Source organism: Lynx canadensis, chromosome C2 (genome assembly GCF_007474595.2).
Source record: "Lynx canadensis isolate LIC74 chromosome C2, mLynCan4.pri.v2, whole genome shotgun sequence".
NCBI classification, from domain to species: domain Eukaryota; kingdom Metazoa; phylum Chordata; class Mammalia; order Carnivora; family Felidae; genus Lynx; species Lynx canadensis.
In genome coordinates, this window is record NC_044311.2 from 112,877,432 (window position 1) to 112,938,379 (window position 60,948).

The 60,948-nt window shown below is 36.7% G+C and overlaps 3 protein-coding genes across 3 annotated transcripts; all 3 read right to left on the bottom strand.

The window, feature by feature from the left end:
- Positions 1 to 35,193: 35,193 nt before the first annotated feature.
- On the bottom strand, positions 35,194 to 36,117 carry LOC115523679 (olfactory receptor 5AC1-like). The gene has a single exon (XM_030329877.1). The coding sequence runs from the start codon at positions 36,115 to 36,117 to the stop codon at positions 35,194 to 35,196; it is 924 nt and encodes a 307-aa protein (XP_030185737.1).
- A 7,703-nt stretch (positions 36,118 to 43,820) lies between these two features.
- Positions 43,821 to 44,771, bottom strand: LOC115522911 (olfactory receptor 5AC1-like). The gene has a single exon (XM_030328476.1). The coding sequence runs from the start codon at positions 44,769 to 44,771 to the stop codon at positions 43,821 to 43,823; it is 951 nt and encodes a 316-aa protein (XP_030184336.1).
- Positions 44,772 to 58,159: 13,388 nt separating this feature from the next.
- On the bottom strand, positions 58,160 to 59,083 carry LOC115524000 (olfactory receptor 5AC1-like). Its single transcript, XM_030330316.1, has one exon. The coding sequence runs from the start codon at positions 59,081 to 59,083 to the stop codon at positions 58,160 to 58,162; it is 924 nt and encodes a 307-aa protein (XP_030186176.1).
- Between the last annotated feature and the right edge of the window lie 1,865 nt (positions 59,084 to 60,948).

Consider the following 60,948-nt stretch of genomic DNA (forward strand, 5'->3'; position numbering starts at 1 on the left):
AAGCTCTCAGTTTTTCCCCGTTGAGGATGATGTTAGCTGTGGGCTTTTCATAAATGGCTTTTATGATCTTTAAGTATGTTCCTTCTATCCCGACTTTGTCAAGGGTTTTTATTAAGAAAGGGTGCTGGATTTTGTCAAAGGCCTTTCTGCATCGATTGACAGGATCATATGGTTCTTCTCTTTTTTTTGTTAATGTGATGTATCACGTTGATTGATTTGCGAATGTTGAACCAGCCCTGCATCCCAGGAATGAATCCCACTTGATCATGGTGAATAATTCTTTTTATATGCCGTTGAATTCGATTTGCTAGTATCTTATTGAGAATTTTTGCATCCATATTCATCAGGGATATTGGCCTGTAGTTCTCTTTTTTTACTGGGTCTCTGTCTGGTTTAGGAATCAAAGTAATACTGGCTTCATAGAATGAGTCTGGAAGTTTTCCTTCCCTTTCTATTTCTTGGAATAGCTTGAGAAGGATAGGTATTATCTCTGCTTTAAATGTCTAGTAGAACTCCCCTGGGAAGCCATCTGGTCCTGGACTCTTATTTGTTGGGAGATTTTTGATAACCGATTCAATTTCTTCGCTGGTTATGGGTCTGTTCAAGCTTTCTATTTCCTCCTGATTGAGTTTTGGAAAAGTGTAGGTGTTCAGGAATTTGTCCATTTCTTCCAGGTTGTCCAATTTGTTGGCATATAATTTTTCATAGTATTCCCTGATAATTGTTTGTATCTCTGAGGGATTGGTTGTAATAATTCCATTTTCATTCATGATTTTATCTATTTGGGTCATATCCCTTTTCTTTTTGAGAAGCCTGGCTAGAGGTTTGTCAATTTTGTTTATTTTTTCAAAAAACCAACTCTTGGTTTCGTTGATCTGCTCTACAGTTTTTTTAGATTCTATATTGTTTATTTCTGCTCTGATCTTTATTATTTCTCTTCTTCTGCTGGGTTTAGGCTGCCTTTGCTATTCGGCTTCTAGTTCCTTTAGGTGTGCTGTTAGATTTTGTATTTGGGATTTTTCTTGTTTCTGGAGATAGGCCTGGATTGCAATGTATTTTCCTCTCAGGACTGCCTTCGCTGCGTCCCAAAGCGTTTGGATTGTTGTATTTTCATTTTCATTTGTTTCCATGTATTTTTTAATTTCTTCTCTAATTGCCTGGTTGACCCACTCATTCGTTAGTAGGGTGTTCTTTAACCTCCATGCTTTTGGAGGTTTTCCAGACTTTTTTCTGTGGTTGATTTCAAGCTTCATAGCATTGTGGTCTGAAAGTATGCATGGTATAATTTCAATTCTTGTAAACTTATGAAGGGCTGTTTTGTGACCCAGTATATGATCTATCTTGGAGAATGTTCCATGTGCACTCGAGAAGAAAGTATATTCTGTTGCTTTGGGATGCAGAGTTCTAAATATATCTGTCAAGTCCATCTGATCCAAAGTCTCATTCAGGGCCCTTGTTTCTTTATTGACCGTGTGTCTAGATGATCTATCCATTTCTGTAAGTGGGGTGTTAAAGTCCCCTGCAATTACCACATTCTTCTCAATAAGGTTGCTTATGTTTATGAGTAATTGTTTTATATATTTGGGGGCTCCTGTATTCGGCACATAGACATTTATAATTGTTAGCTCTTCCTGATGGATAGACCCTGTAACTATTATATAATGTCCTTCTTCATCTCTTGTTACACTCTTTAATTTAAAGTCTAGTTTGTCTGATATAAGTATGGCTACTCCAGCTTTCTTTTGGCTTCCAGTAGCATGATAAATAGTTCTCCATCCCCTCACTCTCAATCTAAAGGTGTCCTCAGGTCTAAAATGAGTCTCTTGTAGACAGCAAATAGATGGGTCTTGTTTTTTTTATCCATTCTGATACCCTATGTCTTTTGGTTGGCGCATTTAATCCATTTACATTCAGTGTTATTATAGAAAGATATGGGTTTAGAGTCATTGTGATGTCTGTATGTTTTATGCTTGTAGTGATGTCTCTGGTACTTTGTCTCACAGGGTCCCCCTTAGGATCTCTTGTAGGGCTGGTTTAGTGGTGACAAATTCCTTCAGTTTTTGTTTGTTTGGGAAGACCTTTATCTCTCCTTCTATTCTAAATGACAGACTTGCTGGATAAAGGATTCTCGGCTGCATATTTTTTCTGTCTAGCACCCTGAAAATCTCGTGCCAATTCTTTCTGGCCTGCCAAGTTTCAAAAGAGAGATCCGTCACGAGTCTTATAGGTCTCCCTTTATATGTGAGGGCATGTTTACCCCTTGCTGCTTTCAGAATTTTCTCTTTATCCTTGTATTTTGCCAGTTTCACTATGATATGTCGTGCAGAAGATCGATTCAAGTTACGTCTGAAGGGAGTTCTCTGTGCCTCTTGGATTTCAATGCCTTTTTCCTTCCCCAGTTCAGGGAAGTTCTCAGCTATTATTTCTTCAAGTACCCCTTCAGCACCTTTCCCTCTCTCTTCCTCCTCTGGGATACCAATTATGCGTATATTATTTCTTTTTAGTGTATCACTTAGTTCTCTAATTTTCCCCTCATACTCCTGGATTTTTTTATCTCTCTTTTTCTCAGCTTCCTCTTTTTCCATAACTTTATCTTCTAGTTCACCTATTCTCTCCTCTGCCTCTTCCATCCGAGCCGTGGTGGTTTCCATTTTGTTATGCATTTCGTTTAAAGCGTTTTTCAGCTCCTCGTGACTGTTCCTTAGTCCCTTGATCTCTGTAGCAAGAGATTCTCTGCTGTCCTGTATACTGTTTTCCAGCCCAGCGATTAATTTTATGACTATTATTCTAAATTCACTTTCTGTTTCATTATTTAAATCCTTTTTGATCAGCTCATTAGCTGTTGTTATTTCCTGGAGATTCTTCTGAGGGGAATTCTTCCGCTTGGTCATTTTGGATAGTCCCTGGTGTGGTGAGGACCTGCAGGGCACTTCCCCTGTGCTGTGGTGTATAACTGGAGTTGGTGGGCGGGGCCGCAGTCAGTCCTGATGTCTGCCCCCAGCCCACCGCTGGGGCCACAGTCAGACTGGTGTGTGCCTTCTCTTCCCCTCTCCTAGGGGCGGGATTCACTGTGGGGTGGCGTGGCCCGTCTGGGCTACTTGCACACTGCCAGGCTTGTGATGCTGGGGATCTGGCGTATTAGCTGGGGTGGGTCGGCAAGGTGCACGGGGGCAGGAGGGGCAGGCTTAGCTCGCTTCTCCTTAGGTGATCCACTTCAGGAGGGGCCCTGTGGCAGCAGGAGGGAGTCAGATCCGCTGCCGGAGGTTTGGCTCCGCAGAAGCGCAGAGTTGGGTGTTTGCGCGGAGCGAGCAAGTTCCCTGGCAGGAACTGGTTCTCTTTGGGATTTTGGCTGGGGGATGGGCAGGGGAGATGGCGCTGGCGAGCGCCTTTGTTCCCCACCAAACTGAGCTCTGTCATCCGGGGGCTCAGCAGCTCTCCCTCCCTTTGTCCTCCAGCCTTCCTTCTTCCAAGCAGAGCTGTTAACTTATGACCTCGCAGACACTAAGTCGCGCTTGCTGTCGGAACACAGTCCGTCAGGCCCCTCCGCTTTTGCCAGCCAGACTCGGGGGCTCTGCTTGGCCGGCGAGCCGCCCCTCCGCCGCGGCTCCCTCCCGCCAGTCCGTGGAGCGCGCACCGCCTCGCCGCCCTTCCTACCCTCTTCCGTGGGCCTCTCGTCTGTGCTTGGCTCCGGAGACTCCGTTCTGCTAATCCTCTGGCGGTTTTCTGGGTTATTTAGGCAGGTGTGGGTGGAATCTAAGTGATCAACAGGACGCGCGGTGAGCCCTGCGTCCTCCTACGCCGCCATCTTCCGGAAACTTTTTAACGTTTATTTATTTTTGAGACAGAGAGAGACAGAGCATGAATGGGGGAGGGTCAGAGAGAGAGGGAGACACAGAATGTGAAGCAGGCTCAAGGCTCCAAGCTGTCAGCACAGAGCCCAATGTGGGGCTCGAACTCACAGACTGTGAGATCATGACCTGAGCCGAAGTCAGCTGCTTAACCGACTGAGCCACCCCGGCGCCCCCTTGTGGAGTCTTGAGTAATCCTTTCTCCCCCACCTTGGCTTTGCTGGACAAAGCTGAAAGCCAAACCCACAGGTATGGAGTTGTTATAGTATTCCTCTATAATTGTTTTTATTTCTGGATGGTCTATAGTGATATTGTTATGCCCAGAATTCGTGATCCCCAAAGACCACCAGGGAGCCGAGTCCAACGCAAAAGCAAAGAGCCTTTATTCGAGCTAGCTCAAGCTCAATCCCCTACCTGCACTGATGCAGTGGAGAGAGAGAGCGGGTTTCAAAAGTACAAAGGTTTTATAGGGATCATGGCCTTAGCCAATTGGCTGGGGAAGGGTCGGGGCCTCAGCTGATTGGCTTGCTAGCTGATTGGCTGGGGAAAGGTCAGAGTCCTGTCAAGCAGGTTGCTGGGCATGGTTTGATTGGTTTGATCGGTTACTCAAGGGGAGGAGGCGTGGTCTGAGGTTTGAGCGGGAATTTCTTTCTTTGGCCATGTCGGGGACATAGTCAGTCAAGATGGAGGATACAGAACAAGATGGTGTCAGCCGGCCTAGGTCTGCTCTTTCAATATCCCGTTCTTGATAACTGGTCTTAGTTTTGTTGTTGTTGCTGCTGTTGTAGTTATTTTGCTAGAAGAAAGATTTTATTATCTTTCTATTCTTTGTATAAAAAATGACATTACAAAATCATTGTTATATGAGGAGAATGACTCGTTTTCTGTTGTTCCTGTAGTATTATCACAAACTTGGTGGCTTATACAATACAAAATGTATTGTCTTATGGTTCTGGATGTCAGAAGTACAAAGTCATTATCACTGGGGTAAAATCAAGGTGTCATCTCTGGTGCCTTCTAGAAGTGCTAGGGGAGAATCTGTTTCCTTGCCTTTTCCAGCTTCTGAAGTCTGCCTACATTCCTTGGCTCGTGGTCCCTCCATCTTCAAAGCCAGCAGTATAGCAAATGACCAACCACTTTTCAATTTTCACATCTCTTTCACTGACCAGATCCAAGAAAGTATCTCTGACTTTAGGAATTTATGTAAGTAGATTGGGCTCCCTGGGTAATTCTGGATAATCTCTCCATTTCAGAGTCTGTCTCCTTAATCACATCTGCAAAGACCATTAGCTTTATAAGGAAACATATTCATATGTTACTGAGATTGGGTTGTGAATATCTTTGGTGGCCATTATTCTGTCTCCCACAAAGATATATCAATATTTGTAATTTATCTTGATTTCTTTTCTTTTTTTTTTTTTTTCTTTTTTTATTTTATTTTTGGGACAGAGAGAGACAGAGCATGAACGGGGGAGGGGCAGAGAGAGAGGGAGACACAGAATCGGAAACAGGCTCCAGGCTCTGAGCCATCAGCCCAGAGCCCGACGCGGGGCTCGAACTCACGGACGGCGAGATCGTGACCTGGCTGAAGTCGGACGCTTAACCGTCTGCGCCACCCAGGCGCCCCTTGATTTCTTTTCTTATTCTTTCTCTCAAATACATATTCTTTTTTGTATATAACTATGTATTTACAATGTGTATTTTCTTTTTTTTAACGAGCATAGTTGACAGAAAATATTAAATTAGTTTCAAGTGTACAACTTAGTGATTTGTCAAGTTTATACATTATGCTACTGTTGAAGGGTTTTTTACCACAATACCTGGGATTTGTTGTCTCACCTCAAAGAATGAAGAGGTGGACACAAAATGAGCATCAGGCAAAAGTTTATTAGAGTATAAGATCAGAAAGGAAGAATAGCAGGAAACCTCTCTTTACAGAGAGGGGACATTTGAAAGTGAATGCCCAAGGACTGTAGGCAAGGGTCCTTGTTTTATAAGGTTCTAGTCACCTCCCCCCGCCTTGTTCTATCTCAGGTTCTACCCTTATGGGCTTGATAGCTCTAGGTGCTGGTTTGTCCATTTCTGATTGGCTCATTTCCATTGTATGAGGGGTAGTCTATGCCCATACTTAGGTCTTTCCTCAAATTCCTGAGGGGAAACCGAGGGGGAGTAGTTGGGGTCTCTTACATTCTTAAGAGGAACCCTATGCCTGAGGGGTTTGCTGTGGTCAGACACTTCCAGCTTTGTTCCAAAATAGGTGTTTTTCCCCACCCAGGGACCTCAGGCCCTAATCTTTCCCTCTCTGCCTACTGAATCCTGTCTTCTCATATCATACAATGTTTACCACAAATGTAGCTACCATCTGTCTTGTTACATCTATCTTACAATATCATTGACTATATTCTGATCTTAGTTTTTTAAAACTTCTCTTTTATTCTTGGTCTGTCCAACTACTGAAATGTCCTTTTTTTTTTTTTTTTTTTTTTTTTATCTTTTCAAAGAATCACTCCTGGTTTTGCTAGTTTTCTCTATTGCTTTTCTGTTCTCTCTTTCATTAATGCCTAGTCTTTCTGTTATTTCTCTTCTTATGCTTGTTTTGGATTTATCTTGTTTTCCTTTTCTAGTTTCTTGAGGTGGAAGTTTAGGCTGCTTATTTTAAAACTTTTTTCCACTTTTATGGGTATAAATTCCACTTTACTACTTATGGCTACATCCTGTAGTTTTGATGTGTTCTTGTTTCCATTCATCTCAAAATATATTCTAATTTACCTTTTGTGTTGAAGTCTCTTTTATCTGATAATGGTATAGCCACTCAGGCTTTCTTATTGTTGCTATTTGCATGGTATTACTTTCTCTATTTAGAAGAATGGAAGCCATTTTTGTCTTTGAATCTAAAGTACATCTCTTGTAGACAGCATGTGGTTGTATCTTGTTTTTATGATGATGATAATGATGATGATGTTCAACAATCTTTGCCTTTTGTAGATTGTTTAATCTATTCACATTTGATGTTATATTGATATAGTTGGATTTACTTCTGCCATTTGCTTTTGTTTTTGATGTGTGTGTTTTTTCTCTATTCTTTCTTTGTTGGTATTAATTGCATATTTTCTAATGTATCATTTTAATACCTTTAATGATTTTTCAGTATATTTTGAGTTATTTTCTTAGTGGTTGATTTAGGGCTTATAATATTCATCTTCTTTTATCATAATCTACTTCAGACTTATACAATTTAAGGCCAGTAAGATAAGTAAGACTTATACTGTTATATCTATATGTTACATACCATTGTTACAATGATTGCTTAATATAATGTTTTCACTCTAAATTAACTGGGATGTAAAAAGGAAATAAAATATATATTTATAGAATCTATCATATTAACCTTCTTAACTACCATTTTTGGTTATATTAATTTACTGTATGGTGTAATTTCCTTATTCTAGTACTCCTTTGTTCCCATGATTCCTTTGTGTTCTGATTGTCAAATATAATACATTTACATGTTATGTCCCAGTAATTCAATTTTACTCATATCATTTTATGAAGTTGCTTTTTATTTTTTTTATTTTTTTTTTTAATTTTTTTTTTCAACGTTTATTTATTTTTGGGACAGAGAGAGACAGAGCATGAACGGGGGAGGGGCAGAGAGAGAGGGAGACACAGAATCGGAAACAGGCTCCAGGCTCCGAGCCATCAGCCCAGAGCCCGACGCGGGGCTCGAACTCACGGACCGCGAGATCGTGACCTGGCTGAAGTCGGAGGCTTAACCGACTGCGCCACCCAGGCGCCCCTGAAGTTGCTTTTTAAATCAGCTCACAGATCACGATCTCGCGGTCCGTGAGTTCGAGCCCCGCGTCGGGCTCTGGGCTGATGGCTCGGAGCCTGGAGCCTGCTTCCGATTCTGTGTCTCCCTCTCTCTCTGCCCCTCCCCCCATTCATGCTCTGTCTCTCTCTGTCCCAAAAATAAATAAACGTTGAAAAAAAAATTGTTTAAATCAGCTCACAGAATAAAGGAAAAGAAAAATGTAATTATAATTTTTTTTTTTAATTGCCTACATAGTTACCTTAAGTGTCACTCTTTGTTATTTTGTGTGGATTTAAGTTACTGTCTGGTGTTACTTATTTTCATCCTAGAGAATTTCGTTAATTAAGGCAGGTCTACTAGGCAAGAGTTCTCTCATTTTTATAAGATAGTTTCACTGGGTAGAAGATACTTGGTTGAGAGTTATTTCTGTTTTTTGTCTTGGCACTTTAAATATATCATCCTACCGCATTCTAGTCTGTATTGTTTCTGATGACAGTCAGCTGCTAATCTTTGTGGTTCTCTTATACATGATGAGGTATCTTTTTCTTTCTACTTTCTAATGAGTTTCTCTTAAATTATGGCTTTCAACATTTTAACTATGATGGATAAATCTCTCCTTCTGTAGGCTGACTTTAGTTTTGTTTATTGCTTCCTTCACTGTGAAGAGGCTTTTTGTCTTGATGAGGTCCCAATAGTTCATTTTTACTTTTGTGTCCCTTGCCTCTGGGGACATGTCTAGTAAGAAGTTAGGTCAAACCAAGTTTGACCTAGTTACAACCAAGGTCAAAGAGGTTGGTACCTGTTTTTTCCCTTTATGATTCAGATTGTTTCCTATTTTACATTTAGGTTTGTCATCCATTTTGAATTTATATTTGTGTATGGTGTAAGGAAGTAGTCCAATTTAATTTTTCTGCATATCGCTGTCCAGTTTTCCCAACACCATTTGCTGAAGAGACTGTCTTTTTTTCATAGGATATTCTTTCTTGCTTTGTCGAAGATTAGTTGGCCATGTTTTGTGGATCCATTTCTGGGTTTTCTATTCTTTTCCATTGATCGAGGTGTCTGTTTTTGACCCAGTACCATACTGTCTTGATGATTATAGCTCTGTAATAGAGCTTGAAATCTGGAATTGTGATTCCCCCAGCTTTGGTTTTCTTTTTCAAGATTACTTTGGCTACTCAGGGTCTCTTCTGGTTCAATACAAATTTTAGAATTGTTCTATCTCCGTGAAGAATGCTGGCATTATTTTGATATGGATTGCTTTGAATGTGCAGGTTGCTTTGGGTAGTACAGGCATTTTAACAATATTTGTTCTTCCTATCCATGAGCATGAATGTTTTTCCATTTCCTTGGGTCTTCTTCTATTTCTTTCATAAGCATTCTAAAGTTTTCAGCATACAGATCTTTTATCTCTTTGATTAGGTTTATTCCTAGTTATCTTATCGTTTTTTGTGCACTTGTAAATGGAATCAATTCCTTGACTTTTCTTTCCACTGCCTCATTATTGGTGTACAGAAATGAAACAGATTTGGGGCGCCTGGGTGGCTCAGTCAGTTAAGCATCCAACTTCAGTTCAGGTCATGATCTCACAGTTCATGAATTCGAGCCCCACATCAGGCTCTGTGCTGACAGCTCAGAGTCTGGAGCCTGCTTCAGATTCTGTGTCTCCCACTCCCTCTCTGCTCCTCCTCTGCTATTCTTCTGTCTCTATGTTTCTCAAAAAATAAATAAAACGTTAAAAAATTTAAAAAAATAAATGAAACAGATTTATGTACATTAATTGTATATCCAGTGACTTTGAGGAATTCAGGTATCAGGTCTAGCAGTTTTTTGGTGGAGTCTTTCAGGTTTCCCGCATAGAGTATCATGTTGTCTGCAAAGACTGAAAGTTTGACTTCTTCCTTGCCAATTTGTATGCATTTTATTTCTTTTTGTTGTCTGATTGCTGAAGCTAGGATTTCAAGTACTATGTTAAACAACGGTGGTGAGAGTGGAAATCCCTGTTGTGTTTCTGATCTTAGGATGAAAGCCCTCAGTTTTTCCTCATTGAGGATGATATGAGCTGTGGGTCTTTCATATATGGCCTTTATGATGTTGAGGTATGTTCTTTCTATTCCTACTTTCTTGAGGGCTTTTATCAAGAAAGGATGCTTTATTTCGTCAAATGCTTTTTCTGCATCTATTCAGAGGATCATGTGGTTTTTGTCCTTTAATTTATTGATGTGGTGTATCATGTTGATTGATTTGTAGATATTGAACCACTCCTGCAGCCCAGGAATAAATCCCACTTGATCGTAGTGAATAATCCTTTTAATATACTGATGAATTTGATTTGCTAGTATCTTGTTGAGAATTTTTGCATCCATGTTCATCAGGGATGTTGGCCTGTAATTCTCCTTTTTAGTGTGGTCTTTGTCTGGCTTTGGAATCAAGGTAATGCTAGCTTCAAAAAAATGAGTTTGGAAGTTCTTCCATATCTATTTTTTGGAGCAGTTTCAAAACAATAGGTATTAATCTTCTCTAAATGTTTGGTAGAATTCCCCTGGGAAGCCATATAGCCCTGGACTCTTTGTTGAGAATTTTTTATTACTGATTCAATTTCCTTACTGGTTATGGGTCTATTCAAATTATCTATTTCTTCATTTCAGTTTTAGTACTTTATATGTTTCTAAGAGTTTATCCATTTCTTCGAGATTGCCAATTTGTTGGCATATAATTGCTCATAGTATTATCTTACTATTGCTTGTATTTCTACAGTGTTGGTTGTGATCTCTCCTCTTTCATTCGTTATTTTATATACATTTGAGTCCTTTCCCTTTTCTTTTTGTTAATTCTGGTGAGGGGTTTATCAATATTTTCAAGTGTTTCAAAGAACCAGCTCCTAATTTTGTTGATCTTTTCTACTATGTGTGTGTGTGTGTGTGTGTGTGTGTATTTATTATTTTTTTTTAGTATCATTGTTTTCTGCTCTAATCTTTATTATTTCCTTTCTTTTGCTGGTTTTGAGCTTAATTTGCTGTTCTTTTTCCACCTCCTTTACGTGTAAGGTTAGGTTGTATATTTGAGACATTTCATATTTCTTTAGGAAGGCCTGGATTGGTACATATTTCCTTCTTATGACTGCTTTTGCTGCAGTCCAAAGGTTTTGGACTGCTGTGTTTTCATTTTTATTGGCTTCCATATATATTTTTTCATTCCTTGGTTAACTCATTCATTCTTTAGTAGGATGTTCTTTAATTTCCAAATATTTGTAGTCTTTCCAAAGTTTTCTTGTGGTTGATTTCAAGTTTCATAGCATTGTGGTCTAAAAATATGCATGGTATGATCTTGATCTTTTTGTACTTGTTGAGGTCTGATTTGTGACCCAGTATATGATCTATTATCGAGAATGTTCCATGTGCACTCAAAAAGAATGTGCATTCTGCTGCTACAGGATGAAATGTTCTGAATATATCTGTTAAGTCAATCTGGTCCAATGTGTCATTCAAAGTCATTGTTTTCTTGTTGATTTTCTGCTTAGAAGATCTGTCCATTGTTGTAAATGGGGTGTTAAAGTCCCTATTATTATTGTATTATTATTAATGAGTTTCTTTATATTTGTTATTAATTGGTTTATATATTTGGGTGCTTTCACATTGAGGTATAAATATTTACAATTGTTTGATCTTCTTGATGGATAGACCCCTTAGTTATGATAAAATGTCCTTCTTCATCTCTAGGTATGTTCTTTGTCTTAAAATCTAGTTTGTCTGGTATAAGTATGGCTACCCCAGTTTTCTTTTGACGTCCATTAGCATGATAGATGGTTCTCCATTACCTCACTTTGTTTGCAGGTGTCTCTAGGTCTAAAACGAGTCTCTTGTAGGAAGCATAAAGAAGGATCTTGTTGTTGTGTTGTTGTTGTTGTTGTTGTTGTTGTCGTCTTATCCATTCTGATACCCTATGTCTTTTGATTAGAGCATTTAGTCCAATTACATTCAGAGTGATTACTGAAAGATATGAAGCTAGTGCCATTGTGTTACCTATAGAGTTGATGTTTCTGATGTTGTTCTCTGGTCTTTTCTACTCTTTGTTTCTTTTGGTATTTATTTTGTTGTTGTTTTTCTCCACTCAAAGAGTCACCTTAAAATTTCTTGCTGGGCTGGTTTACTGGTCACAAATTCGTTTAGTTTGTGTTTGTCTGGGAAACTATCTCTCCTTCTATTCTGAATGACAACCTTGCTGGATAAACAATTCTTGACTGCCTATTTTTCCCATTCAGCATGTTGAACACATCGCACAATTCCTTTCTGGCCTGCCAAGTTTCTGTGGACAGATCTGCTGTGAACCTGATATGTCTTCTCTTGTAGGTTAATGGCTTTTTCTCCCTTGCTGCTTTCAGGGATTATTCCTTGTCTGTGTATATTGTGAATTTGACTATGATATACCTTTGTGATGGCTTTTGTTGAATTTAATGGGAGTTCTCTGTGCTTGTTGGATTTTGATATTTGTGTCCTTCCCCAGATTAGGGAAATTTTCAGTTCTAATTTGCTCATATAAATTTACTGCCCCTTTTTCTCTCTCTTCATCTTCTGGGACTGCTATGATACAAAGGTTTATTCCTCTTCAATAAGTCACTGAGTTCTTTAAGTCTCATATCATGGTCTTTTGCCTTTGTTTCCCTATTTTTTTTCATCTTTATTATTTTCCATAATTTTATCTCTTGTATAACTATTTGCTGTTCTGCTTCATCCATCCTCACTGTCATGCATCCATTGAAGATCGCATCTCAGTTATAGCATTTTTAATTTCAGCCTCACCAGATTTTAGTTCTATTTTATTTCTGCAGAAAGGGATTCTCTGATGTCTCCTATGCTTTTTTCAACCCCAGCTAGTATTCTTATAATAGTGGTGTTAAATTATAGTTCAGACATCTTACCTATATCAGTGTTGATTAAGTCCCAGGCCATCATTTCTTCTTATTCTTTCCTTTGGGGTGAATTGCTCACTCTTGTCATTTTGGAGGAAGAAAAAAAGGTTAATAAAATAAAATAAAAAATAAAAAAACTAAAAGCAAAACAAAATCAAACAAAGGAAGCTAGATCCTAGATGTGTTTCAGTTAAAGAAATTAAAAGTAAAAAATTTTTAATAATAAAATAAAAAAATAGAATTAAAATTTCCTTCCTTCTGTATCTAAGAAAAAAATGAAAAAAAAATACATAAGCAAATACAGAAGCAAAGAAAACAAAAAAACCAGCAACAAAAAGAAACCTGGATAAAGCTAGATCCAGTTTCCCCTAGAACTGAAACTGTGCAGCACACTGTGATCCATAGACTAAGTGGGTGGAAGGGATTTGTGCTGGTCTTCTGGGGGATGTGCCTGGAGGGCACAGGTGGGTAGGGTTTGGTGTAATGGCTCTGTTCTCCACTTGGCGGTGCTGCTTAGCTCACTGGAGTTGATCAGTGCAGGTGGGCTAAGGTGAAAATTACTCCCCCCACCCCAGCTCTCTAGTCTTAGGAGTGGGAATTTCACACCTTCAGAAATATGTGATCACTCACCCCTCCATTTTCATAGGTTTTTGTCTGCTCCCTGCCTTTACCCTGTCTGTATCCAAGCTGTCTGCCACCAGTCAGCTCCTCCCTCCAGAGTTTTATCCCAGATGGGGTTGTGTTTCAAAACCCCACACTTAAAAGAACCTGTGGCTCCAACCCACCCTGATCCTCCAGATGAGGGTCCTGCTGATCAATGGCTGGGTAGCAACTTGTCTCAGAAAACATTTGCACAATGTGCAGCAGCAGAGCCTCAGAGTTTATGGTAAATGACAACACACAGCCAGCGCCAGGTTTTGCTGCCCTCAGCTGGCATCTTTGTTCATATATCAATAAATGTGGCAGCTCTCTATGGCTTGCGGGAGTTTTGCCTGCTGAGAAGCCATATTGTCTCTACCAAATGCAGTCCAAACAGGGCAACCACTTCTCTCCGTGCTGCACATAGTCCCTTCAGACCATGCTGCCCTTTCCCAGGGATTCACTTTGCTTCCTCACTGAAGCACTGCCAGGCACTGAGCTCCAAAACTTCAGACTCTGTACTCCACTGTTTATAGAAAACTAGCAGTGTTGAAACTCTCCTTTTTCAGTGTTTGGGGAACAGATTTCTTATCCAGTCCCCTGTGAGTGTTTTCACTCTTTCTTTCCAGCTACTTTCAGGGGGAGTGCTTTCCTTGCATGGTTCCAACAAGCTGCACTATTTCCTCCTTTCTCTCTCTCTCTGTCCTGTCTCCATGAAAACAGCTCCCTACCCTCCATAGCACCATGACTTTTCTCTCCCCCAGTTCACTTCTCTGCACCATGTACTTGTCAAGCTCTGTCACTCAACTTATGAAGATTGTTGTGTTAATCCTCAGGTCAATTTCCTAGGTGTTCAAAATGGTTTGATGTTGATCTGTCAGCACTTCAGGGATGAGAGAAGCTCAGGGTCACCATACTACTCTGCCATGTTAACTCATCCAGTTTCAACTATACTGGAATTTTTTTAAAGTACAGAGACATATATTATGAGAGAAGTAGACAATGTTGAAGAATCTGTATTTGTGCATTTATCATGTGATGAAGATACATTTTGAGATCAGAGAGAAAAGTGGAATGTGTAAAAAAAAATCTCATTGGCCAATTGGCTACTAATTTAAAGAAAAAACATACATCCCAAACTCAGAACATTCTTAAAATCATAATTTTTTTTAAAAAAAACGTATTTTTAATGTGGGAAAATGAGTTTGAAAATACACATTGTCAGAGGATAGACAAAATTCTAAGCACTTAATGGAAACTGCAGGTGCTGGTATGAGATCTCAGTTTTTAAACACCGTTTTTCACATGAAGGACTCTGGCTCCAGGGAAAAATTACCACTTTTACATTTGAGGAAGCAAAAATACCAAGTGATTATGGAAATTTTTTTAATAAAGAAAATAAAGATAGTTCCCCTCAAATCATTAGACTTTTCAAAAAAACACAGAAACCAGCATGAAAGGAATCCAACTGTGCAAATTTAAACAATTTGAGCAGCCAAAAATTTTATCGTGCTGTATTATAACACATAGAATGAAAAATACTCTTGAATCCTTCACGATAATTTAAAAAAGTGCAGGGAGGAGGTTAACTTCTACCTTATACAGGGATATTAATTACTACAAACAAAATATAATGAATTATAAAATACTGTTTGGCAGCTGCAGTGTGAGAAATGATTCAATATTTTTTTTAACTTTGAAGCTGACAATGCCAGTATTTATAGTTTACTTGTTTCTATAAAAGTTGAAATTTTTGCCTTATAATATTTGACACCTTCAACTTGTAGCAATAAAGTCTGAAAGTGAATAAGTAAATAAATAAATAAATAAATAAATAAATAAAGTAAAAATGGAATAAACACAAGCTGCCCTCCCTTATTCTGAAGACTGATTAATGGATCAATTTAGAGGTCATTTAATATTATTTAAATGTGATTTAAGGAAGAAAATTTTATAATTAAAGTTATCCTCAGGGTTACTTAAATAATTTACAGTAGGATATGTCTCAAAGCATAGTCCAAAGCCCATGAGAATCATAATCACTTAGATGTTTATTACAATGCAGAACCTCTGACCCCATCAAAGATCTGGTGAATCAAATGAGTCTGAGCATGTACATACTAAAATAGGAGAACATCCTCAGGTGAATGAACTATCATTTGTAATTTTTCCCTTAAGTTGATGGTTGCCAATATTATATAATATAATTTCAGGGTGCCTCAGTGGCTCAGTCAGTTGAGTGTGAGACTTTGGCTCAGGTCATGATCTTGCATTTTGTGAGTTCAAGCCCCACGTTGGACTCTGTGCTGATAGCTCAAAGCCTGGAGCCAGTTTCAGATTCTGTGTCTCCCTCCCTCTGCCCCTCCTACACAGACTGTTTCTCTCAAAATAAAATAAACATTAAAAAATAATTGCAAATGTTTCTTAGGTGTAAATAACCAGAGCACAGAATAGACACATTTTAAGAGCTTAACTGATACTCAATGAATTAACTTACTGCACTGTAATATAAACAAAAATGGAAAAGTATCTAACATAAATGAAACACCTGCTACAATGTGAAACTCTGAGAAGGCCTAAGAAACAATCAACCCATAAAGAAGTACACTTGCTTTATATATTCTGTGACTATCTGATGGTTGTTGAACAGAAATTAGTGCCAGCCATTTTTATAGATGTATTTCTTTCCAGAACACCGAATTTTGTGTAGATTTTCACTACTAACAGCCACTTGGAGATTTTCTCCTCCCCTCAGATGAAACAATATTCTCTGTTTTTAAGAGAAAAAAATGTTCTATGTCTCATTAGTCATCAAAATCCAGAACAATGAAGAAAGGTACCATGGGACCTTAGATAAATCCTCCATGAAATTTCCGTTTTGGGGTAAGTGTCATAATAGTCATCAAACTGGAAAAATTCTGACTTAATTATAATCACCTAATCTTCAGCAACTGGTTTGTCAAGTTTTAAGAAGTAACTGTTGGGGCGTCTGGGTGGCTCAGTCGGTTGAGCGTCCGACTTCAGCTCAGGTCATGATCTCACACTTCGTGAGTTCGAGCCCCGCGTCTGGCTCTGTGCTGACAGCTCAGAGCCTGGAGCCCGCTTCAGATTCTGTGTCTCCCCCTCTCTCTGCCCCTCCCCTGCTCATGCTCGGTCTCTCTCTGTCTCAAAAATAAGTAAAAACATTAAAAAAAAAAAAAAAAAGAAAGAAGTAACTGTTGTCAGGAGCTGAGGTTAGTCGCTACATTGTTATGGATGCTGCCAGAAGATAGGAGGCAACAGGTCAGAGACAAAGGGCTTTGTTACTCACAGCAGTAGTAGTATCAAGATTGTCAGTCTTGGTGCCAGTTCCTCAAAACACAGTTCTCATGGCCTATGTTAAGTGGAACAGTTACACCATTACCTGTGCATTTAGGAAACCTGAATCTTTTATGATAGGCAGTAAATCAGCCTGCGCTTTGCCCTGGATGAAGACACAGTCTCCACATACAATCACGGTCTTCCAAAATTGTTTGCTCTGCAAACATCCTGAAACATCTCTGCAAACATCTCTGAAAAGGTAGTCCAGAACAGAGATGGTCAGTGCCTCTGCTTGTAAGGCACTCAGAAAAATGAAAGGCCCATGGAGAATTATGTTTGAACAATCATTATGGATAATTCTTAATCCTGGATGGACATTAGAACCATCTTGAGAAGTTTGAAAAAATACTGGGCCTAACCCTTAGCAATTCTGATTTTATTTGACCTGTGTGGGTCCTGATGTTACTGTTTCTTATAGTTGCTCTAGGTGATTCTTTTTGCAATCAAGAATGAGAACCACTGATCTGTATCTTTTAGAGGAAAATGTGGTAAAATAAAGCAAACAAGACAAAATCTAGATAATGAATGACTTTTCATTAATTGTGTTACTGCTTATCTACAGGGTCTGATTAGTGAGAGGATTATCTAGCTCTAAAATATCCTGTAAACTAGCAGCTCTTGAAATGCCCCTACTCACATGGGTGATATAGAAACAAGGTGGCATCCAAACCATCTTCCACCACAAAATATAAAATTGGAAAGAATAAAAATGTATGCAAAGAGCTTATAGAATTTTATGGAAAATCCAGCAAATGCTCCCCAACATTTTGGGGAAAAAAAAGAAGAGGAATCCAGAAAGTATAGCCAGGGGCTGACCTTTACCCCCTCAATTCTAACCCTATTGAAGCAGAGAAGCAGGGGGATAGAAGGAAGTGGCTGACCCTATCTCCATTTATAAGCTTCTTTTTTCTTTATTATTCCCTCCCACTTTCCCCTCTTGAACACTCTTAGACTTTTATTCACACTCTACTTCTTTTTCCTTGCCCTTTTTCTTCTTTCCCATACCATGAACTTCTTAGGCACTTATTAACACACAGTATGGTGATTAAGGGCAAAAATCCTGGAGCCAGATTTCCTGGGTTTAATCATCTTCAGCCACTCCTTAAGATGAATTACTTGTTCATTTTGTACTCCAGTTTCCTAATATGTAAAATGAGGACAAGATCATTCCTATGTTATAAGATTCTATGAAGATTAAATTAGTAACACTATATTTGGAACACTGCCTTAAATGGTGTCATATAAATGTTTGCTAAATAAATAAATCTTTATATAGTATACCCCATATGGTAAAAAATGTTTTTAAAATATGTAAATTTATATTTACATTTTAAAATCAAATACGAACATAGGTATTCTTTACCAAATATATATGTATGAGTCTTCTGTATTCTGGGACTTATGCTAAACTGTGCCACTTGAGAATATTCAACTCAATCTCATTAGCGACTACTGAAAGAAGAAATAGCTCAGTAAATTCTTACAAAGTAATTCCCTAGAAACTCATTTTGGGATCACATTCCTTCCAATGAAACATTTTATTCAGTCTATGGAAGGAGAGAAATAAATAGAAAAAGAACTTATAAATCATTTTCCAGACATCACTGAATAGTTTTATGTCCTTTTACTCATTCTGCTAATAATCTAGCCAATATAATACTAATAAATATAATTAGAGTAACAACATGCATAAATGATTGGGAAGATATAAGTAATTTAGAATGAATCTTTAAGTATACTTTTCAGTGTCCTGGGAAATACACCCTCTGGGAGGGGGAGAGAGCTTAAAATGCTGGATATCAATAGAACCTAAAAAAGTATTTACTGAGGATTCTGCACTGATGAATGGTACAGGAAGCCATTGCCATCATGTAATGTTTTTTAAGAAATTTAACATTAATGTGAAGTACAATGAAAAGTAACTTGAGTAGAATGATGCTCACTTGAGTGGGAAAAATTTTTAAATGTTCAATATTAAAAATTTCCTCAAAGGAAAAAGAAAGAACATTATGGAAAGTAAGAAATATAGATTGGATAATTAAAGGATGAAAATAGCAAAATTTACATGGAATGTTAGGAAGCTACTAAGAAGATAATAAGGAGAATTTCATGGCAGAATAAATTAGGCAAACAGCTTTAGAGGTAGGAGAGTGGATGCAGGATGCTTTATTTAGCTACTTGCCTAAGCAGAAGTTGAGAAAGTTTGGAACAAGAGTTTGCTTTTTTCTTAGGTATACCTGGGAGAAGATATGTGAACTAAAAATGTTACAGAGCAAGCAATGTATAGAAAAAAAGCAAGATAAAATAAAGCAACATCACAGGGATTTCTGTTCATGTACAGAAGTCTAGAATAAGTGTGATGTGATAAATTTCATTAATTTTTCTTCTCTCTGTTCTCTGTTGAAAGTTGTAGAAATAAAGAAAAACATAGTTCCTCCCTGAGCTTGACAGACCAAGTTACTTGATTGTACTGATTGTTTTTAATGTTTATTTACTTACTTTGAGAGAGAGAGAGAGAGAGCTGGGGAGGGGCAGAGAGAGAAAGAGAGAGAGAGAATCCCAAGCAGGCTCCATGCTGTCAGCACAGAGTCTGACACGAGGCTCAATCCCACGAACTGGAGATCATGACCTGAGCTGAAATCGAGTGTTGGAGCCACCAACTGAATCACCCAGGTGCTCCCAACTATATCCATTTTAAACACTGTTTTGCTTTTTTGCTTACCAGAAGTATCTTCTGAAGAGGTTCATTTTTTAAAATTTAGAGGAAATCACACTGGTGTGTCAAAAGGATTGAGAAAGTTTCTGAAGTCAATAAGAATATGATAATGTGTGCATATTAAAACTTGAGAATTGGTCATTTCTAAATATATTGTAGGAGCCAGTTGACTGCCGTTATCAATTTATTCCATAATTGAGTTGTAAAGGGCCAGGGATCCTGACACTGATGGGGCTCAGGAAGGAAGAAACAGTTGAGAATCTGTAGCTGACAAGGACATGATTTGAATCAGGATTAATAAGGGTTGAAATTAATAAGGATTGAATTAATCAGTACCCTATGTAATTTGAATTTCAACTTTAAGTCTCTCATTATCAGCCCAGCACTCATTTAGAGGAGATATTTAGGGACTAATGGAAATGTCTGCTAATCATGCCATTGCTCACGTAAGAATTGGAAAGTTATTTAGTGAAACTGTGATCTAACTTCCTGTCACCAAACTTTTACAAATTTCCCTTGGGTTGTTTCTCATTATTTGAAATAATTACCATTCTCATGGCACCCTGTTAAGTGTTTTTCCCCATAGAAGCAAAGATAATTATTCTCAAGCCTGGTATAACCGAAGGTTTGAACATAGGCTGTGTTTCAATCATTATAGTTGGCTTCATCCTTACTCTCTAAAGCCCTAAGTAAATTTACATTGAAAGGAAGCTCCCTTGTGCCAGTATCTTCTCAGGTCCAGACCAAGTGACTTTTCCCTGAGCTAGTCTCTTCTCTCTTAATTACCCACCTTGGATATTGACCTAAGGTTACCTCTTCAAAGCATGGTTAGTTATCCCAAAAGACTTGCTCCAACATTTTCTGAGCCATTTATAAACAGGCTTAACAATTCAGCTTTATATTTTACCAAACTAGGAGACATAAGGTGTTTTACGTTTTATCCCCAATTTACCTTGCTTCCCCTTCTTAGATACATGGCAATTTATAGTCTTCGATGCTCCAAGAATTCATTTCTAAAAATGACACACACATTGACAACTAAATAGGTAACTGGGAATTCATTTTCAAAAATGACATACACACTGACAACTAAATAGGTAACTGGGAAATCTGAAATTTGTCCTAAAGTATTTACATTTGCAAATTTTCAAGTGTCCCATATATCCTCCCTTTCTTTGTTTACACCTTTTCAGGTTACCCTAAATAGGAGCAGAGATTGCCTGTGTCTTTTATGGTGACCAGTCCTCTGTGGTTACAAAGTGATAACCAACACAATTTGTCTGGCTGGTGATATGCCTATATGTTGTTTAGTGTGAATAAATAGTTATGGAACTTATTGATGACATGGAACAATCTTGCTGCAGAATCCAAGTATTATATTATTTGAAGGTTCAACTTTTATGATCTTAGAGATTACATGTTTGACTTCTTTGTCCTTCATTTGGACTTTAATATCATACAGACACCAGGTTCTATTTATTTACCATTACCCACTTCGATAAGAGCAGGATCACCATAGTGAGTTAGTTCTCTGTTTGTTGTTGTTGTTGTTGTTGTTGTTGTTGTTATTGTTGTTGTTAACAGTGCCTGATGTATTTAATATTATACTATCTAAATTTAATTTCTGTTGAATTTAAAGCTAGATTCACAAATACTAGTTAAGAAATGTACAGAATTCTCTCAAGATAGCAACACTATTTCAGCATCTTCTTAATCCAGTTTCCACTGATGAAGAGAAAAGTCCTAGAAAAGATAAGGTACTGTAGCCTGGGCATGCCCTTATGAATGGAACATCATGGTTGGTACAAGGGTGAGAAATTATAAACCCAGGACTTAACACCATTTCTGTTCAGACAGTAAAGAATTCATGGAATTCAGCAAAGTTGCAGGATACAAAACCAATGTACAGAAATCAGTTGCATTTCTATACACCAATAATGAAGCAACAGAAAGAGAAATCAAGAAATCGATCCCATTTACAATTGCACCAAGAACCATAAAACACCTAGGAATGAATCTAACCAAAGATGTAAAAGATCTGTATGCTGAAAAGTATAGAAAACTTATGAAGGAAATTGAAGAAGACAAAAATAAATGGAAAAACATTCTATGCTCATGGATTGGAAGAATAAGTATTGTTATATCAATACTACCCAATGCAGTCTACACATTCAATGCAATCCCAATCAAAACTGCACCAGCATGCTTCTCAAAGATAGAACAAACAATCCTGAAATTTGTATGGAACCATAAGAGACCCCGAACAGCCAAAGTAATGTTGGAAAAGAAAACCAAATTGGGAGACATCACAATCCCAGACTTTATAGCCTCTACTACAAAGCTGTAATCATCAAGACATTATGGTATTGGCACAAAAACAGACACATAGACCAATGGAATAGAATAGAGAACCCAGAATTGGACCCACAAGTGTATGGCCAACTAATATTTGACAAAGCAGGAAAGAGTATCCAATGGAAGAAGACAGTCTCTTTAGCAAATTGTGCTGGGAGAAATTGACAGCAACATGAAGAAGAATGAAACTAGACCATTTTCTTACCCTATACACAAAAATAAACTCAAAATGGATGAAAGACCAGAATGTGAGACAGGAAACCATCAAAACCCTAGAGGAGAAACCTGGCAACAACCTCTTTGACCTCAGCCACAACAATTTCTTGCTCAACACATCTCCAAAGGCAAGGGAATTAAAAGCAAACATGAAGTATTGGAATCTCATCAAGATAAGAAGCTTTCTGCACTGCAAAGGAAATAATCAAGAAAACTAAAAGGAAACCAACAGAATGGGAAAAGATATTTGCAAATGGCATATCAGATAAAGGGTTAGTATCCAAAATCTATAAAGAACTTACCAAACTCCACATCTGAAAAACAAATAATCCAGTGAAGAAATGGCCATAAGACATGAATTGGCACTTTTCCAAAGAAGACATCCAGGTAGCCAACCGACACATGAAAAGATGCTTAACATCACTCATCATCAGGGAAATACAAATCAAAACCACACTGAGATACCACCTCACACTGGTCGGAGTGGCTAAAATTAACAACTCAGGAAACAACAGATGCTGACGAGGATATGGAGAAATGGGAACCCTCCTGCACTGTTGGTGGGAATGCAAAGTGGTGCAGCCACTCTGGAAAACAGTGTGGAGTTTCCTCAAAAAAATAAAAATAGAACTACTCTACGACCCAGCAATAACACTACTAGGAATTTATCAAAAGGATACAGGAGTGCTGATTCATAGGGGCACATGTACCCCAATGTTTATAGCAGCACTTTTAACAATAGTCAGATTATGGAAAGAGTCTAAATGTCCATCAACTAATGAATGGATAAAGAAGATATGGTTTATATATATACAATGGAATACTACTTGGCAATGAGAAACAATGAAATCATGCCATCTGCAGCAACATGGATGGAACTAGAAGGTATTACGCTAAGTGAAATGTCAGTCAGAGAAAGATATCATATGTTTTCACTTATATGTGGAACTTGAGAAACTTAACAGAAGACCATGGGGGAAAGGAGGGGGAAAAATAGTTACAAACAGAGAGAGAGGGAGGTAAACCATAAGAGACTCTTAAATACAGAGAACAAACTGAGGGTAAATTGGGGGGGGGGGCGGGGGGAGAAATGGATGATGTGCATTGAGAAGGGCACTTGTTGGGATGAGCACTAGGTGTATGTAAGCAATGAATTACAGGAATATTCCCCCAAAACCAAGAGCATGCTGCACACACTGTATGTTAGCCAATTTGACAATAAATTATGTTTTAAGAAAAAAGTTTTATTTATCATGACTTAGCATATATTAGATGCTCAATAAATGCTTCTTGATTTATTGGGGGAAAAAAAGAATTCATGGAGATTTTATTTTGCTACAAATGACATATATTAAGACACAGAGATCTGTGAAGGTCAAAATGTCCTAAATATCATTATCTTTCAGAAAAATATAGTGGTTTTTATCCTGAGCCCTGAAAGTGGATCTGACTTACCTTCATACAGTACCCCCTCATCCAGACAATTTTTGGAAAAGGCATGCAATAGATTTAGTTGATTTATTTGTACCCTGTGTCATCTACAGTTAATTAATGTTTACTCCTAAAAAATAATTTAATCTTCTTATCCATATGGTTTCAATAAAATAATGGAAACTAAAAGAATCCAAATCTCTCCACACATCCTCAGATTAAAAATAGAAATACTGATGAACAAAGAAAACAAAAATATCCATAAAACACTTCTTTAGTATACCTAGGAAAGAGGAAAAAAACTATGAACTTTAATTTATAGTAGGCAGTAAATTATACCGAAACCCACCGAGCCTGGACCTGACTGCAGAAAAGATGGAGATTCTACAGGGGAACAAAAAAGCAAAATTGAGGCCTAAAAGTTCCATCCTGAATGATGAAAATACAAAGAACCAGCCTGAATCCTGGAAAGTAAGAGCAAAGGCTATGAGGTATCAAAAAGAAAGTATCTGGAAGTATACAAGAGCAAAATAAGCAGTCTCCATGAAAGCATTGCCTCTGTGGAAGGCAGGATATGGAAGATGGAGGAAGCCCTGTCAGTCTTGTAGTAAAGAGACAGAATGGAATAAAAAGGGTCCCAAAGAAACAAAAGAGAATCACAAAATCAGAATATACTTCAAACTCTCCTCCAAGGAAGGTCCTAGAAATTTGAAACTTTCATTTTAGTGTAGACCAATAGAAGAATGGCACGATGAACTACAAAAATCTAGTGAACTATCCAAATCCCTTCTACATGTCTATCTATACCTATATTTGATGGTCTTAGAAAATAACGTTTCAAAAGGCCAGAAAGCATTTGAGAATATCCATAGCAAGCTATTATAAGATGAAAACTAACGCATTCCTATATTTACCCCTAAAAATACTGGTGGAGTAAGACATGATTATAACATAGAATCACAGGACACCAACTCAAATTAAACATCCTTCAATGTGCAGATACATAAGAAAACAATCAAATAAAAATTCTAAAACTAAGAACAGATATGGATCAAAATTAAAATGTGAAGCATGTTGATTGGATTAAAGAAAGAATTAAAGAGGAAAAAATATAGACTGACCTATTAAGGTGCCAAGGAAAAATAGATTTTTAGTGTATATTTTTACATTTATTTATTTATTTTGAGAGAGAGAGAGAGAGAGAGAGCGAGCTTGTGTGCATGTGTGAACAAGTGAAGGGGAGAGAGAGAGGAAAAGAGAAAACCCCAAGCATGCTCCATGCTCAATGCGAGCCTGACATGGGGCTTAGTCTCACAACCATGAGATCATGACCTGAGCCTAAATTAGGAGTCGGATGCTTAACCAACTTAGCCACCCAGGCACCCCAGAAAAATATATTTTTTTGAAAACATACTGTAGAACATTGAATGTGGAAACCAGTTTCGAAAGATGGCCTCTAATGGTCTACATGTCCTGGTCTTCATGCTCTCATGTAGTCCCACCTACACTGAATCTGGGCTGACCCAATGAGGCTCCTTAAACAATAAAGTATGGCAAAAGTAATGCTGTACCAATTCAAGCTTAAGAAGTTGCTTTCACTTTTGGATCCTGAGAGATCACATGGAGAGACAGAGGCCCAAAGTCTAATACATTAGCTGAGCCCAGAGTTCAGCCATCTTCACCAATGGACCAGATTTATGAATGAGCCATGTTGGAAAATCCAGAACAATTATGCCTACAGATTACTGCAGAGCAGCTGAGATTATATGGAGCAAAATAACTACCCATTTGAGCCTGGCCAACCCACAGAATTATGAGAAATAGTAATTAGATTGTTGGTAGGTCACTAAATTTTGGTCCTTTTTTACACATAAATAGAGAAACATTCAGAAAACGTGTGAAAAAACCAAGAGGGAAAAGTAAAAGTAAAAAGAAATAAAAATGATCAGAGAAAAAATTATTTATATAGCTGATATTCAAATAAAATTCAACATATATATAATGAGTCCTTGAAGAATAAAAAAAAAATCAATTAAATAAAATTATGAAAATTATAATCTAAGAAAACTTCACAGAAATAAATATCTATTCATATATTATTAATAAGTTTATTATATGCCTTGGAAAATTAAATAATCTATTTGAGACATAGCATATTATTATTGAAATTTAAACTATTAAATTTTAAAGTAAAGGGAATACCTCTGGGCTTCCACATAAAAGAAGGAAAATCAGGTTGGCATCAGACCTTTTCAATGGCAACATATAGATATAGATACATGCAGATGAACAATATTTCTAGAAATTCAGGAAAATAAATTTTTAATGATTTATAATTATAACCTTATTTTTCTCTTTGTGTTTAATCTTGCCATGTTTTCAATCTGTTTTTCATGCTGTCACCAGAATTGAACTTGCAAAATATATTTTTTTTATTTTTCTCATAACCTTTCATTAGTACCCCTTTTACCTATAATAAGGTCCAACTCATTAGCATGACAAGTGGTTTTCCATTGTCTAATCCCTGCTTACATCTCCAGTCCTATCTATGGTACCACCATCCCCCATCACCTTATTTTCCATCTAGATTTAAACATAAGATTCAAACTCGGAGCATTGTTTTTATATATTATGCTCCCTCATTCTGGCATGAGTGCCTTGTGGATTCCCCTGCTAACTCTTATGCTTCTAGTTCCATATCAATGCCATCTCCTCTAGGAAGTTCTCTCCAATTTTCCTCCATTATTACCATAAAGTAGACTTGAGCAGTATCTCCTTTACACCAGCTCTATTCCTTGTACTTCTTTTATGGCACTTTCATTCTCTAGTACAGTCAACATTTTTACAAATGTATTTCTTCTCTAGACTCAGTTCTTTGAAAATAATAGCTGTGGTTAAATTTATCTATTAGACATTTATTAAGTTTTCTTGAACAAATACATGAATGATTGAATGAACTAATAAATTGGCATAAGTAATAAAGATTATAGCTGCAAGAAGCAACTGATTGGGATGGTCAAGCTTCTTAGAACTCTAAAGGCCATACTTTAGAAATGAAAGATGAAAAAGGCTTTCCATTTGAGAAAGAAGGGAGTTATAGGAGCAAAGTCATAGAAACAAGTAAATTATCTATTCAATGCAAGATTGCAGAATATTTGCTTGGTTACTGTATGTATGTCCACACTCTGCTAAGGACTGTAGACTCTATTATGTAGGCAGAAAGGAAGTACTAGGAGATTTTAGTCAGAGATAAGACATGATAGAAAACAGTGTCTTGTATTTCAGTTTTTCCTCACTGAAAAGGTGATTGCTGTGGGACTTTTACTTACACTACACACAGATAGAAACCTGGACACATATATAAAGCAACTGTTTCAGACAGCAGACAACAGGCAGCACACAACCACTGTGGCGCAGAACATATGCAGTATGCATATGCAGCCCTGTGATGTTCAGGTAAATGCTAGCCTAGATGTTGCTATGAAAGTATTTTGCAGATGTAATTCACTTTTGCTCAGCTGACTTTTAGTAAAGAAGATTACTCTCAATAATGTGAATGAGCCTCATCCAGTCAGTTGAAGCCCTTAAGAGCAAAAACAGGCTTCCTGGAGATAAAGAAATTCTTCTTCAAGACTATAATATAGAAATACTGCCTGAGTGTCCAGCATGCCAGCCTGCCCTATGAATTTCAGGCTTGACAATCCCCACAATTATGTAAGCCAGTTCCTTAAAATAAATTACTTGGTTGGGTCTGCTTCCCTGGGGAACTCTGCTGATGTATATGATCAGTTGATTTTTTTCAAGAGTACCAGTGTAATTCAATGGGAGAAAAGAGAATCTTTCTAAAAAATAGGACTTTTAAACATGGAGATTAGATAGATGATAGATAGATAGATAGATAGATATAAACCTCAACATTAACTCACCCCCTAAACAAAAAGTAAATTGGAATAACTCTTACAGCTAAATGTTAAAACTAAAACTTCTAGGAAAAAAAACACAGAGCAAAATCTCCCTGGCCTTAGAGTAAGGCAAAGATTTCTCCAATAAAACAATATGCAGTGGCCACTTAAAAAATTGATATATAGGCCACTTAAAAATTGATATATAGAGTCAGTTGAGCATCTGACTCTTGATATTGGCTTAGGTCATGATCCCAGGGTTGTGGGATCGAGCCCCGTGTCAAGCTCCCTCCTGAGTGTGGAGCCTGCTTAAGAGTCTTTCTTTCTCCCTCTGCCCCTCTCCCCTGCTTGGACTCTCTCTCTCCAAAAAAATAAATAAATAAAGTAAATAAAATAAAAAAATAAAAAACTATATATGGGATTTTAACAGTAGAAACTTTTATAGCATTAAGAATGTTAACTGGAATTAAATATTAACTATGGCATCGTAATATTAACTGATATAATATTAACTGTTTGTTAAACATTATTTTAACCTCATTTCCACGCTGATGCTGAAATTCAGAATTTGTGGGTTCACATATAAACCTAAATTAAAATGTAAATTATCTAGACCTTAATACTCTGGATGAAGAGATACTTGGGAAATTGTCCTTAAACTCTCTAATTTGTATAATACATCTGGAAATGGCCTGACGAGAAGAAAGGGTAATTTTAGCTTAGTAAAAATTACACATACAGTTGATTGCTTCTATTCACCTTCTACGAATTTTAAGTAATAATGAATAGTGGGGGAAAAGGATGATATAGGTCCTGGTGTTTGTTGCACTTTTAGTATGTCTATTATTGTCCATCAATATTGTAGAAGTTGGTGTATTAAAAAGTATAAGAGCCATGAATTTACAGTCAATTAATTTATAACAAGGGAGCCAAGAATATTCAATAGGAGAAGGACAGTCTCCTCATGTTGGGAAAACTGGACATCCATGTGCAAAAGAATGAAATAAGACCACTATCTTATGCCATACACAAAAATTAGCTGAAAATAGAATAAAGACTTGAATGTAAGACCTGAGACCATAAAACTCCTAGAAGAAAACATAGAGGGTCAGCACCTTGACGTCAGTCTTAGCAATGATTTTTTGGAGTTGACTACAATAGCAAAGGTGATAAAAAAAGCAAAGATATTTGCAAATCATATACCTGGTAAGGGATTAATATCCAAAATATATTTTAAAAGCTCACGTAACTCAATAGCAAAAAAAAAAAAAAAAAAAAATCCAAACAAACCAATTTAAAAATGGGCAGAGAACATAAACACTTATTCAAAGAAGACATACAAATGGCCAATACCTACATGAAAAGATGCTCAGAATCACTGATCATCAGAAATGCAAATCAAGGCCACAGGCAATATCATGTCAGACCTATTGGAATCGCTATTATCCAAAAAACAAGTGTTGGTGAAGATGTGGAGGAAAAAGAATGCTTTGTGCACTTTTGGTGGAAATGTAAATTGGTGCAGCCACTACGGAAAACGTAAGTATGGAGGTTCCTTAAAAAAAAAAAAATCATAAGTAGAACTACCTTATGATCCAGGAATTTCACTCGTGGGTATGTGTCTGAAGGGAGTGAAATCTCTGTTTCAAAGAGATAGCTTCACCCTCACATCCATTGCAGCGCTATTTACAATAGACAAGACATGAAAAAAACAGATGTTCATCAACAGATAAATTGATAAAGAAATTGTGATATATATATACATATATATGTATATGTATATGTACATATGTGATATATATATACATATATATGTATGTATATATACATATGTACATATACATATATACATATGTATATATACATACATATATATGTACATATATATACATATATATATTTGCCAGAGACTCCAATTGTGTGTGTGTATATATATATATATATATATATATATATAATAAAACAATGTTCAGCCATAAAAAAAAAATCAGGAAATCTTGACACTTGTGACAACATGGATGGACCTTGAGGGCATTATGCTAAGTGAAATAAATGAGAGTAAAAGAGATATATGATCTCACATATATATGGCATCTAAAAAACAAACCAAAAAGAAATGGAGGACAGATTGGTGATACCAAAGGCTGGGGCTGAGGGATGGACAGAACGAGTGAAGTGAGGCAAAAGGTATAAACTTCTAGGTATAAAATAAAGAAGTCCTGGGCTGTGGTGTACAGCCTGGTGACTGTAGTTAACAATATTCTATTATATAGTTGAAAGTTGCTAAGTATAGCTTAAAAATTGCCACCACAAGAAAAAGTTTGTAACTATATGTGGTAGTGGATGTTAAAGAAGCTTATAGTGGTAATTATTTCTCATATATATATATATATATATATATATATATATATATAATCACGCTGTACATATAAAACTAACACAATGTTGTAAGTCAATTATACCTCAATAAAAAAATAAGATATATCTCAAATGATTTTTTTAAGTATAGAAAACCTTCATCCCTCATTCCTATCTTTATATCTCAGCAACCTGACAAAGGTGTCCCCCACTTTACTAAGCCACCACCTGTGGATATTCCTATACATACTCTTTTCATTTAATGAGTAAGCTCTGTTGAACTGTCTCATTCTGGGAGACATTTCTTTGGCATTGTTCCTATACAGTGGTTATCTCAAGTTTTATAATTATCTGCTGTCTTTCCATGGAGGGAACTATTTCCACCAGAGCCTAATAATAGATCTGCACTTAGATTTCAAAAGTGCTGTTCCTTAGTGCGCATCAAGTACTTTACAATATCCCGAATGGATGCTATTTGTGTGATACTGTTGATATTTGCAAGACTCCAATCACATAACAGACACCTCTGAAATCACTTGTGACTTGGGATGATATGATTTCACAGAGATTGTTTGGGCTCAGTTTATAACTCTCTAAAAGCTTGTTTTTTCTCCCCACTCCATTAAAATTCAGATTTCTTTCAGTAACTCAATATAGGGATTAATAAAATGTTCAAGTACAGAATACACATTCACCAACATGTAAATAGCCCTCTTCTTATCTAGAGGTTCTGAAAAGACTGTAATTTATTCCATACTATCTGTAAAATGTCTATTGTGGTCCTAGTTCAAATTATTCTCCCAAATTTTATGGATCAGTCAAGGCCTTATATTTGAGCTGGATAGATTAACCGTTTCAGATTAGTCATATGTGTCACCGCAATTCTTAATTCCTAGGTGTCTTCCTTTTCTCAGAGATAAATTATGATAGAATGTACTTTCAAAGTAATGAACTAGTATCCTCTTTATAGGGATTAAATCTATATCTTATCTAATCAAGGTACATGGCTACACTGGAGTGATTAATTATCTCAAACATATATTGGAGCCTTTGTCAAATGAAAGAAAATTTTGATTTTCAAAGTTCTTCTGAAATTAGAATAAAAACATAAATCTGGGATGCCTAGGTGGCTCACTCGGTTGGGTGTCTGACTCTTGATTTTGGCTCAGGTCATGATCTCCCAGTTTGTGGGATCGAGCTCCATGTTGGACTCTATACTGACCATGCAGAGCCTGCTTGGGATTCTTTCCCTTTCTCTCTCTGCCCACCGCCTCTTCTCTCTCTCAGAATAAATAAACCTTAAAAAACTCATAAATCCTTGGCCAACTCTATAGTAGCATACCAATCACCTTTAGCTCACTGGACCTCTTATCAGTAGAAGTATTATTATCAGTAGAACTAAATTATTTAGACCTCAGTAGTCATAGTAAGTCATAGTAAGTCTTCATTAACTCTTTTTTCTCAGATGCCAGATAGGACCTTTATATAATTGGTCAATCAGGGATTAAAGTCCCTATTTCTACCATCTCTTAAAGCAGAAATGCGTTATTGTCCTCCAAGGATTTGGTATTGTTTAATATTCACTACAGAGGAGAGTTTTCACAATTCTAAAGATTCTGTTTGTGTGGTAAATTAGAAATGGATGGAGGCAGACTTGACCTGATTAGATATTAGCAAGCAATGGTGGAGTTCTCTGGTCTCACAACATATCAAATCGAATAAAACATTCAGATAGAGGTGACATTTCTACAGGTTCTTCTTACAGTCACATACTTCAATATGTAATTTAATATAACTCTGGTACCTATTACCACAGCATCATGTTATCCTCAAAGTTTTATCTTTGGCCCTCCAATGTTGCCCTCTCTGTCCCTTACTGATATCATCATGTATTGCGTTCCAGTCTGGTGATACCAGAAAACTGTTCACCATCTCAAAGCCATTCAACTTAGACCAATCATTAATCTTTAGATTTCCCTGACGATATTTTGCAAGTAGAATTCAATTCTCTTATTCTACTGCCTTAACAAATAGAGTATTCCTGCACCTTACTCACTCACTTTATTTTACCAGTACCCTTTGACATATTCCAAACAGGACTAAATACAACAACTCTATATGGTTCTTTTTAGCAAGGTAAGTGTGGTTGCCCAAAGTGCCAGGTGTTTTCCATCTCCCAGCCAGAAATTACTGTCAAATTTTATATAGCACCTTTGCCAATTTCTTTCTTTTTCATCCAACTTTCATGAGGCACCAAAATACTTCCATGTGGCTATACCATCATTGATTATTCCTTTTCTTTTGAAAAACACAAAACTTTCTTCTGTCACTGAGATCCAGGAAAAGGAGCTTGCTAACAAGTTTGCCATAACTGTCTGTATAGCATTTTGTTCTCCTACAAGATTGTGTAAGGGTACCAAGCATAATGAACTGTCCTTATCATTGAATTTCTCTAAAGTTTGCATTAGAGGCATTTTTCATGATTTTATTGTTTATCTATATAGAATCTAAGTTACCTGAATTTGGAACATATTTACTATCATTTCTTTTATTTATAATTAGGTGAAAAAATTGGGTGGGTAGCCTTTTCAATGTAAGATTATTAGATTTCTACCTTAACCGTGGTAGTATCATTATTTGGAATGAAAAATGTATACTAAAGTCCATAGTAGTCAGGCCATTTAATTCTCTCCATTCAAACTCAATGGATTCTCTACCATTGAAATCCCAACCCCCTTGATTATGTGGTCTGAGTATCTATACCAACAAAAACTCGTCAGGTTTCTAGTGTTTATTTGTTTGAAAGATGTCCCAATTACTTAACAGTACCCTGTCATTTCCATGGTTACCTGGTCTTGTTCTTCTCTCTCATGGACAGTGAGTATGTTGACTTCTAGGTAAATATAATATCTGCCAAGTAAAAAACTTCATGACTCATCTTCTATTCCATTTTATGAATACTATTGATAACCAACAAGCAATGCTTCTAGCCATTTTCCCTACTTGCCTTTGTTTATTAACCCATTGTGCTAAATCCTAGATATTTGAAACTTTATAACCTAAATTCCATTGATAAGATTTATACCCCATAATTTGCCTCAAAAAACTTCCACTATCTCAAACCAGGGATTAGTTTGTGGATATCCTAGCACCAAATCTCAAAAGAATTTCTCTACCCATCCTTCTTCACAAGGGCCATTGAATAAGACCACTGTAGTAAATTTCAAATGTAGAATGACAGTCAAATTCACAAGATGCAATAGGCTTACAGTGTTTATTTACCCAAGTTTATTTCCCAAGTTCACTTAGCTTTAAGCAAGAATATGGAACAAGTAAAGCAGCAGCATGCATAGCAGCAACATGACAGAAGCTTTGGCTACCCCGAGAGTTTCCAAAGCTTCATTCACTGAATGCAAACTGATCTAAGTATAGATCACTCAGCACAGGGAACGTGCAAGGTTGACAGTCTCTCAGCTTAAGTAACTTGCTTGTAACCTAGCACCTAGACGGATGTTTGCCTCATGTCCATTTTTTTTTTTAATTTTTTTTTTTAATTTTTTTTTTCAACGTTTTTATTTTTGGGACAGAGAGAGACAGAGCATGAACGGGGGAGGGGCAGAGAGAGAGGGAGACACAGAATCGGAAACAGGCTCCAGGCTCCGAGCCATCAGCCCAGAGCCTGATGCGGGGCTCGAACTCACGGACCGCGAGATCGTGACCTGGCTGAAGTCGGACGCTTAACGGACTGCGCCACCCAGGCGCCCCGCCTCATGTCCATTTTTTAGTGCAGTTGCATTCCATAAAATACAGTCTATACAGTAAACAATCTTGATATACTTGACATGCCTCATGTACAACATACTTAGGAACATTTTGGATCAGCAATCAGTTCATACCAACCTCAGCAAGAATCTAATTTATCCCAAGTCAATGCATCTATTGAGTTTGCATCACAAGAGTGTATAAATGTCAGTTCCTTAGAAGGCCCTCCAACTGGAGTAAAAGATTACAGTTCAGTTCTTAACCCTTTATTTCCAAGATAATACAACATAATACCTGGGATATTATTGAAAATAATCTTGATAAAATCATCTGTTACTTGTGCACTTATAAAGATAGTAAGAGTGTAAATATCATAACACATAGTTGCCTTTGCAGATACTTCAAGCAAAACATGTACCATGTACGTTCATTAAGAAATAAGTATATTTCATTTACATAAATAATAAATAGTACTTAGGGATTACTTTAAAAAGACCAATAGTAAATTCTAGAAAAGAGGTTTTACTTTAAAAGAAAATAAAAATGTTAAACAGACTTAGTTTACAGTGTTTGCAAAATGAGTCACAAATACTGTGGAATTGCTGAAAATTGCCTTATAAGTACAGGTGGCTTTTAAAGAGAATAAAGTTAATCATCTGGAATATTTTTAAAAGAAATTTTTGTCACTGGGGACCAACCAGAATTAGTCTTAAGACCATACAAACACGTTGACTTTTTCCAATAATGTATGAGAAATAAATTTAAGTGATAGGAGATATTTATCATATGCCTCCATTTTTAGATAATACTTTTAGTCTATTTGTTGGAACTATTGACAAGATCTAATGTGTTTTAAAACCACTAGAACAACAGGCATATTTTCATTCTTTAACTTCAACTTAATTCTTATTTTCAATAATGGCTTTTCCTAAGTGAATGTGCTCAAAAAAGAAAAAAAAAACAGATTGTTCAAGGAATATAATTGTTTTGCCAAAAGGAGAGTTGAATCACTTATGTCTATAAAAGTCTAAAATAAATTTAAAAATATATATGCTTTAAGTGATCATGTCCCTGAATTGGACGTAAATCAGTAGGAGAGAATTCACTGACACAGTTTTCACCCGTATCTACATCCTAAGTGAGGTTCTTGTCTCTGATCCAGGGTCCTTGCCTCTGCCCAGTCAGCTTCTACTAAAACTGATAGGAAAGTAATGCAACCACAAGGATAATCTCTGAAATTGCTTTTTTATTGCACTCAAATATTCCTAAGCTTATAAATTGTTGAATATCATGCTATATGCAGTATCCCTGATACTGTATGTGGAGTTATAGCTATGGAGTTATAACTATGAGCTGTGAGTAACTTTGTTACTTCATTCTTTAACTCATGCCAGCTTCCATTTTCTTCCTGATATCCACAAATTTCTGTAGAACTTTTCATTTTGCCAAGAAGCAGAATTTTACTTTATCAGTTGACCAGAGTTACTGGGTATGGCAGAAAACAACAAAGCCTTATTAATTTGCAGGTCCAGAGCAATGGGCTGGGCTCACTCATGAACTAAATGACGAATTCTATATGCCAATTTTCTGTAACTATCTGGAATTTTGGAAGGCCCTAGAAAACAACTAATTTGCAAAAGCTAAATGTTCAGATAAAAATAAAGTGCAATGTGTCTAAGTAAGCTAATTATATAGGTAATGTCCCAAACTGGACCCATATCCAAGAAAGCATAACCAGAAGCTGGGATGCTTCACACAGAGCTTATGGAGTCCCCTGACCATTAGCCTTCTGGTGAAATGGCAGAGTCGTGACTTATCTATAGGACTTGGGGCTTTTATCAGCAGAAGGTAAAACAGAAACATTTTGAAAATTGTCTGGCCACTGTTTATTTCTTCATTATTCTTCTCAAGGCACCTATAACCTCTTTGTTCCTCAAGCTGTAAATAAAAGGATTTAGCAGAGGAATTATTATTGTGTAAAATAAAGAATAAATTTTATCATGATCTTCAGTGTAGCCAGACCCAGGACGCACATACATGAAGAAGAGAGTGCCATAGAACAAGGAAACAGAGAGCAGGTGGGCGCTGCACGTGGAGAAGGCTCTGCTCCTGCCCTTTTCAGACTTCTTTTTCAGGATGGCAAAGAGGACACGGGTATAAGACACCATGATGGTCGTAAAAGTGAAGACTTGTACAAAGGCCGAAAAGATTAACACCAGAAGTGTATTAACTGTAGGATCAGTGCAAGAAATTTTGAAAAGTTGTATAATTTCACAGTAGAAACAATGTATTTTATTGGACCTGCAGAAAGTTAATCTAAATAACAAACCCACATGAATTGCTGAATGTAGAAAACCAATAAAATATGAAACGCCAATGAACTGAGTACAGAGGTTATTGGACATCATGACTGGATAAAGCAAAGGGTTGCAAATGGCTACATAGCGGTCATAGGCCATCACTACCAGGAGGAAGCACTCTGTGGTGGCACTGGAACCAAAAATGTAAAACTGAGCCAGACAGTCAGAAAGAGATATCGCATGATTCTTGGATAAAAAATTTACAAGCATCCTGGGAGTTACAGAGGATGAAGTACAGGCATCTGCAAAGGCCAAACTGCCGAGGAATAAGTACATGGGGTTGTGAAGGTGGGTGTCCTTCCAGATGAGAGCAACCAGACCAAGGTTGCCCACCATGGTAGTGAGGTAGATGACCAAGAACACCAGGAACAGGGGGACCTGCAGCCCTGGAAGATCTGTAAGTCCCATGAGAACAAACTCCGTCACCTGTGTCTTATTTTCTTCTGCCATAGAAGAAAATGACCTGGCCAGTCAATAAAATAAAATAATTAAGTGTGGAAACAGTCACAAAAGAATCATAAAAAGCAGTGTAGTTTTTGTGTAACTAATATATTTGTAAGAGATCCTCTCAATTAATTAGTAATTTTGTTTATTTTTACCTTTGTCTACTTTTATATACATTCAGAAATTTCCATAATAAAAATGATAATTGATTATTCACCTAAAGTAACAAGTAAACTTAATGAAAATCCTTTTCAATCTAACAGAGGTTTTAAGAACTATATATGGATAATAGAAATGAAGTTTATAGCACTGGGTTTTCTGGAATAAGAGTAGAGGTAGAAATGAGGGAAGTACAAGAGAGAGAAAGAGAGAAATCAAAGAGTTCTGGGGTGCCTGGGTAGCTCACTCAGGTGGTGCAACTCATAATTTCAGCTCAGATTATGATCTCATGGTTGGTGGGTTCGAGCCCCACGTCAGGCTCTGAGCTGACAGTGCGGAGCCTGCTTGGGACTTTCTCTCTCTGCACCACTCTCTCTCTCTCTCTTTGTCAAAATAAATAAATAAACAAACAAACAAAAAGAGTTCTGTGAGAACAGCAACATACATATTATTATCTCTTTCACATGAAATTGTGTAATTGATTTATTTGTGCATATATCTATATACACCAATGTACATACATAAAAAGATGAGTGAAAGAATAGTCTCCAGCATGTTAATGGAGAAAGGAAACAAGAATGATGATATCCTATTGTTTTCTTTTTTAAGGAGATGTTTTGGCACTGAAAATTACATTGTAAAATTAAGATCTAATCATCTCTAAATTTTTGTGCAGAAATAGCCTTCATGGAAATTAGCATTTTCTTTTGGAAATTGTCAGTGGGAGCCAACCATGGGCCATTGAGAGTAGATATGATTTTTTTTATATATTCCAAAGTTATCTGTAATTGTATAAGATAGGGATTCAAATAGAACAACAGAGTTTTTTAGACTTTTTTTGCAATTTTAGTAATTTTTTTTATTAAACTTATTTCTGCATACTTATTGTTTAGTCACTGTTGTGAATATAACATTTGCTGTCTGCATGAAGTAATGACATTGATTTTTTTCATGATTGGTAGTCTCTGAAAGAACTCTAAAAAAGAGTTTTCCAGTGAATATAGATCCCTTTAGATTACCATAAAAAGAAAAATAAATACATTCAGGTATACAGATTATATTATTTTCCTGTATGAAAAAAACATTTTAATAATTTTATAGTCATATTTCTCAATACTGATGGAACATAAAATTTTTTTACCATGAGAATATATTAGAAAAACTGAGTTTGTCTAATGTAGAACTAGGACTAAAGAGCCTTTAGATTTTGAGATATTATTCTATCTTCACTAAAAACATGAGTTTAAGAATTTTTACTTTTGAATATATACTCACAAGGAACCCTAATATGTACAACGCAGGCAAAAATATTAATTGAAAATTAAGAACTTAAGAGATTTTTGCCCTGCATAACCTGGCCCAACTTTCTTTTTAACCTCAAATAGCCAAATGTTTGTTATTCCTAGTTTTAGTTCCTACAGTGTGTAATTTGGCCAAGAATTAGTAATCTCTGTGAATTTTGTCTCAAGAGGTATGTGATAAGTAATACAAGGAGATTTTTGAGGTTATTACCAGTGATTTCATGAGACTTTTGAGGTTACTACTCATGATTTCATGAAATTAAAGAATTTTTATTATACTCAAACACAAAACTTAAGCCAGAATTTCTCATTCTGAAAAAATTACAAATAAGTTAGATTTGAGCTTATAGCTTATGTCTCAATTAAGAAAACTTCACAAGATGAAATGAACCCTGAATTTTTATCACTATTATTGAGTTTCTCTATTTTTTATTTTTCTATTAATCAATGTTTATTATTTAAAAACTCCCCAAATGTGTTATCTACAGAGTAAAAATTCTAACTGAAAATACATGTTCAGACAGACATTTGCTTCTGTCTAGATTTTCATTGCTGATTTAAAAAGGCAAAAAGCCTGTCTAGGATTTTTATTTCTTACTTAGATGTTTGTTATTATACAGACATATTACAACATTATATTAAGGAAGTTTATGAAAATCTCTGCACTCTCACCTACTTCCTGTAAATCATGGGAAATTGGAAATGTCCCGGTTTTCTTGAAGTAACACAAAAGGTACAGAAATGAAGCAGTATTATTTATGCATTGATTTTCCTTGGAAACTCCAAACTGGAGGGAGATAGCATTTCTTCCTGCTATCTGCAAATCTGTTCTTTAAAAAAATCTGAAATTCCCTTAATGCTTCCAAAGGATTCCCAGTAGAATGAAGTCAAAGTTGTTCTAGTGGGCCTTGTGAGCTAATCATCAACTTATCTATACACAACTAGTTACAACAATTAAAGCACACATTGTGTCTTAAGGGTTCACTGTAGGGGTATATTTATAAAACGTCACTGAATGGAGTTTGAATAAGCTTGTTTTCCTTCCTCTTATGTCTTTTAATGATCCTGCTATCCAACTCCCTACTTGTCCACTTGGAAATCCCAAAGGTATATTAGAATTAACATGTCCAGATCTAAAATTAAGATCTTTCTCTAGTCCACTCCCAAACCTGGTATTCTTCCAATGTTCCCTGTCTCAGGGAATAGGGTCACCAAATAAGTATTTGTGCACACCGTAAACATATTCGTGAAACTAGCCTCTCCCTCAATTCCATGTTTTTGATGATGGCCTCTAGATTTTATGTACTAGAGATGTCTTAAAACCAACAATTTCTATTTGTACAGTTAATCCTAAAATCCATCATGATGCATTCATCTCTTGCCTGGGTTTATTAAGTGACCTCATAACTACACTATCTGCATCTGCTAACACTGGCTTCCAGTCCATTTTCCACACTGACACCAGACTGATTTTTATAATATGTACACCATTTCACTATCATCCATTACACACACACTCTCCCCACTTGACATGTATAAATAACTCATTCTACATTGACTAACAACTCAAATTGTTAACCCTAAATATCCATGTCCCTACACTGAGGGAGTAGACCCAAGGAGGTGTTTGTTTGTTTTTTTGCATTGTGTGTGTGTGTGTATATATATATGTACATATATATATATAATTTATAGTAACACTAATTACACTTACAAATAATAGCCAATATTTTAGTGGATCGACATAATAGAAGTTTAGTTCTCCTTTATGATAAGTATGAAGCACATGGTCTTAATTGAATAACTATTCTATTCCATTTGATGATTCAGAGTCCCATACTCTTTCCAACTTGTCACTCAAGCATCTTCCACACATGACTTCTTTCAGGGTTTGTGTTTTCATTTGGATAAAGCTAGAAGGGGAAAGCACAGGAGATTCCAAATGTGAGGTGCTTATGAGCCAGAAATGTAAGTGATACACATCACTTGCAAACCTAAACTCAATCACATTACTACAGTCAACTGAAGACAGAGGCTGTGTGTCTAGGATGAAAAGAAAATGGATTTGGTGATCACCTAACAGTTTCTTCCACTGATTCTACTACAGTTTCTGATTATCATTTACCTGTTTTACCCTTCTTCCCACATAGACAATACTTTCAGCATTTTCCCAAGGGAGTCAAACCCAATTCCCGTATAACCTATATTCTAAGAAAAAGCTAGGATCTCCAGTTGATAATCTGGTCTCTCTATCAAATCTAGCTATAGCTGTTCTTTGTCTAGGAACCAAGAATTTTTAAAATATATTATTTTGCCACGTGTTATAATTATACACTGCCAATATATAATTTTTGTAGGATTTATCTGCCATTTTATGGAGTACATGAACTTTGGAAATGTATCCAGAGTATTTATCAACATGATAGTGTCAATATAAATGAACCAGCTTGCTGTTCTACAAAATGTCCCCCAAATAAATTTTCCTTCTGTCTTCCCAACCCATTACATTCTCTTCTTAGTAAACTTTACTCCACTCAAAAGACTCTTTTTGAGGGATCTACCCACTTGCAAGAAGACCTCTGTCCTTAATCTGATTTTCTGTGTTACAGACTGTCAAAGTTTGGCTAAGTAGACCTAGATATTGGATGAAAGTCTTTCGTCCTGTTAGGAAGCTGTCCCTGCCCCTGTATTTAACCTGTCTCTATTCCAGGGATCTCAGCTACATGATCAGCAAGGCTACCCTTGTGTATGTCTAAATATAGGGTGGGTCAGAAATATCTGGAGATTAAGCAGTTGTCTCTGATAAGGTGTCAGAAAGTGTAGAATTTCACCCCAACCCCTATTTCTCTTGAGTGTTCTTCTCTCCCACATGTTCACTCCCACTCCCAAGTTGTAGCCCCATCTATGCCTCACCTGTCTGGCTTGAGTGGAAACAGTTGCTGGATGAGCTGATTGTTGGACGATTAGTATGCCTTCACTTGCTAATTTTGTCAGATTTCTCACATTGGCCTTGGCTTCTGCCTGACAAGCTTCAGACTCTCTTTTAGACTTGGCTAGAGACTCTGGTCATATCCTCCCACATCTGGTCTTCACAAATATGTCCCAGGCTACCTCTGTGAACTGAGTTATCACTGTTGGAATTGGGCTGTTCTCATGAAAAAGTGACACTCAAACATTCCGAGTCCAAGAAGGGGACTTAATTGTTTGGCTGTTAACCTGCTATCTCCCATTCTTTCTATCATGAGGTCATGTCCTCAGCCTGGAGATGACCGAGGTCTGTAATTCTAGTCAATGATTTGTTGAACAATCCATGGAACAGGTATAGAATATCCACCACTACATGGAAGAAAAGAAATTAATTTACATCTTTTTCATCTTTGTCTGTGAGATGGCATATAAAAATATGGGGGGGGAGGTAGCATGTGACATGTGACATGTTGGGAGTGGAAGGAAAGTCCCTAGGACCTTCGGTCCTACTAATATCCTCACACTCTTATAGACTGTTCATTTGTTCAGCTTTTGCAGCCAAAGTCAAGGCCTGTTGGAACTTGTGATCTGGTCTCTCTTGAATGGAACAGGGCTTGACTATACTGAAAGGCTTTCTGCCTCTGCTAACTCTCTTAGGGTGTCTATTATACCCTCTATCTACATGCCCTAGTCCATCCTTTAACATTACTTTTCAGGAGTGCGTCTCCCAGCCAGTTTCAGATACGCAGGAATTTCCAGGTGCTGGCCATGCAATGCAGTGAGGGGAAGCAGCCTCTAAGCTAAACATCAAGGCTCTCCTGCCTTCACACACTTCAGGATGAAGTTCATTTTGATGTAGCCAAATAAGGAAGGAGAAGAGCAAGAAATTTTTTTTCCAGTGCCCTAACTGGCAATCTAGGAAGAAGTTCCTCTCTTCTAAGGCTGTCTGTGTGGTAGGCAAAATAATGGCCATCAAAGATATGAACCTGTAAATATGTTAGGTTGCATGGAAAGGGGTTATTAATCTTGCAGGTAGAGTTACATTTGCCCATAAGCTGACCTTAAAATAGGGAGATTATTCTGCATTATCTGGAGAGGTCCAATGCAATCACAAAGGTCATTAAAGTGGAAGAGGGAGGCAGAAGAGCCAGAGTCTAAAGACTAAACTGTGACTACAGAAGACAGGCACCGAGAGATGCAACACTGCTGGCTTTGAAGGTGCAGGAAGGGGCCCATGAGTTAAAGGGTGTAGGCAGCTTCTAGAAGCTGGAAGAGGGGAGGAAGTAAAGTCTCACCCAAAGCTTCCAAAAATGAATTCACCCTGCCAACACCTTGATTTTCATTCAATGAGATTCATGTCAGACTTCTGCGTTACAGAGCTAATGTAATAAATCTGTATTGTTTTAAGCCACTGTTCATGGTTATTTGTTAAAACAGCAATAGAAAACACACTACTCCATACTATCAATTTGCCCCCTGCCTTCCAAATCCCAGTCCCCTCCAGAGGGAGACATTAAAACCTGCAAGTCTGATTCTTCTTTCACTATTGCCATCTTCTGTCTTTCCCCTAACCTCCCAGGTCCACAATAGGTGAGCTTGTCCCCTTTAATGACATGTCTTCTTTGTAACAAAGTAGCAAGTTTAAGACCCTCTAGTCATAGAAAAAAAACAAGAAAAAAAATAAGAAAAACAAGAAGAGGTGAGTTCACCAAACCTGGAATATCTCTGGTGAAAAGGAAGTAAATAAATTTAGAAAGTCTCCTCTTAAAGAATCTCTAAAAAGTCAAGTACTAGCTTTTTCCAACTTTAAACACCATGAAAACAAACATAATAAAATGGGATATTTAAATTGCATAGCTTAACATTTGCCAAAAAAATTATCCCCACGGACCATGGAACTCGCTATGGCTGTTTCTCCAGGGGGCCTGTGAAGATGGCAGTCCTGCTATGTATCAACCCGTGCTGACAAAACCACAGAAGAATGTACCAATCTGCTGCTGGGTTACACCCCACCTTAGTGACAGCTCTGTTAGAAAAAATAAAGATGACAGAGAACATCTGTACATTGACAGATAACCATGATACACAGCCAATACTTAAAAAGAAAAAAAGTTTCGCCACTGGCCTTGACTGTGGAGAGGTGGAGACAGAAACTTAACAGATGCTTTGCACCCATAGAGAGAAGTGTGGTTCCAATGAGCCCATAGAGCAGAAGACAGAGCTTAGGTGCAGTGAGAGGAGCAGGTCTGAGGAAACGGAGCCCCAAACCCCAAACACACGGTAGTGAAGCCAGTGGGCCCCACCTCAGATTTTGTTGTTCAATGACTCAACAAATTGTTTCTATCCTCAAATCGAAATAATAGACCAGGTGTTAGAGGGATGTGTCATGTATATGGGGATATCTTTTCTTGTTTTTCACTAGGGCATTCGCAAGGCCATACGTAATAAAGTCAGGAGACCAAAGAGGCCGCAGGGCCAGATGGAAAACACAGGTAACATTTGTAAGGAAAAGATCAAGCACACTTGCTACTTCAGGTAGTTGTGAATTACAGGGGAAAAAAGTATTCAACTGGTATATCTGTTCTGGAAACAAGGTTCTCAGTGAGATTACTCAATAAATTAAAAAGAAATTTTTAAAGAACTCAGAGCTATTCACTATATTGCAGGAAAAGAGATTATTTTAAGTAATTAATTGCTTGATTTTCATATCTTTCATTGAATTCCATGCAAATGCAAGTTAATATTCAACATTGTAAACGTCCCAGATATATTACATTAAATGCCTCAAGAAGAATTAGTGTCATATTTAGTCTAACAGTAGTACGTTGGTGCACATAGCGTTTGCATAGTTTTAAACATCTATCAAAGATATTTATATCTATAAAATCTTGAAAATTACTTAGTCAAGAATTATCTAGGAGGGCTTGAGCAGTGTTTAAAGACGATTTACATATGCTAATTCTTCCTGTAAAAGAATATAAGTTCAAAAAGTTTTAAAATGTGTGTATCTGGAAGCACAAAAGCTCATTCAGATTACAAAGACATAGTAATTTGGAGATTTCTGTTTTATTTTTATCTTTGAGGTTGGATTAAAAACAACAACAACACAAAGTAAATGGAGCCTGTCTTTACCATGCTCATTAATTATTTTGATGATCACAACTTATGATGAAGAAAAGTCTACTCTAAATTTTTTATTCATTCATTTAACGATTATAGATTAAGTCCCCACTACATGCAAAACCCAGGGACACATTATGCTTTATTTAAACAGAATGAGATTTAAAGAATAATGAAAGCTTTCCCTAAACATTTCTTTATCACTTTTCTCAATGCACCTAAAACTTCCTTGTTTCTTAGGCTATAAATAAAGGGGTTTAGCAGGGGGATTATAACCGTGTAGAACAATGAATACATTTTATCCTGATATTGATCTGGCCCAGACCCAGGACGCACATACATGAAGAAGAGAGTGCCATAGAACAAAGAAACAGAGAGCAGGTGGGCGCTGCACGTGGAGAAGGCTCTGCTCCTGCCCTTCTCAGGCTTCTTTTTCAGGATGGCGAAGAGGACACGGGTATAAGACACCATGATGGTCGTAAAAGTAAAAGCTTGTATACAAGCAGCAAAAATAAAAATCACCAATGCATTAAGAGATGGGTCAGTGCAAGAAATTGTATATAGTGACAAAATTTCACAGTAGAAATGAGGTATTATATTGGACCTGCAGAAGGTTAATCTAAACAATAATCCCACATGAATGACGGGATGCAGAAAACCAATCGCATAGGACACACTTATCAACCAGGTACAGAGTCGGTTGGACATCACCACTGGATAAAGCAAGGGGTTGCATATGGCTGCGTAGCGGTCATAGGCCATCACTACCAAGAGGAAACACTCTGTGGTGGCACTGGAACCAAAAAAATAATACTGGGCCATGCACTCAAAGAGGGATATCATTTGACTTTTGTCTAAGATGCTGACAAACATCCTGGGAGTCACAGAGGATGAGGAACAAGCATCTGCAAAGGCCAAACTGCCAAGGAATAAGTACATGGGAGTGTGAAGATGAGGGTCCTTCCAGATGAGGAAAATCAGTCCGAGGTTGCCCACCATGGTGGTGAGATAGATGACCAAGAACGCCAGGAACAGGGGAACCTGCATCCCTGGATGATCTGTCAGTCCTGTGAGAACAAACTCCGTCACCTGCGTCTTGTTTGCCTCCATCATATCCACTCAGGCTGTTTCCTGCAATAACAGAATAGATAAAGGAAAAAATGAACAAAGATCGTGAAAACTGGTATTATATGACAAAGTCATATTCCTCTATTTCAGATGGCCCTTACTCAACAAATAGTAAAGCTTAGAGCTTCTCTTGTTTAAAACACACTACTGATAATAAATATAGATAATTTCAAGAAGTAAAGGCTTGATAAAAAGGCTTGTAAAATATGTATAGTATTACTTGAAGGATGATAGAGACACTCGTTCAGGTTCAGATGTAGTTTCACCTTTTCTCAGGAACTCCTTCATGTCTTTTTTATTGAATGAAAACTGGACTCTATCTTTGGTATTGGCGATATATATCATTCTTTCCAAGATATCACTGTATAGACTAATAAGACAGTAAGTTACAATCCCATTTCAGCTGTTCTATGTGCATTACTATTATGTTATTTGATTGTATATTCATCAAAATCTCCTCAAATTCCTAACAGATCTTTTTGATTATACATTCTTCCAAGCCACTCCAAATTTCTAATGGAAGCTTTAATTTTCCCAATAAATTGTCTGATGTGAACATATGTGTTCAGTCAATAAATATGTATTTAGTGCTTTCTACATTACAGCACTATCATTCTTAGCTCAGTCACACATAGATCTTCTAATTCTGGTGCTGCACTCAAGATGCTAAAATAATCACTCTTTCAAGACTAGAGAAGAAACAAAAACACTAGCCAGCTTATTTGCACATTTGGAATAGATCCAAGAGCTCCCATTCAACATGCCAATGTAGACAATTATGTGGTTAACCAAGAATGTTTTTAATATTTCAGAGGCTCATAATTATAAAATGATTGGAAGGATTTTTCCTTTCCTGTACTTTTGGGGATTACAAACGGGTCTATCAAAGTCAGGGTGGAATGGAACATTACAAATGGCCCCAAAGTAGGAAAAATAACCAGTGTTTTTGAAAAGGTGGATTCAATTTAAATAGTAAAAAATATAAATTTTGTTTAAAAGGCAAATCAAATGAGAAAAGATGAACCACAGTAATAGGTAATGACTAACATAAAGACAGCAGTCAAGGCAGATAAGAGCCCCAAAATAAAATGTATCCATGAGTTCCATAAGCCTGGAAAGAAAGTGAGAAGGCTGGATCCTGTGGAGACCCCAAAGAAAAAGCTTCAGTCCTCACCATCACAGTGCATTTCATGAATGATAAATTATGCACAAGTCTGAACATAAAATATGTTTTATGTATTCAACACCCTCTCTTAGCATCTAAAAGGTCGAGCCTTTAATAAACAGCTAATGAAGTATATAACCATTCAAGACAATATTTACCAATCTTGGATTTGCAGCCCCCAGGGTTTTATGACAAGACCACCCAAGTGGTTGTCATTCCAACACATATGTATACTTCTGTAACGTAGACATCAATTCTGTATAGGCATAGCTGAAGATTCCCTCCCTAAGTGTGTGCTAGGCTGAAACATCTCAAAGCTTTCACTCTGTAATTCAAAAGTAAGAATAACAATATTTGTGAAAAATTCAGCTCTAATGAAAATAATCTTTGAACCGTAAAAATATATAGAAGAATTGGGGTGTTTTCTATAAAAAGACACCTGGAGTTTTTCCACTTTAAAAGAGAGGCTGTTTTGAGGAAAGCAGTTCTTCATTTTCACTGGAAATAGGAAAAGAGAAAATTTGGGATTTATTTTAGACATGGAGAAACACCAACAGAGAGGCTGGTCACATTGACAGTAATTGTCGAGCAAGCACACTGCTGTCAAACCACTGCAAGTACAAGATTATCCTTATTTTATACTCCTCCAAGAACACAACAGTGAGGTGTGGTTCTCAGCAGATGTGGTGAACTCTTTTCTGCATATTTCTAGAAAACTAATATCTCAACAAGAACCACACTGAAGGGGAAGGCATAACCTCCCTTTAAAGGTCTTTAAAAGACTTGAAAAGCCCCTTAACTATAATTTCTAACTTTTAACTGATTCTGTGAAGTTCCCATAATAAAATAAAGGTCAGAATGAATTTTACTTTCAAAGACACAAATTATTAAACAGATTGATTCTATAATTCATTATCCTGGCAAAATAAATGTTAACAGAAATGTAACAAAATTTTAAAAGCTTGAGTCTGAATTCTACTTCTAAATTACTAAGTGATGGGGCGCCTGGGTGGCGCAGTCGGTTAAGCGTCCGACCTCAGCCAGGTCACGATCTCGCGGTCCGGGAGTTCGAGCCCCGCGTCAGGCTCTGGGCTGATGGCTCAGAGCCTGGAGCCTGTTTCCGATTCTGTGTCTCCCTCTCTCTCTGCCCCTCCCCCGTTCATGCTCTGTCTCGCTCTGTCCCAAAAATAAAAAAAAAAAAAAACAAAAAAAAAAAAAAAAAAAAACGTTGAAAAAAAAAATTTAAAAAATAAATAAATAAAATAAATAAATAAATTACTAAGTGATAAGCCTAAGCCACTGTATGACCTTCATTTTAAGATTCTCTTTTGTACAGCATTGGAATTTCTGAGGTGCATTTCTGCCCACAGCCTATGAGACTATAATTCATCTTAGCTACTTAGTGGGTGGCATAGCATAGTGGTGAAGCACACAGACTATATTATAACATGGGTTCAAATCTTCATTCTATAGATATATAGCCTTGTATCCACAAGGGGTTGAAGGAGTTGAACAACATTTTTATTTAGCTATTCAGTTAGGATTCTTTTCTGTTCCATTTGATAGATAAATCATCTCAAAAAAATTTGAAGATATTTTGACAGCGCATAAGAAACGCTTGTTACTAAAATGATATGTTCTATCACTTTTCATGGAAAGAATAATGACAATAAAATAAAGCACTGTATTCTCACCCACTCCTTATAAGAAGATGCAGAGATGTCATAAGATATAAATTTTCATGAAGAACTCTTAAGATACAAGAACAAAAATGTCAAACACAACTGTTTGTCTCATGTTATTTTTCTGTGAACAATGCAGTTTGGAAGGAAAGATATTTATTTCTTCCCATCTTCAAACCTGTTTGTGAAGAGAATGTGGAAACTCCCTCAATGCCACCAAAAAATTCCCTGTGGAGTGAACTCAATCTATTGGGAATTATAGACTAATCAACAAATCATTTTTAACATGCTTATTTGTATTATTTTTATAGCTTGTTTCTTCTGAAAATGAAAGCAGGTTAATTGCAGAAAAAAATTGAAAATGTAGAAAAGCACAAAGAAACAAAATTGTTGTAATCTCAGTAACAACTGATAAATACAGTTAACTTTTTGGTGTATATTTCTCCTATCGTTTACCCATGCATGTAGTTAATGTTTATGTATACTTATAAATACATAATTTATAGATGCATAATTTTTATGAACATTTTAAAACAAAATAATGGCTCTGCTATACATAAGTTTTCATAAGCTATTTTTAACTTAATGTATACCATATATAGTCTTCTATATCATTACAGTTGACTCTTGAACAACATGAGAGTTAGGGGCACCAATCAGCTGTGTGGGTGAAAATCTGTGTATAACTTGACTCCTCAAAAATGTAACTACTGTAATAGCCTGCTGTTGACTATAAGCCTTACCAATAAAATAAATTCTTAATCAACACATATTTTGTATATTAAATGTATTATGTACTATATTCTTACAACAAAGTAAGCTGGAGAAAAGAAAATATTATTGATAAAATTATAAGAGAAAATACATTTACAGTACTGTACTGTATCAGTATCGTAAGTTTACATCCTCTGAAAGATGAATTGTCAGCACCTACATCAATATTGTCTTAGGATACAAAACACTGTAGACGTTATATGTGTTACTAACACTAGATATCAAAAATGAAAAGCTGTGAAAAAGAAATTCATATTTATTTACAGGAATACAGTTCATGCACTGATACAAAGAAGCAGCAATATGATTGCTTTATGATAGTCTACTATAATTAATATGATTGCCTTATGGTGGCCCAGACCATACATTAAATGAATTAATTGTTATAAGTTTTTTATGGCATACCGTATTACAGCTATATTCATAATACAGTATTGGAAACATTGTTACATTAAAAAAAACACCTGTGATAATAGGAACTGCTTATCAACAGTTTTTACCAATAACGAACAAGAGACATACTGTATGATAATGTAATTCTTTGAAAGCAAAGTTATAAAACTAACACCTTATTAATTTTGTATTACGTATCACTCACTTTACACCTGTGTAAGGTTAGGCTATTTGCTCCCATACAAGACTTGCACTTGTATTCATCTACAGGATAAATACATAGGCGATGTTGCTGATGATGAAGTTGATACAAAAATATCTCATACAGTTCGTGCTGTGTGGTTACTAAATTTCTCACATGAAGACACACACATAAAATAGTTTTTGTTTTAACTGTATGGCATGATGATTATTTGCTTCATGAAGTAGACATAAATCATCATATAGGTATTCATCCTTGTCTTCACACTGAGGAGACTCAGGAGGAGAAAGAAAAGGAGGAGTTGGTCTTGTCCCAAAGGTAGCAGAGGCAGAAGAGGTGAAGGAGGTGGGAAAGGTTGTGGGAGAAGCAGGCCCACTCAGTGTAACTTTACCAAAATACATTGTCATTTCTCTCTGACTTTTTTGCTTTTTCATTCCTCTCAAAATTTTTCTAACCCAGTGCCAATCCTTCCTCCTCCATTTGCTTTATTTTCAGTTCTCATATCATAGAAGGGTCCATGTCATCAAACTCAAAAACAGTCTTGAATAATCAATCAGAACCTTCTGCCAGATTGCCTAGTGTTGATTTGTTTCTGGCATTGCTTCTGCTGTCTTCTTCCTTATCGTCTAACACTGGCTCAGAAGCATTCATTTCCATCATGTCATCCTCTGTTAATTCTTCTGGTGTGGTGTGTATTAGTTCATGAATTTCTTCAAGATCCATATCTTGAGAACCTTCACGCCCCACCTTTTTTGCCACATCCGCAACCTCTTTAATGATTTCCTTGATTGACTCTGTCATAAATCGTATTGTGTACAACATCTGAACACAGTTTTCCCAGCAAGAATTTAATTTTTTGGGCTTGGTGGCTTTCATGATTTTTCTGTAACAGTGATGGCATCTTCAGTGGTATAATCCTTCCACACTTTTATGATATTCTCTCTATTGCGGTTCTCTTCCAAACTATTGACAGTCCCTTCCATATATTACTGTGTATAATGAGCATTAAAGGTTCTTATGAACCCCTGATCTAGAGGCTAAACTAGAAACATTGTGTTTGGGGACAAGTAGACCACTATAATGTCTTTGGTGTTGAACTCGGGGTTCTGGTTGGCTGGGGGCAATGTCCAACATCAAAAGAACTTCAAAAGGCAATCCCTTACTGGCAAGGTACTTCCTGCGTTCAGGAACAAAGCGAGGATGGAACCAATTCAGAAAAACTGTTCTTATTGTCTGGGCTTTCTTGTACAACCAAAAGGCTGGAAGCTGGCATTGCTCTTTTCCCTTCAAGGCTTAGGGGTCATCAGCTTCATAGGTAAGGACTGTCCTGATCATAAACCCAAGGGCATTTGCACAAAACAGTAGATTTGGCCCATCTCTCCCTGCCTTAAATCCTGGTGCTCGCTTTTCTTCCTTACTAATAAATGTCCTTTAAAGCATTTTTTTTTCTAGAATAGGACCCTTTCATCTGCATTCAAAACCTATTCAGGTAGTCATCTTTTCTCCTCAATGATTTTTTGAATGGCATCAGGGAACTCATCTGCTGCCTTTTAGTTGACAGAGCTGCTTCTCCTGTTATCTTGATGTTTTTTTAAGTCAAACATCCTTCTAAAATAATCAAACCATCTTTTGCTGGCATTAAATTCTCCAACTTTAGATCTTTCACCTTCCTTTTGCTTTAAGTTATCATATGACTTCACTTTCTCTCGAATCATGTTAGAGCCTATAGCTATGCCTTTCTTATAGCAATTCCACACCCACATAAAACCTACATTTTTAATATGAGATTAAAAGGTATTTTGCAAAAAATGTAAGGTTTTTGTACCTGTGAGTCTGCTAGCGTAGTTGCAGTGATTACTTCAAGAATTTCCTTTCTTTTTTTTTTCATAGTGGTCCTTTATACTGGATCCATTTATCTTTACATGGCAGGCAACCACAGCTGCAGACCTCAATCTACCACACATATTAAACAATTCAACTTTTTCTTGTAATGTCATGATTCTTCTCTGACTTTTGGGAACACTAACAGAACCACTAATGGCACTTCATATGTGTCCCATAGTTTTATTCAAGGTTTATGGTATTGCACTAAATATGATGAGAAATACGTGAGAACTACAGGATCACTTTGTACTGCAATATGCAATTTGCTAGAAAAACCAATTGCTTACGTACAGGTGATTAGCCTCAAAAGTTGTGTAAGCAGGTACTCAACATGAGCTCATTGCAACAGCAGCCGAAGGCGACTATGAAATTATTACAGTGGTACAGTATTACCACAGTTAATTTTATGTAGTTGTGACTTAATGCTGCTTTCTCTCAACTGCCAGTGTAGCCATGTGCAGACTACGTGTGTATGTGTGTGTGTGTGTGTGTGTGTGTGTGTGTGTGTGTTGGTTTTGATAAACTTTAACTTTTTATATAGATTTTTGTATGTTTTATGGTAGTATGATAAAATAGACTAGTATCATATATATTATGCATTCATGACGTATCTTTTTCTTAATTTTTCAATATCTCCAGACTATGAAGTTCATCTGAGTTTTTTCAAATTGTCAAAAATCTAAAAATATTCCCAATATATTTCTTGAAAAAAATCTGTGTATCTATAGATATACAGATGTGCATATGTGTGTGTGTGTGTGTGTGTGTGTATACATACATATGTGATTAAACTTGGCAAGAAATATGCCTGATCTATATGTATTTGGTATAAATGCAAAACTACTGAAGGGCATAAAAATTTGTTTAATGTGTGAAAAGTCATAATTTTATCTAAGCAGAAAGATTTGATCTAGTAAAGGCATTAATTTTTCCAAATTAATTTATAAATTGGATGAAATATTAAACAAAGTAATAAGGAAATAGTTTAACTAGAAATGCTAATTCATCTAGAAGAACAAACAGATTATTGTAAATTTTTTTTTCAAAAAGGATAAAGAAGGGAGATGTCCCACACCAGGTTTGAAATATATCATAAAGTTAGCTGTAATAACTGAAATTATTCTTGATGTCATCAAGGTTCACTATGGATACAAATTCACTTAAATTTAAATATCCACTTCTAGACATGGGGAGGAAGAGTAGCAAAGTTGCTTGAAAGCACAGACTTTGGTTTCAGATCTGGCTTTGTCTCTATGTCTTTCATCAATAACTTAAACTCTCTAAGCTTTGAGATCTCATTTGCGAAGTGAAGTCAAAATGTGCACTTACAAGGTTGTTGCAAGAATCAGATGAGAGAGTTAATGTCAAGCCCTTAGCACTGTATTTGACAGATAGGAAGGGCTCGTTAAATAGTAGGTAACTGTGTATGTTAGTTATTTTAGTTATGCATAAGTAAAGCCGCTAAGCTCTTTTGTTAGAGAATGGTTTGGGGGTGAGCAAACTGTGGTATATGTTGTCATGTTGCCAATTTGTAACAATGGTAGTTTAACTTTGTACATAAAATACTTTTATAATTAGCTCAAGCCATCTGCAGGTTGGCACAGAGACCAGTAAGTAGTGATTTATGTTGAGCAAATGAGATACATCTTCTAGAAGAAAAAAACCTATAGGTACAACACATTTTAAAGGGAAACATTTATTTTAATGAAAATTACAGATATCATGACATTTCATAACTAAAAATTCCACACTGCATCATTAACAAAGGACATTTTCCCCTAACCACAATTCCATTTTGATATTAGATAAAATGAAACTATACTTCCAATACCATCAAATAAGCAGTCTATGTTCAAATTTCTCCAGTTGTTACCAAATTATTTTTGTAACATTGCATTTGTTGTATTCATCAAGACTCTTTTAATGCAAAAGTATCATTTCTTTCCCCCTTTATTTACTTCTTTGTTGTTGTTGTTGTTAATCATCATGGTTTTCTTATTTGTTTTTTCCCCTTTATGAAAGGACGTGGAGAGAGTGGGCCAATTGTTCAATAGTCTTGTGGAATTTCTTCATTCTGGATTTGTCTAGCTGCCTTATTTGACTTATTCTCCTACTCTTTATATTTTTCTATTCCCGGTGGAATTTATATCTAAAGGCTTGATTAAACATTTTGACAAAAATTCTTCATAAATGATGCTATGAATTTCATATTGCGTAACATCAGGAAGTACAGTAAGCCTGTTTGTGTCACTGTTGGTGGAGTTCGGGGTAATCCTTGGGTTAAGGGGTTAACAGGCAGATCTCCTTAGTGTAAAGTTATGTATTTTCCCTTACATCTGGCAAATAACTAAAGATAAGATACTTTTGCACCTTGTAAAACTATCCAAGTCCCCATTCATATTTTAGCTAAGGTCTTAGCATCCTTTGATGATTCTTGCCAGAACCAATTATATTATTAGGGATTTTTAAATAATAATTTTTAGTTCTGTCATTTGTTCTACATTTTTGGCTGGAATACTTTGACACAACAACAACAAAAAGAAGGAAATTAAGATGAAATGTTCTGAAATTTATTATAAAAAAATTTAGGGGCCCCTGGCTGGCTCAGCCAGTGGAGCATGTGACTCTTAATCTTGGGGTTGTGAGATTGAGCCCCACATTGGGTGTGAAGATTACTTAAAAATAAAATCTTAAAGAAAAATTTAAGCAAATATCTAAACGTTGTTTAGACTTATTTGACCTTGCCAGAAGTTCACGGCTCTACCTTCCTTCTTGAAGGCAAGTTGTTGGTGATTTTAAAAGGCTTACTTTGAATAGCTTAGTCATTCATTCCAAAAATATATTTAAGTGTCTGTTATGGTAAACCCTGGTCAGAGGTTTTCCTTGAAAGGAAAAAGATGCCTCACCATAAATGTAAATTACTCCAAATTCTGGCTTGTCCAATGGTTCCTGTTTCTCACACTTTGTAGGTCTCCTAGGGTCTCCTAAGACTAATTTTTTTGATGTATGTGTTTAATAAATATATAATAATCATTATCATAAGAATATATTTTTTTGTATCTTACTTGCAACAAAGACATATTCATATAAACTATCTCAACCATTTTGGAGCACCTGCCATTTCTTACATTACCTTCTTATATAATGAAAAGAATTCTGGAGTGGCCACACCAGCAACCTGTGACAGTTTGTGACAGTGGTTCTTGTCTTAGCGTAGCCCTTTATTGATTATATCACTTTAGAAAAGTTGGATCTTAACTTCCTCATAAAGACAAAACCTGTATTTGTATAGTGATTTATGCTGTGTAATGTACCATCACATATATTGTCTCACCCAATCGGCTGAATAGGGACATAAATGCATATTATAATCTCTATTATACAAATGAAGAAATTAAGGCACTGCCCATTTAAATATCCTCAGACATTCATTGTTTTCTTCTGTCTATGACCTACAAGATTTCATGGAGGCTATTGTGGTCACTTTTAGGTTCATCTAAGACTCAGGAATAAAATACCAGATCTGATTTGACACACTGTGCTTTTCCATTACTCCAGGCTGCCTCACATGTAAATGGAAGAAATACCACCTCCCTTCTATTTTTCCAGAGTGACTGAAAGGATCAATTAGGATAATTCAGATGAATATACTCTAAAAGTCTTGAAGTAATATTTAAATATGAGGTAGTACCTTAGTCCATTCGGGCTGCCATAAAACATACCACAGACTGGGTAGCTTATAAACACAGAAATTTATTTCTCACAGTTCTGGAATCTGGAAGTCCAAAATCAAGGTGCCAGTATTGTTGCATTCTGATGAAAGTCCTCGTCCTGATTCATAGCCAGGGTCTTTTCAATATGTCCTCACATGGAGGAAAAGGTTGGGGATCTCTCTGAAACCTTGTCTTATAAGACACTAATCCCATTCATGAAGGCTCCACCGCCTGACTTAAGCAACTTCCAAAGGCCTTAGCTTTTAACACCATCATCTTTGGGGAATGAGATTTTAAAGTATGAATTTGGGGAGGACACAAACATTCAGACAATAGCAGGTAGACTTTCCTATTAAGAAGAAATCAAAATCACAATCTAACATGATCATGATGAGTGTTAGAGCTTTGTGTTTCAGAATGTAGTCCAGGCCCACCTGTCTCAGAATTGCCTGGGATACCTGTGAATAGTACAGAACCTGAAACCAGCCAATGATCTGCTTAATACAATACCTGTGGGTTCATGCACACGAAAGCTTAAGAATGAAAACCTCAAGTGAAAAATCTCCATGACATTGGCCCCTCTTCTGCTTAACTAAACCAGTTTTAGATGTTATATAGAGGCTATAGACTCCAATTCTATAAAGTATTTACCTTGTAGACACTTTGTAGGAGCCTAGCTGACATTCAGTGGATTGATCATACCATATTACCATATGGACAAGAATGGAGAACTGTCCAACATATGTAAAATATCTACTGAAATATGGGTCTCTATTAATGCAAGAGAAATATTTGTTAGGAAAGAATTGCAGCTAACTTTTGGTGAACTGTCTGGATATGCATAGTCTGTCTCTCCAAACTCATTATCTGGTAGGAATTTGAAAGAAATTAGTGTTATCTACTGCTTGTTTATTTATGAACTTGTTTTCAGACAGTAAACTTCAGGTCCATATTCACTAGAATATAGATAATTGTGTCAGACTTCCAAATCCAACTAAAGAATCAAGACCATATGAAAATTTTACTTTTCCCTTAAACCAGTAGTTTTCAACCTGGGCTGTTCATTGGCATCCCCTGGAGTGATAAAGATATACTAATAGCTGGGTCACATCTCCAGAGAAGCTGACTTCACTGGCTTGAGACTGGGTCAGAGAATCTTAATTTTTAAGGACCTTAGGTGACTCCAACAAGGACTGAGAACCACTCCCTTAAATAAAAGCATAGTATGCAATATACGTGACATCTATCATTATTCCCTTGGTGCCATAAGAAATGGGGAGAAATAAAGATAAAAACTTGATAAAAAATTGGATAAACTTTAATAAAGTGGCCACTTTGGCAAGCAGTCGTTGTAATAGTCATACAGAGAAGTTTCTATACTCAATTATCATCTAATCTTCATCGGAAGCTTGCCAAGTTTCACGTGATAATTATCTCTAGTGACTGTCAACACTGACTGCATATTAGAATCACTTGGACAGGTTTATAAAACTATGAGAAGCCTGGAACCCCATCTTAAAAATTCTAGTTTGTTTGGTTTGAGGTGATACCCAAGTGAGGACCACTGGCCTATACCATCTGGGTGAGGAGGCAGATGGGCAAGACTTTACTGGTGACATTAAGTCTTTAATTCTGTTAGTTGTTATCACCAGAGTGTGATGTAACAAAGAACTACTCAGTTTTACAATATGCTATAAGATGAACTATGAAGCACCTGAGATGCGGTCGTTCTTATGGATTATGTAGTATTAGTTGGATTCCAAACCGTCTTTCATATAAAACCATAAAACATAAAAGTTTCTACAAAAGAACTCACAATCTCCTGGGGAAAACCTAGCATGGTGACCTGAGCTTTACAGTAAAAGAAGAATCCAGGAAGCACATCAGAAGGCTTACTTCCTTTCTCTTATCCACAGGGCACACTGTGGAGCGGAAGAAGCAGTCAGTGATTTGGCTAGTACCATCTACTTCTGTGTGCCTCTTCGGCCACCAGTGTTAGGTCTCATGTAAGACATTGTAGTCATATAGAAGCAGCATAGGGTAGTGGTTAAAAGCGTGGAGTCAGGCACCACGCTGCCTGAAATAATAGAGGTATAAAGGAGACAGAGAACATCTATATATTGCCAGATAGCAATTGTACACAGCCAATACTTAAAATAGTCTGTGTGGCACATAGAAAAAAAGAGAGAGTTTGCCGCTGGCCTTGAGTGTGGAGAAGTGGAGGCAAGAACTCCTACAGAGATTCTGCAGCCACAGGGAGCAACCTGCTTCGAATGAGCCCACACAGCAGAAGGCAGAGCTCAGATGCAATGAGAGGAGCAGAGTCTGGGAAAACTGAGCCCCAAACACACCGTGCTGGAGCCACTTGGCCACACCACCTGCTTTGTTGTTCGATAACTCAACAAATTGTTTATATCCTCAAATCAAAATAATAGGCTAGGATCTGAGAAATGTGCCATGTATATAGCAATACTTTACTCTTTTTTTTTTTACCCCCCAGCATGCACTAGGGTCACTATTCATGGTTTATATGCTCCTTTGCCCTTGTATGCCCTGTAAGAGACATCTAAGGGTTATGAAAATCGGCTCTATCAATAACGTAATGTAGGTCAAACTACCTACCTTTTCCTTTATTTTTGATAAAATATTCACAGAGCCATATGTAATTTACTCAGGAACTCAAAAATGGTAACAGGGTCAGACAGAACACATACATAGTTTTTATAAATAAAAAGTCACTTAAGTTGCATACTTATGACTTCATCAAGCACATCTGCTATTCCAGGTAGTTGTCAATTACAGGAGAAAAAAATTCAATTGGCATATGTGTGTCAGACGCAAGATGCTTCTTGAGAGTGCTTAATAAATTAAAAGGTCGACATTTTAAAGAATTTAGAACTTTTCATTACATTGCAGGAAAATTGCTTTCTCTTAAATATATGATTGTTAAATTTTTTAACACTCAATGGTTGCAATACAAATATAATTTGCAAAATTACTTTTAAACCTTACAGAGATGTTCATTTTAAATGCCTCAATAGGTTATATATTGTCATATTCAGTCTAACAATATTACTTTGGTTTTCATATTGTTTGGGTAATTATAAATAACTACTAAAGACAAGGTTTTGAAAAAGTACCCATTCAAGAATTATTTAAACAGGGATGAGTCTTTTTTAAAAAGAGGGCTTATACAGGATGAGTCTTCCTGTAAAAACTATAAACTCAAAGGAGTTTTGAAGTGTGAGTATCTGGAAACACAAAGCTCTTCACGTTACAAAGATACAGTAATTTGGAGATTTCTGTTTCACTTTTGTCTTTGAAGATGGATTAAACACAACAATAACATAAAGTAAATGGAGCCTGTCTTTACCATGTTCATTAATTATTTTGATGATCACAACAACTTATGATGAAGACAAGTCTATCTACTCTAAATTTTTTATTCATTCATTTAACGATTATAGATTAAGTCCCCACTATGTGCAAACCCCACATTATGCTTTATTTAAACAGAGGAAAACATAAGGAATAATGAAAGCTTTCCCCCCAAAAAATATTTATTTCTTTATCACTTTTCTCAGTGCACCTAAAACTTCCTTGTTTCTTAGGCTATAAATAAAGGGGTTTAGCAGGGGGATTATAACCGTGTAGAACAATGAATACATTTTATCCTGATATTGATCTGGCCCAGACCCAGGACGCACATACATGAAGAAGAGAGTGCCATAGAACAAAGAGACAGAGAGCAGGTGGGCGCTGCACGTGGAGAAGGCTCTGCTCCTGCCCTTTTCAGACTTCTTTCTCAGGATGGCAAAGAGGACACGGGTATAAGACACCATGATGGTCGTAAAAGTAAAAGCTTGTATACAAGCAGCAAAAATAAAAATCACCAATGCATTAAGAGATGGGTCAGTGCAAGAAATTGTATATAGTGACAAAATTTCACAGTAGAAATGAGGTATTATATTGGACCTGCAGAAGGTTAATCTAAACAATAATCCCACATGAATGACGGGATGCAGAAAACCAATCGCATAGGACACACTTATCAACCAGGTACAGAGTCGGTTGGACATCACCACTGGATAAAGCAAGGGGTTGCATATGGCTGCGTAGCGGTCATAGGCCATCACTACCAAGAGGAAACACTCTGTGGTGGCACTGGAAGCAAAAATATAAAACTGGGTGATGCATTTGACCAGGGAAATCATGTGATTGTTAGATAAAAAATTCATTAGCATCTTTGGAGTCACAGAGGATGAGGAACAGGCATCTGCAAGGGCCAAACTAGCAAGGAATAAGTACATGGGGGTGTGAAGATGGGGGTCCTTCCAGGTGAGGAAAATCAGTCCGAGGTTGCCCACCATGGTGGTGAGGTAGATGACCAAGAACACCAGGAACAGGGGGGCCTGCATTCCTGAACGATCTGTCAGTCCTGTGAGAACAAACTGCGTCACCTGTGTCTTGTTTGTCTCCATCATATCCACTCAGGCTGATTACTACCATGAGAGAATAGGTAAAGGGAAAAAAAACAATCAAAGGTCATGAAAACTGGTATTGAATGGTAATGTCTGTTCCCTATTTCAGATGGCACTTTCTCAACAAATATGAAGGGACAGTGTTTCTCTTTTTTACAAACACACTTAAGGGCATTAAGTATATAATAAATAATTTTGAGAAAGATTTTTTAAAAAGGCTTTTAAGTACATACATATTTAGAATTGAATATATTAACAGTGAATTGTTTTTCAGAACTGAGAATAAAAACATACATTTTATATGAAAGTCTCTAAAAACAGCAGCAGTTCAATTTCAAAAGTGTTATTATTACCCTTTTCAGGAAATCTTGTGTATCTTTTCTGTTGAATGAAAAATGGACTCTGTCTTTGATATTAGTGATATACATCATTCAGTTCCTTTAAGGCATTAATAGGTTAAATAAGAAGACAGTAAGTTAATATTGATTACTGTTTTTACTGTCCATTATCATTGTTATTTGATTATATATTCATATAAATCACCCCAGATACCTAATCAAATCTTCTGATTTTATATTACTCAAAACCACTCTTAATTTCTAATTAACGCTTTTTAATTATCCCCAATAAACTCTCATATGTGAATATAATCATTCATTCAGTCACCAAATATCTGTGTAGTACCTCCTCAGTTAGAACGCTGTCATTCTTAGCTCAGTCACACGTAGAAACTCTACCTGGTGTCGCACCCAAGATAAAAAAATAAAAGCCCCCCTTTGAAGAGGAGTGAAGAAACAAAGACACCACCAGCTTATTTACAGGTTTGGGAAGGATCCAAAGGCCGTCACTTTATAGGCCAAATAAAACAATTACCATCCAATTAACTGAGAATATGTTTTAATATTTCAGAGGCACAAATTCTAAAATGATTGGAAAGATTTTTCTTTTCCTGTTCTTTTTGGGATTACAAGTAGGACTATCAAAGTCAAGGTGGAATGAAACATTACAAATGACACCACAGTAGAAAAAATAACCAGTGTTTTGAAAAGGTGGATTCAATTTAAATAGTAGAAATTATAAATTTTGTTTAAAAGGCAAAGCAAATGAGAAAAGATGAATCACAGTAATAGGTAATGACTAACATAAATCCAGTCAAGACAGATAAGAGTCCCAGACTAAAAATGTATCCACGAGTTTTACAAGCCTAAGGAAGCAAGTAAGAAGGCTAGATCTTGTGGAGACCCAGGAGAAGAAAACCTCAGTCCTCACCATCACAATGCATTTCACAAATAATGCATAAGTCTGAACATAAAATATGTTTTGTGTATTCAGATCCCTGCCTTGGTATCTAAAACAGGATCTACCCATTTACAAACAGCTGATCTAAATATATAACCATTCAAAGGAATATTTCCCCTTCTTAGATTCACAGCTCCCAGGCTTTCATACCAAGACCACCCAAGTGGGTATCATTCTATCGCATATGTTTATTTCTTTTTTTTTTTAATTTTTTTATGTTTATTTCTGAGACAGAGACAGAGCATGAGTGGGAGAGGGCAGAGAGAGAGGGAGACACAGAATCAGAAGCAGGCTCCAGGCCCCGAGCTGTCAGCACAGAGCCCGACGCAGGGCTCCAGCTCACAGACCGCAAGATCATGACCTGAGCCGAAGTCGGTCGCTCAACCGACTGAGCCACCCAGGCGCCCCATGTTTACTCCTATAACCCAGTCACCAGTTCTGTACAGAAGCTGAAGAATTCATTCCCCAAATCTGAACTGGCCTGAAACATTTCCCTAAAGTGCCAGCTTTGTGATTCAAAGACAGAGAACAATACAGAAAATTGAGGGAAGACAGAGTTTGTGAAATAT

Excerpts from the sequence above, each read along its gene's own strand:
- LOC115522911 (XM_030328476.1), bottom strand. The coding sequence starts at position 44,771 with ATGATGGAGGCAAACAAGACGCAGGTGACGGAGTTTGTTCTCACAGGA.
- LOC115523679 (XM_030329877.1), bottom strand. The coding sequence starts at position 36,117 with ATGGCAGAAGAAAATAAGACACAGGTGACGGAGTTTGTTCTCATGGGA.
- LOC115524000 (XM_030330316.1), bottom strand. The coding sequence starts at position 59,083 with ATGATGGAGACAAACAAGACACAGGTGACGCAGTTTGTTCTCACAGGA.